This window comes from Anomalospiza imberbis, chromosome 3 (assembly GCF_031753505.1).
Source record: "Anomalospiza imberbis isolate Cuckoo-Finch-1a 21T00152 chromosome 3, ASM3175350v1, whole genome shotgun sequence".
NCBI classification, from domain to species: domain Eukaryota; kingdom Metazoa; phylum Chordata; class Aves; order Passeriformes; family Viduidae; genus Anomalospiza; species Anomalospiza imberbis.
This window is the reverse complement of record NC_089683.1, coordinates 86,652,315-86,724,403: the sequence shown is the minus strand read 5'-3', so window position 1 is coordinate 86,724,403 and position 72,089 is coordinate 86,652,315.

Below are 72,089 nucleotides of genomic sequence, written 5' to 3'. Positions count from 1 at the left end.
TCTTTGTCTTAAGATAGCTAAAGTTTCACACTGCAGACCTATACTAATTCACACCTAGATAGCTCAGTACTTTCTGTTATACCTTAACATAATTTCTGACTGCGCCACAAACGTATTCTTAACTGCGCCACAGGCTTCAAGGCCTCACTGAGGCCCATATCTGAGGCCTAAGCTGAGGTAGCTCAACCTTCACTTTAAATATACAAATCATGACCTCTTTCTCTCGGAAATCCCTCAACAATTCCCCCTTTTTCTTTTTGAGCTACCCAGATTGATTCAAAGGCGCAGCTAGTTATTTTCTGTATACAATGTAATAAACACGGTATAAAGACTATAATAAGTATAATAATAAGAAAAAATACAATACCAAAACTAACTAAATCTCTGATCCAACCAGTAAAACCTAAAGAATTGAGCCAGTCAGTAAATGGAGAGTCTACAACAACGAGTTTCTTCATATTGTTCTTCAGTTGCATTAACTGTTTATAGATTGACTGAGAGTGGTCAGACAAATTCATGCAACACATGCCTTCAAATTCTTCACACCCATGTCCTTGTGCTAAAAGAAGAAAATCAATGGCAGCTCTGTTTTGCGGAACTGCATGACGAATGCTATATACATCTGTGGCAAGCTCACTTTAGATGTAATATTGTTTTCCTGCCCAGCAGGCCAGGGCTTTTAATTGTGTGAGAGCTTGCCCTGCAGCATCTCCTGCGGAAAAAATCAAAGCTAGTATTATAGATGTGCGCCCCCAAAGTGATACTTGGTCATCACAATTGGGGTCTAGTTGGAGAGCACTCCGTTTGGCTCGTCGAGGCTTCTGAGGCAATCCTAAGACTTGATGGATGGTGGGAGAAAACAGTGTTAATTTACCAATGTAACATGGGCCTCCCATAGCTTTTCGAGGCATTGCAGTCCAGGCTCGATCCCCACAAATGAGGAAAATTCCTGGTGGCAGTTGTCTTGCGACACTTTTTGACGGTATCATGGATTGGGTCCAATTATTACAATATTCTGAATAGTTATAATACAGTTGGGATCTGGGAGACAACCAAGTGTTGCCATCAGTTGGCTGGTTTCCTTTTTGTGTTGGTTTCATAGCATGAGGTCCAAATATCAAACAGTAATTTCCTGGGACAGAGAGAATCAAAAGATCAAATTCTTAGGGTGGGATAGTAACAACTTTAAGATTTTGCACAACTGCAGCAGCTTGCGCTCCCAGAACACTTTTTGGGTCTATTTTGGCCTGGGTCCAAGCTTTGAATTCTGCCATGGAACCCAGTGGAACTCCAATTAAACAAGTACGAAAAGGATTAGAGGGTGTGGTTAATGACAGGCAGAATGAATCTTGCCCCGTTTATTTGGCCCAAGTGACCCACATGTTTTGTCTCTTGTCGACATCATGGTTACAAGGACACTACTTAATAGAAACACTTTGAGCCACCACATATTTCTCACATTCTTGATTGCCCCGTTTAACACGAAAGAAACAAACTTATTTCTAAACTTAATTCTAAATACAAACTATAACTAATAATAAACTTAATATTATGCTTATGATTATCTAACTTAATTTCTAATACTCTAAGATATTAATTTTCATCAGAACTGGACTTCTTGCAGGATGTTCCAGGTAAATTGTTGTCGTCAGCGTTGTTATCACTGTTGGCTGGAATCTCTGCCTGTGGACACGCACAGGTAAATCTGTTCTGCACCTAAACTGTACCAGTACCTGTTGAGACACACATATAACCTCTACCATTAAACAACACAGGACCTGGCCCTTGCCATTCACCTGTTCACATGTCTTTGTGATAAACATAAAGTCCTGGAATTGCTTGTGGTCTTCCCTCTTTCACTGCTTGGTGGTGTATCACAACCGCAGGTTCTTCTCTACTTTCTGCTAAACACAATTAATTTAGGGTAAACAATTCTTTTGACAATCAATTAGATACATCAGTCTCATCATTCTGCTTTTGTTTTGCTAGATATTCTTTCAGGGTACGATTTGCTCTCTCTACAGTAGCTTGACCTGTAGATGAGTGAGGAATCCCTGTGGTATGTTTCACCCTCCCACTTCTGCATAAATGTGGCAATTTGTTGACTGACATATGATGGGGCATTGTCAGTCTTAATTTCTACAGGTATACCCATAACTGCAAAGCAGGCAAATAAATGCCTTTTCAGATGGAGAGCCTTTTCCCCTGTCTGTGCTGTTGCCCAAATGAACTTCGAGTAGGTATCTACAGTGACATGGACATATTTCAGCCTACCAAACTCGGGAACATGAGTGACATCCATCTGCCACAATTCTAAAGCTTTCAGTCCCCTTGGATTTGTGCCAAGTCCGAGGCCAGGCCCATAATGACTACATTGAGGACAGGCGCGGACAATTCCTTGAGCATCATTCAGGGGAATCTGAAATTGTCCATGGATGGCTCTTGCATTTTGATGAAATGTTTCATGACTGTTGCGAGCTCTCCCAGACTGCTTCTGTGGGGGAACATGGACTGCATAACTGACCGCAGCATCCGCCAATGCATTGCCTTCTCCTAAACCACTGCTACATTGATGGCTTCGAATGTTCATGATACAAAAGACATGCTGGCGTTGTTTCAGCACACTCCACAACTGCAGGAACAATTCTCCTAAACGTTGATTTTGAGTCTTTCTGAGGAGTGCATCCTCAATTCTTTGCACAACTCCAACCACATATAACGAGTCAGAAATGACATTGAGTGGTTCTTTGTTCCAGGTTTGGGAAGCTCAACACACGGCCTTCAACTTGAGGGTTTGTAGACTATCTTTTGCATCACCTCTGATAAATGTTTCAACCATTTCCCTCGTTGTTGCCAAATGCACACAGCTCTTTTTGTTCTTCAGCTGGCATTGATAAAACTGTTTCTCCCTCAACTGGTTTCACCGAACACAAGGGTCTTTCCAACCACTGATAACATTTGATGAAATACCACATTGGGCCTTTCGGTTGTCTGTTGTGCACCACTCCTGTGAAACTTAACAATGCTTAAAGAGCAATGGAATGCCTGATCAGCCATTCTAGATCTTTATTCTTCACAGGAACACTGATGTCTGCTGGTTCTTTTCCATCTATTTCTAGAATTCTGTCTCTGCCTTTTTGTATCAATGCAGTGAGAGCATCTGTCCTGCTCATCACACGACTTTTTGGTTGAACAGGTAAAAAACACCCATTCAAGCAGAATTGCTGCTGCACCAGGTTGGGACTCCCCCTTTTTCTTTTGCCATTGAAAAACAATGGCAAGTGGACAGGCATCAGCATTGGAGAGGAACAGTGACAATGGCAAATGTTCAATGCGACGAGCACTCCAACGATGTTGTAATTTTTCTGAAACTCGAATCAGAGCTTTTTGTTGATCAGGGGTACAAACTCGCAGACTGTTGGCATCACTGCCATGGAGCCATGGCAGAAATGGTTGTAGATCATCATTGGTGATTCCTACAATGGTACGAACCCACTGTAGGTCTCCATAGAGTCTCTGAGCATCGTGTAAAGTAGAAACGTCAGCATGTAAGGTAATTTTCTGAGGTCGAATTTGTGCATCTGTGATCAGCCAGCCTAAGTATTTCCAAGGCGCTGATCGCTGTACTTTTTCTAGAGAAACTGTCAGTCCATGATGCTGCAGCTGTGAAAAGATCCAGTTTAAATCTGCATCTGCCAATGGCTGTTTGGTGGAAATAAGAATGTCATCCATATAATGATAAATCATTGCATTGGAGAAATGTTGACGAATCAGTCGCAGGGCCCAATCAGCAAACAGCTGACACATGGTCGGAGAGTTTTACATGCCTTGAGGGAGAGAAATCCATTCATACCTTTTTGTTGGTGCTGCTCTGTTGAGAGACAGTACAGTGAAGGCAAATCGCTGAGTATTGTGTGGATGAAGCGGAATGGTAAAGAAACAGTCCTTTAAATCAATGACAACAATGTTCCACCCTTTTGGGATCATGGTTGGGGCTGGTAAGCCAGGTTGCAATGCACCCATTGCTTGCATCTGTTCATTTACCTTTCGTAGATCATGTACCAATCTCCATTTTCCTGACTTTCTGGGGACGATGAAAACTGGAGTGTTCCATGGACTTACAGAGGGTTAAATGTGTCCAGCTTCAAGTTGCTCTTGTACTAATTGTACAGCAATCTACAGCCTTTCTCTTGACATTGGCCACTGCTCAATCCACACAGGTGTCTCAGTCAACCAGGTGATCTTGAGGATGGGCGGCTGCTCTGCAGTGGCCACTAAGAAAAATGCTGGTCCGTGGTCAAAACCATTCCAAGCTGGGAAAGCACATCCCTGCCTATCCGTCCTGGAAGCAGTTTGGCAAAGTCATGACATATAATTGAGTCACAATAACTTGATTGTCTTCAAAGATGATGCTGATGGGGTCTCTGCTTACTGAAGGAATCTTCATTCCACCCACTCCTACAATGTGGGAACTTGGAGCTTGCAAAGGCCAGTTGGATGGCCAGTACATCTGATTGATGATTGAGACATCGGCGCCTGTATCAAGGAGTGGTTCTAATCTGATTCAGTGGGAACCACACTGCAATTGTATTTTCTTGTGTGGGCAATTTTTCATATGAATTGTTAAAAAGATATCGTGGCCAGTTGATCCAAAGTCATTGTCTTTTCTTTCAAATTCGGTTGGCTTTTTTGGACATTGACGATGTGGGAGTATATTTTCCATTACTACAATTTGTGCAATCTTGCTTCCTTTTGGAATCGTCATAGGTGGTTGCAAGACATATGCCATTATTTTCACTTGTCCTGTGTAATCTGCATCAATGACACCTGGGATCACGATCACACCTTCTTTACTTGTGGAGGATCTTCCCAGCAACAAACCTCCCACTAAAGAAATTGCACTGTACATTGGACCATATACATTGGTAGGAATTAAAGTTACCTTGTTATCAGTTAGAGTGACTTTTGTTGCTGTGGCCACATCCACTCCGAGGCTCCCCCAAGTGGCAGGCTGATTTTTCATCAGGAAGCTGTTCTCAGAGTCTGTGGGGTCAAGGCATCGATTTATTTTAAAACACTGGTTATTCTCTTTCACCTCTAGAGCTTGATTCAACTCTCATGAAATGGATCAGTAATATTGCCTTGAATATAACCAGTTAACACTCATCTCCAGCTGAACATGCTAACAGATATGTTCAAAGCAATCTCAAATCTCAGTGGACCGATAATACTTGTACAGAGTACAAGTCTGCAAACACTCAGGTGTTCTAGGCTCATTTAACTTTTTCCAGACTGAAAAGAATTGAAATAAAGGGATGTTGTGTTCACTGTTAGTACAGAAAATGCCAAAGTCTTTGAACAGGAATGACAACAGCTTCCTGGCACTTTCAGAGAGTTCACTCTCTTGGATGTTATTCCATGTAGGAATATGTGACAACAGACATTAGTCACTTCTGCAGATATTAACATAGAAATCCAACACAGAATTGCACACACTGCTTCTTCCTTTCCTTTCAGTGCCAACACCAAGCAAGCCTAAACAAAAACCAGAAACACAGCACATCCCTTGGGATAGAGTGATGCTTTGTTCTCAGGTTCTCTTTTGGAAGAATGACTCTCAAAGTAGAGTTTTGTGCAGAGCATATTGGTTTCTCAAAGGCATTTAGCAGAACATAAGTGTACATGATTCTCTCATCTCTTAAAAACATTGACCACCTCTTAGCTATTATAACACTTTTCTGACTTTTTTAATGGCAGCATGCAGGGCTCAGAGTGACTCTAGAAGTGAGAAGAGACTGGACTGTAGAGCTCCATTGAATAGAAGAATCTCTCCTGAGGTACAGATCTTAGATTGTCAGATAGCTGAACAAAAGGATAATTTGGATAAGCAGATCCAGAAATTCGGCAAATTTTTTTTGAAATTACCCCTTTGTGGATTGCCAGACACCATTAGTGGTTTTATGGGGTTAGAGAAATAAAAGTGGATCACCAGAGGGAACGCTCTTTGTCATCACTCAGGTCTGCCTCATTTTTTCCACTTAAACTAATAAAAATTGAAGGACATCTGCAAAGTTCAGATTATTTATATCTGCTGTTAGTTCAGTGAGCAAATTGAGGAAAGGTTGTGGCAGAAGTAAATATAAATATTGAAGCAACTGCCTAAGTAGGAGTATCAGTGGATTTCCCTACACAGGAAAACAATGTGGTTTAGCATAGACTGGAATACTGAACTGTTATGGCATTACCTGTTTATATACTCACCCTGAACATACACAGTATCTCCATGCACCACCAGATAGAAATGTTTCTTGGGTCTTCATGTGTAGTGGCATGATCTAGCAAGCTGATAATAAATATTCTGGTGTATTAAACTATAACAATGACTTAGTCTTTCTTTTGTTTCTAAAATGTGCACCCAAACTCAATCCACTGAAATCTCAACTTCACTTAAAAGCTGTCCTCATAAACCTGATTTCACCTACATTCCAAGGAGATTCTATACAGGTACAGCTCCTAATAGGCAACATATTAAGACATGAGATTATATTACAAAGCACCTTCATGTGAAAAAACAGCAGTGTTCAGCAAGAAACCAAATAAAATCTGTAACGTATTGATGAATTGGTTTAGCTGAAATTGGAACCAACTGCGGAATTGCATGCAAATGTTTGCTGTTCTTAAAAATCTGAAATTCTGTTTCAGAAAGCCATATTCTTATGTTTGAACTGTGAAGTCAAAAATCTCCTCCCAGGCACACTACAAGAAAGAGAATTCGTGCTGCAACCATCATACTGGACATGCATTCCTTATATCACTGCATTTGTCCTGCCATGATTCATATTTGTTTTTTTTTTCCCCAATAGAGATGCACATGAACAAACAGCCCAGTCACTGGAAGCTAGGTCAGATATTGATAGTGGCCAGAAAGATGTCTTTTTCTTGTCCTATTGCTATGTTTTTTAATATTAGAGTGAGAATTTGAGTGCTTGCAAGAGTCAACAGAGGTCTTTTATACAGAAAACTACAAGCAGAGCTAGAAAGTAATCTGCTGCAATATTCATTGATACCACTCTGTTCAGGTGCAATGGACAAAAACCCCAGAATATTTGTTTCTGTGATGAAGGGAACATGAAGTACTGTTAAACTCGTAGTCCAGAAAGTGAGGAAAGGAAAAATACTGAAGCTTAGCAGAAGACAAGGGAAAGAAAGTGAAGAATCCCTCATAAAAAGTTTTCACTATGCCTGAATCCTAGACTTAGACAGCATAAAAAGACTTGGAGAAGGGGATTCATTAAATATAAGAGAATTATTTCATTGCCCTGAGATATTTTGTGGAGGATCTATGCTGCATTTCCCTGTGGAATGGTATCACCCTCCTGGAAGACCCCTATAGCTGTGACTGTTAGAATGATCCTTACTTCTTCTTTGTACCCCATTGGCCCAGAGCCAGATAACCCAGACCTCCCAGGCCCTAGATAAAAAACTCCACCGCCATTGTCTGTCCTCTTTTTCCTCCTTCTTATCCCTGCAGGTCCCCCAAGGCTGGGCTAGCTTAGCAGTTCAGGGGGGCTGACAGGGAGGAAAGCATCAGATATAAAAATCTTACCTATACTACTGCAAAAGGAGAAGAAGAGGAAGGATCTTATCCTGTTTCCTGAAAAATACCACTTTCACTTAATAAAAATGACTTCCAGAAAGAGATTGGGAATAAGGTTATATTTCTTTCACCTGCTAAATAATCAGGAACCTTGTAATTCACAAGAAAGGATTATAGAAAAACCTTTTCATATCACTCCCAATAGTCTGTGATATTCAATTTTCTGCCTTTGAGAATAATATTAAAGTTGTTTGCTGTGCCTGGAGTCATATTTACTCGTGTAAAGAAGGAAAAAGATGCAAAAGACTGAATTTTCCTCTTGCAGGACTACCAGAACATATTTTATTTGTTGTGCATGCACACAAGAGTGAGCAAGTCTGCTGGTCTATTGTAAGCCTGCCTGGCCTGCTCGCAGAGCAGTCCCCAGTAGGCTGCCGTGTCTGGAGCGATTTAGCAAGATATGCATTGGTAGTTACAGTTAAGCAAACTGGCAGCCTTGTAGGAGTAGCTACAAGAGCTGAAGCATCCAAGAAGGTTATTTTGCATGAATTATGATTTTGGCCACCTTCAACTCCATTCTGCCTTAGATTCTGCCTTCAGGGTGGGTGTTTTGCACTTGGCAGTCCATCTACCCCTCCAGTGATGGCCAAGTACAATTTATCAAGTGCAAACAGAGAAATGGAAGATTTATGAGCATTGTATAACCCCTTAATCAGTGTAATAGTGCTTTCTCAAAAGAGGATTATATGATAGACAAAATATATGGGGAGAGACTTGACCTTGGCATTTCACCATGGCTAATGGCACACAGTGAATTTGACAGGAAACAGATCTTGCCTGAAAAAACACCAAGCATAAGACAGTCATGAGAGATGCCAGGTCCCAGCCACTCTGGATAAGGAGCAGGCAGAAACAAGGCTGGATATAACAGCAGGAGCAAAAGCCAAACAGGACCCAGTCCCTTCGCAAAGCAACGAGTGCTTCAAACCTCCAAGTGTATATTTAAAATGCAGAGCAAGGTAAACAGATTCACAGTGAGAGCAGGAAAAAACCTTTTCAAAACAAAACTTTGACATGTAGTGGTTGCTGTGGACAAGCAGCGCTGGCTAAGTTCAGACTGTTTATTGAGCTTTCCACTTTAAGTATGAAGAGAGAATATAAAGCTCATTAGGAGATGGTGTCTCCAAGAACCCACACAATAACAGTGTATTTCTTAACAGTGCTATATTGAAGACATTATAACCCTTATCTCTTAGTACTATTGCAGTGAAGGGTACTGAAGATGGCGAAGCCTTCCCTCTGAACTGCTTGCCATGTGGAGGAAATGTCTCAGACAAGGGATTTCAAGATAAATCCTACTGAGCATCTTGATATCTCAGATAATTTACTTTCTGGACATCTGGACATATTTCTCAAATTTTACAAGTGAAGTCAGAGCAGACTAATAAAAAATAAAATACTCTTTTTCTGTGGTGCCCAGGGACAGGACAAAAAGCAATGGGCACAAACTGAAACACTGGAGGCTCCATCTGAGCATCAGGAAACACTTTCACTGTGAAGATGTCCAGTTAGTAGTACAGGTTGCCCATAGGTACTCCATCCCTGGAGATGTTCTAAAGCCATCTGGAATGGTCTTAGGCAGCACCCTGTAGGTGGCCCTATTTGAGCAGATGACCTCCAGAACAAACCTCAGCTACTTTGTTCAATCCCAACAAGTGGTAAAATGTTGGATGAGAAGATGTTATTTTCACAATCAAGTTTCAGAGTCATATTTTAGCTCCTCAGCTTTCAGACTTCCCTTAGCCCTTGGCATTGGTTCCTTGGCTAGGGCACTTCATACAGCTGCTCTCAGAGTGGGTAATTCCAGACACAACATTAGAACTGTTTTTCAGAAACAGTAACAGTGTTTCCACTGGGCAAATTGAGAAAATGAACAGATTATTCCCTGGTAGCTGGAACAGGATGTGGGTGAAAGTGCTTACAGTTATACAGTGCAAGGTGTTTGAGCATACAAGAGGGAGAAGACTGAAGAATTCTAATACTGTAAGCCAACATTTTGAAAGACATTTAATTTTCAAATTATATGGGAAGTCATCAGAACTTCAAACTATCCATTGAAGATTTCCTGCAAGCCTTCAGCAGCCTGGTGGGAAAGGCATAAAGAAAGTGCACTTGGGTGTAGGAAAGTGAGGGACAGAGCAGTTGAGTAACTGGTTACTCAGATCACCTTCTAGATGAAAAGCATGTTTTTCTACTCCTCTACTTCTTCCTTAAAGGCACTAACTCTCTCACCTTCACTTATAACTAAGGCCAATCTCTAAAGATATAGCTATTGTAAGAATTATTTGGCCTGTGGCTAGTTTTCTTTTGGAAGAGGACTAGGGAAAATTGCTCATTTGGCTAGCAAAAGAGAGTAGAGTCAACAAACCACTGTCCTCCTCCCTGGATGAATCTTTATTGGGCGAACCTAAAACTCCAAAAATATGCCAAAATAGAAATTTTCCATACTAATTGACCTGAAAAAATGCCTCCCTACCTTGCTTCCTCAGAAAATCCAAAGTTATTCCAGTTCAGATTCCAACAGTTCACTGAACAGGCACATAAGTGATCCCAGGAGCCCAGGGGCAGACAAAGGTTGGGCTCTTTCTGACTGCTGCACTGCATGGGATTCTTGTGTTCCCGGTGCTAACTCTGTTAGGAACATTCTACATATATTGTGAGAATTAGCAGCATGAATGATTTCTCTTCCACCTGGAATTTGGAGCTGAGAAAGCCCCCACAAATTTTTATTTTATTTAAATATTCACTTCAGTGCCTTGAGCCTACTCCCCACCACACTTACTCACCATTCCCTAGTGAGTTTAAGTCACATAGGGGAACTGAGCTCACAGTTAGTACATTAAGTCTTGTTTCCTTAAAAAGGCAAAAACTTGTAACTTACAAGTCAGTGTCACATGTTCAGCTGTAAAGGATAATGCTTTTCACCTCCTGTTAGCAAGCTAATTAATCTAACAATTTTTTAGAAATTCCTGGAAAATGTAATAATGTTCCCCTATTGCTGGCAGCTTGTAGCACTCTCTAGGTAAACACAGTGCCTAGCCATATGCAGACAATATCAGCTACTTCATAAGCCCCTGCCACATGTCCTCAGCCACACCTACAGCACAAGGTAAAAACACAGAAACACCACTGCACTCCTTGTGACCAGATGATTGCCCAGAATAATTGTTAGTAAAAGCACTACTTACTGACAGTCTGCTTTCCTGTGACCAGATGATTGCCCAGAATAATTGTTAGTAAAAGCACTACTTACTGACAGTCTGCTTTCCTGCAGCACTATCTGATTACTGCACTCCCAGACCCAACAGTTAAAGGCACACATGAGCTAAAGGTCCATTATATTGCCTGGCTCCATTGGCTGCTGCTGAGAGCTGATTTCAGTGAAGCATCTCGACTGACTCCTGCGTGGAACTTAGCCTAATGAATTCCTGGAAAAATGTCAATGCCCCAGAACTTTATCCAAGCCTGAACATAAGCCTTATCCAATACTCCCAACAGCTACAATTGATCTTTCCTTGTTTATTATCTGGCTGACCCACTGTATGTTATAATAAGACAGATTGTAAGTGCCTTGGGTTGTTTTACAGCTTCTCTGTAGAATGACTTAATTAGCATGCTTGATATGCTTCAAACGCAAGTAAAGTGATAAAAATATTGGCAGTATTTTGCCTTATGTAATATGATAATTCATGTTCTGGTGTGGCTCCAAGAAGCATTTTATGACTAAGTGTAGAAGAGGAGGAAGCACCTATGGTAAAGAGTTCCCTGATTCTATGAAATGAAACTGATGAAAGGTCAAAAAAATCTTTCAACTCTTGTGAACTCCTGTGGACATCATTGCAATACTGTCTTCTGTTTCCAAAAAAAAGCAACAACATATATATCTCAACAAAACAAATTGCCACTCTTCTGTTTTAAACTGATACTATTTTCACATGGGCTGTCACATGAGCTCCTGCTATGGCTAAACCACCTCTGTTTTCTTTTCAGCAGTAAAAGCTTCACAGCAAATAATAATGGAGCTGCCTCCATCACTTTTATCTCTATAATTATTTCTGTGGTGCATTGACAGTGTTATTAATATTGACAATTTTCTGGTTTTATGAGATGGTGAAAATTCAATGTAGAGTTATTTTGCTTTTCAGAAGAATATACATGTAGTTCCACATACACCACCCTGACTTAATTTAATTAATGGTCTTGCTTAACCTTACTATGGCAGAAATCAATCAGTGTTGTCTAGTACTGTCCATCCTAGATTACTTCAGACAGCAATAATTTCTAATGAACTGTGCATAATATCCTGTCCATTTTTCATTAATAATTGATGACTTAAAATATAACTCACAAAAACTGTTGAGCAGCTTCATAATGAATTTTGCCTCAATAAACTCCAAAATGGCAACCTTTTCTCCTCTATGATCAGAATGCACATGTGGGAAAAAGAAGAGGAAGAAGGATAAATATGACTGGGCATGACTAAGCAAGATACCAGTCCGTGCACTTACCTAATCACAACATTCTATTGTATTGTCTCCTTAAACTCTATTTCCATTTTATTGACTTTGTTCCATTTTTTGGATATGAATAGGGCAATATGTATGTGATTTGCTACTAGACTTCAAGCCAGATCAGCCAGTGATTTGGAGACCAAAAACTAAAAAGCCTAGTACTGGATCTAGGATAAACAGGTGTGATTAATATCTGGCTTGTGTGCCTTTAAATCAATCAAGCTGTGGTGTCGGCATGGCCATTTGGAAAGCACAGTCTTGGTGAGCTGGCAAGGAGGAGCAGGATCAGGCTGTGGCTGGTTCAAGTGCTGAGTGTGCTTGTGTGGGTGCTGATAAAGGCATCTCTGTCAGACTCTCTGTCCACATTGGTGTGTGCTTGGCAGTGACTGTATTGTGGTGACTTTTCTCATTTTTAGAGCTGACACTCAGCCTTGCTATTGGATGAATCTGCCAAGGGTAACAGCAGCAAACAAGACAGGAGGTGACAAGCCCCCCAGACCTTAAGTCACCCATACTTGGTTTCACTTAACAAGGTCCTGCCACTCCTGCTTTTTTCATGCCAAACAAGTAAATATTATGGCTCCCATTACTGCAGTGTAATGTAACTGTACCTGTGTACAGTCACCTGCTCTATCCAGTACTTCCAATTCTGTTTTCATGTTTTCCCTCACAGATTTAAGCAGCTTTCCAGGAGCTGAGCCATTTCTCCATCTTAACTCCCAAAGCTCCTCATTCTGGAAGGGTTTGTGTCAAGCACAGTGACTGATCTAAATGTGCAATGACTGACCCAGCACTGCACCTAAATGCTGTCAGAGAAACTCTGAAGAGGAGAGGGTATAGCCATTCATGAAATATCTATACTGGGAAATAATAAATATCATTAATTATCCAACTCTGACTGATCTTACCTTGTCAACTAGACCATGGCACAGAGTAGCATGTCCAGAGATTTCTTGAATACCTCCAGAGCTGGTGATGGTGCCACCTCTCTGGGCAGTCTGTTCCAATGCTTTACAACCCTTTTCTTAAAGAAATTCCTCCTTCTGTCCAATCCAAATGTCCAATCTAAATCTCCCCTGGTGCAGCTTGAGTTGATAATACAACCCTGTTCTTTTAGGAACCTGAACCCTGAACCTGAATCCTATTGAAATTGACCTAGCTCTGCATATTGTCATCACATGTATCTTTGTGTCTGTGGTATCATTAATCCAAAACCTAAAAATCCTCCCATCAGAGGAAAGTTACCTGGACCCTATTTACCAGTGGCTATAAATGATTCTGTTTAAGCTCAATGAGTGCCAATCCATGCTTTGTCAGGAGAAGGACAGTCCAAGTCTTGACTTTGCCTTTGCCATTAACTTCCAGAGGCTGTTGTTGTACAGCTGCTTGCAACCACAAAATTGCAGGGTTTACACTTTCCTCAGAGAATATATAAGCTCTGCAAAATCATTAGTTAATTACAGACATCCGTTTCAAAATTACAGGTATAAATCCTTGAGTTAACATCCTTGATCATTAAATCTGAAATAGGATTTTAAGAGTCTAATTTAGTTTTTGCCATTTCTCCTGTCGTGTCTTTTCCTCTGGCTGTCTTCTCAAGCAGTGAAAGGAGGCCAAGAGACTTGACTCTACTTTTCCTGCTCCAGCATGGTTTTGCTTTATTGGGATTGTGACATTTAAATCCTAACACGACATCTTCAAAATAGAGCATAGAAACTTTTGCAATTGTAATACCCAAAATATTGCTTAGACTGCAAGCATTTAGGATACAAACACTTTCATTGGGGGTTTTAGGTGATGTTATAATAAGACCAATAAAATACATTTTGTGGCCAAATTTAAAGTTTTCTTCAATCTTTTTGATTGCACTCCATTTTTGACAGAGATGAATGAAGAGGGCTGTAAAAATTGGCAATTTTTTCTATGTTTGTTTTTTTTCATGCTACTTCCCAGCATAAGACTCCTGTGCTGAGTAGTGACTTTTGTTGCTTCATTTAGACCAGTGTGTATTAGTTTCTTGTTTTTCTCTTTCATTTTTCTCTGTACACCTCAATGAAAAATCCTAAGAGAGAGAGAAATGTGCTTGCCACATTAGTTAGATATCTAGCTTTGGTTTTCTTCACTGTGTCACTTTGCAGTAAAGGTGTATGAGTATTTCATTGTTACATTTTAATTGGAAAACTGACTCTTGTCTATAAACACACAGATTTAAAGCATTGAATATATTTAAGAGATTGCTGACAAAAAATATATATCTAAGTCCTTGAAATGATCTTACATTTAGCTCAGCATTTGTGGTGTCATGGTGATATCAGTGTAACTGCCACATGAGCATTAAGCACATGTCAGTCCTACAAATAGTTATTTTCATTACTAATGTTTCAGCAATTATATCACTTTTTAAAAATGGGAAAATATGGCAACAGAGCTACAAAAAAGAAACCAAAACAGCAGGAGACCTGGGTTTCACTCCCAGAAGCACTGTCCAATTTCATAATTTTTTTGTTCCATCTCTTTCCGATTATCTCTTCTGGTGTATTGCCTCAGTGAAGTATGTGAACACTCATTTTTAGGAAGCAAGTTCTGGCGTGATGATAATAAGCCTCCTTTTATATTAAACTTCTAATTTGACAAAAGTGTTATTTAATGACTTCAGCACTGAAACATGAGCAATTACCAGAACAGGACCTCTTATTTGAGGTACAGCAAACTATAAACAAAAATGGTTATACTATTAGGACCCTTAGTTATAATTAACTTAAAAAAAAAAAAGTTACACAGCCAGTTAATCATAGAAATATATTCAATGCATCTATTATTTTAAACCTTTACTTATGTTAAAATACATTTTTAAAAAATTTATTAAGAGCTAGGTCTTCTTTCTCTCCTACAAAATTGAAGAACTGGACTGGTCCACTCTTAGGCTGCTTTTCCTATTTCTTTCAGGCTCAAAATAATTTCCTGCCATATTATGTTCATTTAAATGAGGAATGTAATGAGACAGTGATACTTCCCTTTGATATTTTTAATTATCTGCTTTGAAAGTAATTAAGCAGAGGGGGATGAACTTGGAAATCTTTTTCCTATGAGACGGCAGACCAGGTAGTTTCTGTTCTGCTTGCTGGAGTAAACTGCATGCTGAATTATCACCAATGTGTCCTGGATGTGATGCCCAGAGCTGCAAAACCATTCATTCACACCCAATAAAATCTCAGGTAGAGAAACAAATCTCCACTAGCAGTGAATAAATGTGATTTGTTGTGAGGGCAAAACATTGCTGTTCCTTCATCATTAACTATCACTTTGCATGCCAGCGAAGGCACAAAGATGAAGCTCAAGGTCACAGGGAATTTTTTTTTTTTTTGGGCAGCAAAAGTCCACATCAGTCACAGTGCTCAGGCTGCTGGCCCCTGTCACTGAACCAGGATGTCACCCTTCTCCTGTGGGTCAGGTAGATGAAGGTTCCCAGTGGTGCTGTATTCACTCCACAGGTGGGGAGAGCTGTGCTTGGTTTACAGCCAGTGCTCCTTGCACAGTGTCCACTGGGAGCTCAGCACCCCAGCAAAAAGTGGGTGCTGAGTTGGTGAGGCTTTTCCCCTGCTCTGGAATTTGTCAGAAGAGAGAAGACTATAAGAAATAGAAGCAGTAGAAGGGGATTTGACAGGTTTGGTGGAGACACAATGGCACTGCATGGGAGTGTCAGTTTTCCTCTGTGACAGATGGGATGAAAATGAGACCAGAAAATGGTGAAAACACTCATATTGCTACAGTTCCCCGTACTGGATTCTTGGAAAGAGGATAGTAGTTTATTCTTTAGTGTTAGGAGCTCTTATTTAATATTTAAACTCCAGAGGCACAGGGCCAAACTGCATCCACATTAACTCAAAGGGTTGCAGAGCAAAAGAATCCAAAGGACTCTTTCATGTGGGAAATGTCTTCATGTGGATTGTCTTTCACTCCCAGTTTTGTTGACAATTTCATCTACCATTATATTGCAAATCACTCAGCCTTACTGAGCAACCTTACACAGGTGAATGTCTGAGCAGAATAAACTTGTTGTGGACAAAAGTCATCATCCTCACCCTGGGAACAACACTCTCACACTTCACAGGGAAAATGGTGGGCATGATACTAATAGTTGTATCTCAGGCCTTGACTGTCACAACAGACACTCTATGAAAATCCCAGCTCAGGGTATTGTAGCAGTTAAAAAGCACACAAAATACTAGGAAAACAGAGAGGAACAGAGAAAGTTTTTTTTATCACAATATGTATCCAAGGTTTGGCCATGTGTTGAGATTATTTTTCAATTCAAGCTCTTTTGTCCCAAAGGATCACTGGAGCAATATCATCAAAGGCATTAAACAGCTACCTCATGAGGAATACTTGACTATCCTGGGACTTTTTACTCTGGAAAAGAGACACTGAAAGGGAAATACATAACTGTCTATGAGAAATAACACAGAGAGTGAGAAAGGGAAAGGTTCTTGCTGTCTCCACTGAAGCAAAAGTGAGAGGCATCCAATGGCACTAACAGGAGTCAGACTCAAAATGAGCAAAAGGCTTCATGTAACACACAGTGGAGTCCTGGCACTCCTTGCAGAAGGATGATCGTATGTCTTCAAGTAGAAATTGGAAAGTGTTTGGAAAAGAAACCTACTGAGGCTTAATAAATGTGCAGAATTGTCATTTGTCTTAGGTTAGGAAGTCACTGACCTTCAAGTCTGAGTAGTAGAGTAGAGGGTTATTCCTGTATTTGTTCTTCCCCAAGCTTCTACTTTTGGTTAATGTTTAAGCACAGATACAGTGCTAGGTTGAATTTTGCCCTTAGTTAAGTCTGCTCTTATATTCTTAACCTTTCTTATAGATGCCAAATTACTAAAATCCCATAATACTTTTAGCAGCACATTCTGCAATTTTAGGTGAAGAACTGCTGCCTCCCTGGCTGTGGGATTCTGCACATCAGGCATGGCTACTCTGGAAGCAATAAAAGTAAAGGGAAGGCAAAGGCTGGGATACAAGATGAAAGAAAACTGAGTCCCATGACTAGGATGTCAGCCTGACCTTTATACCTGGATATAGCCTGGCTGGCTTTTGAGGTTTTTAATAGAGGGAAAAGCAGTTCATTTGAGGAATTGAGCTACCCATAGTCTCTCCTGCAACCAGCTCATCTCCTCACAGACATACATACAGTGAGTTTTAAGCAGTGACTCAAATATAAACAAACTGACATCTTAAATGGTGACGTAAAATTGGAAACAAATTTATGTGAATGAGAACTCTAAATAGAATCTGTGCTTATGTAGCCTCTGAGAGAAGCTGCCACAACCAAGGAGGCTCTCATAGATTCATAAAATTATAGAATGGTTTGGGTTGGAAAAGACCCTAAGGATTGTCTAGTTCCAACCCCCTTGCCACAGGCAGGGACACCTTCCACTACACCAGGCTGCTCAAAGCCCTGTCCAGCCTGGCTTGAACATTGCCTGTTATGAAGTATCCACAAGATCTCTGTACAACCTGTTCCTGAGTGTCACCATGCTCACAGTAAAAAATTTCTTGCTTATATCTAATCTAAACCTGCCCTCAACAGTCTAAAGCCTGTAGGTCTCTTGTAGCCCCCTTTAGGTACTGGAAGGTGCTAAAAGGTTACCTCAGGGCCTTCTCTTTTCCAGGCTGAACAATCCCAACTCTCTGCCTGTCTTCATAGCAGAGGGGCTTCAGGCTCTCATCATCTTCTCGGCCCTCCTCTGGACTCACTTCGGCTGGTACACAGAGTCACAGAATGGGTAAGGTTGGAAAGCACCACAGTGAGGCACCTGGTCCAAGCTGCCTGCTCAAGCAGGGTCATCCTAGAGCCCATGGTGCAGGATTGTGTCCAAACAGCTTTTTATTATCTCCAGTGTGGTAGATTCCACAACCTCTCCGGGTAATCTGTTCTTCACATCCTCATGTTGTGAGCCCCAGTGTTGGACACAATAGTCCATTTGGGGTGTCAAAAGAGTGGAGTAGAGGGGCAGAATGACCTCACTCAACTTGCTGGCCACACTTCTTTTGATGTAACCCGGGATCAATTGGATTTCTGGGCTATGAGTGAAGTTTGCCAGATCATGTTGAGCTTCTTATCCACCAACAACCCCAAGTCCTTCTCTTCAGGGCAGGTCTGAACACATTTTCCACCCAGCCCGTCATTGTGCATGAGATTGCCCCAAACCATGTGCAAGAGTGTGCACTTGGTCTTGTTGAATTTCATGAGGTTTTGTCGTGGTTTGACATGGAAGTGATTTTTTCAGGAAGTTGGGTCAAACCAATCAGTGGTCAGGTTTGGATATTGGCACCTGGAGTGACCACTGAAGATAGGGATACGCCTCTGAGAACACAGGGGGTTAAAAGCAGGAACTCCCAAGAGCTCGCTCTCTTTGGTTCCGGTCAGGGTGCTGTGCAGATCTCCCCTGCCCAGCCATGGGGCTGGGTGGGGGAGGGGAAGCCATGAGGCCTGGTTGAGGTGAGCTGAGGGGTAGAAGGACAGGAACCGAGCCAGCTCCTGTGGATGGAAGGGTGGAGAGAAGCAGAGATGTCTTTGTCATCCCCACCCAGAGGGATGAGACAGAGAGTCCGGACGGCACCTGTAACTTTGCCGGCGCGAAGGAGAAGGAGCGGGGGGGGAAGGTGCCCAGCCTTGGCCTTGAGAATCGGCTTCTGGGCAGAGATTTCAGCCGTCCAGGGAGTCTGAACTTTTAACCCTTTCCTGAGAAATGAAGGCTTTGTAAAATATTACTCCTCCTTGATTTGAAGTAGAAGAGAGACAGTCTGGGATTCGAGATGATGGAAGAAGAAATTCTTGAGTTGGAAGGAGATGATGGAGTGGCTTGTGGCTGGACTTCTCTTGTTAGCCATAGACTGAACCAAATTCTCCTGACAGAAGCTGCACTTAGGGGGGTGCGTTGGTGTGCCAAGAGACTTGTTTCAGTGATTACCAGCAGAGGAGTAGAGAGAACAGAGGAGAGTTGGAAATGGTGTGGAAAAGCCCTCTATCTTCAAGGAAGAAGAAGAGGAGAAGAAGACCTCTGTTCTTGGACCCTCAGCCCCAGGGGAAAATGGGGGGGACTGTAGTCCCAAAATGAGAAACTGAACTCTTGTTGTCTCTTTTGGTCCATGGCAAAGCATCCTTAAAGGAGCCCTATGAGCAGTCTGTCCATGCACGGTGGTGAGAGCACTCTGACATGGAAAGGAGAGTGTCACCATGGCAGATTTTCTCCGGGCGGTTGCCATGTGTGACATGGAAACACAAGGGTGGCAATTGTGTTTCCTGGGGGGTCTGTGGCACAGGAGAGACTCCTGTCTCCCTTGAAAGATTGAGTATTTGATTATCTGAAGGGTGGCAACTTGATCAAGATCCTGGGTGGTGTCTCACTGTTGAGTTTGTTTAGAAATTAAGTGGGAGGAGGAGGGTGGTTTTAGAAAGTCTTCATCCAGGATTTAGTGTTTGTAGTTTTTATAGTAGCAGTAGTTTAATAAAGTTCTTTTCTTTGTTATTAAGCTTGGGCCTGCTCTGCTCTGTTCCTGATCACATCTCACAGCAATTATTTAGAAAAGTACATTTTCATGGGGGCGCTGGCATTGCGCCAGTGTCAAACCATGACAGGTTTGCACCCACCTCTCAAGCCTGTCAAGGTCCATTCTCAGATCTTCACATTCAGGGTTATTTCCATGTGGTCCTTGCAGATAAGCACTAGGTTGATTACCTGTGCTGCTCCTTTCATTACGTGCAAGGAAGGAGGCATGAATCCACCTGTCTCAAAAGAGTTTAATCCATTCTCTGGAGCTTTTGACATTCCTCACAGCTAGCTAAAGTGGACTGCAGGAAACAGCTATGCTGCTGAGACTTTTTGCCATCTTAAATGACTAAGAGATTCATCATTAGGCATGTCTTGTCATTTTCACATTGTGAATTTTGAGATAAAGCATTGGTATGTAAGACTAAGGACTCTGAGACTTCATCTTCCCCTGGGCATTAGTTCTCCACACACTTTCTAAAGCTTGTTGTATCAGGCAGTGAGATCTGACCCTAGTCACGGCTAAATGCCTGCTCATGATGAGCAGAGACAGAAGCAAAAAGAAGGGAGCTTTTCCAGAGCATGCTCCTTCTGCACCCAAATCCCAGGGCACTGCTGCTATTATTTCTAAGTGGTCAAATTTTAATCATGCTTTCTGTAGCTCTCAATTGCAAATATATTTGAAACCTACATTATGACTACCTTAATTCAGCCCTGGAATTTGACTTCTGCTATTTCATTTTACTCCTCAAATAATGCTTTTAACTAATTTCTGTTTATTTATGGATCTCTCACAACAGTGCTTCCTGTAGGATTATTGAATTTTATTTATTAATTTATTTAAGGCATAACTATGAAACTGATCTAGTTATGGCTAAATGCAGATTTCTTTCTTTCAGGTCCCCCACATCTCAGCCTGTGACTTCTTGTCAGCAATCTCAGATTTAACTGGATGGATGCTCACTTGAGAGAAATCTGAAAGCACTGGGAGTGGTAGGTTTGGGGACTCAGTGAGTATCAATGCTCCATTGAATTAGCACCAAACCACTGTTTCCAGAAAATGCTGAAAGTGTCATGCTGCTAAAGGTGTTTAAAGAGTCAGATCCTATTTTAATTTTTTTTTCTTAAGTGGAGCTGGTTTATTTGCACTATGTAAATAGGAAAGGATGTGTGCACAGGTGCTGAGCAGAATGAATTTATCAGGATGTTCTCTATTAGTACTAACACAGTAACAGTCATAAATGCTTATAGAATTTGATCATATTCTTAAACAATATTAAGACAGCATAATGAATCACTGCAACACTGTGAAAGGTCAGAATTAATCTTGCACCCTTTATCTTCACCCAGTTTATATGTGAGTTCAACACAATATCATCTTTCCCCACCTTCAGCTGAAATTGCCACAGAAAGCTATAACCAGGTGGTCTGGAAAAATGTTCAGAGATGACCCAGTTATACACATCTGGAAAACTGGTAGGAAAAGAAATGAGGGATGTCAAAGCCCTTTTCTGTCCCCATTATTGTTAGCAACCCAGGGAGCACTCCTTGGGTCCTGAAAAGTCTAATATTTATATGGGCTCACAACACTACAAGCAAGAAATGCCAACTAGGTGTTAGCTAGGGCTGAAGCCAGGACCAGAGCACACTCTGATGGGTGTGGACATGTCTTCACCTGAGGAAGAGGGATTCCAACTCACTGGTCTTGTGCTCTAATTGATTTGACCCTCAGTGTGACAAAAATCCAATGCATGAGCAGCCAGATCTTTTTGAGAAGGACAAAGAGAAACCCTCTAGGCAGAGAGAGTGTAAGCATCTTGCTGGTACCTGATTTTGTCTCTGTGTAGGACCTAAGTTGATCTAGGACTCTCAGCAGGTTGGAGGAGTCACCTCTGTTAATAGCTGGTTATCTCTGTTCTGTTGCTTCTCTGAGCTTGTTCATAACGATTTCACCTAAAGGGACGGTTCTTTTGCACAGTAGGTAGGCCTTCTGCTCCAAGATGATGAAGTGCCCAAGTAATTTAATGCTTTTGTACTTGTCTACTTCCCTGTGTTCTCTACTGCTTATATTTGTCTTGATATAGTCTTAATGACAACAGGCTGCTTTGAGAAAACTGTCCAGTTTTGTGGTAAGAACAGAAACCTGGAATAGAATGGCACAACTACTAATCTAGCTGTGGCAAGACCTTGTTCTTGTGTGAATCATTAAATGTCATTGTGCTATTTTTTTCCTTCCAAGTGTTAAGAGACAATGACAAATTCCTGACATAACTATTACAGGCATTGTGAGGCTTATTACAGCAAATTTTTTTAAAGTGCTCTGAGATTGGGAACTGGAAAAGGCATCTTAAAGAGTCAATTAGTGGCACCAATTTTGCTGTTTATTATTAGCATCAGTTAATAATTAACACCCATAAAAATTCATTGAGATATGTCAACATCATTTACCAGCATTAAAGAACATTAAACATGTAATGCAGGAAGGTATCACTCACAGTAAAAAATGTCCTTTGCAACTAATATCATTCATGAAGGCAAACTACTGTTTACCCCAAGAAGCCTGAGTTATTACTCTGTGTGTATGAGACCCTCACAAGGAATTATCCGATTCTGTACAAAAGTTAACAGCAGGCTCAACTAAGAATCTTTAATGTAAGGGGATTAAATTATTCACACCAATTTATTATCCCAGCACATAGCATGATTTGGGTGGATCACTATTAACTACTATTAGTCTGTATTTTTTGGCTTGTTTTTTTTTTTCCATAAAATTTATATGGCAACAATACTAGCCATACTTCAATATAAATGCTTTTAGGTAAAGAGCTGAGGTTAATGATATCAATATTTGATTCAATATGTTATAACTAATTCTTTAGTTATGGAATGGAGAGAGGAACAAAATCATCCAGAGGGAAAATATTATAAATCTGATATTTTCTGAGGATTTAAATTTAGCCTTCCCCCTTAAAAGTATCTTTCAAGTTTATATTTTTCTTATTTTTACTTAAATGTGTTTATAGATGCTTGAGGTTTGAACAAATATTTCATTTGGTGCCAATAAACTTTTCAAAATTATATAGTAGAATTGATAGTAGGTCAGGCTGCAGGTTGCACAGCTTTATAATAAAAAATATTATATTTTAGGTTTTGGAGATTGCAAAGCTTTTCCTATTACAGCTACAAAATGGCACATTTGTAATCTTCTGAAGAATTGTAGTGATGAAAAGCTTTGTTTCCAACAAGATCCACCCTGCCATCTCAGAAGCCTCCACAGGAGTCTCCATTAAACACAGAAGAGACAGTTTAAAACCATACTCTATCCTTTTTTTTTTTTTTCCACACAGGGTTGACATTAGGTCAATTAGGTAAAAATGTACTATTGAGAACCACTTAGTAAGGAGAAGTATTTTCCTATTTATTGCTAAGCTAGATGGTTAAAAAGCCTGCTACTGTTAGGGCCAGAACTGAACATCCATAGGCAGAAAACTAGTCCTTCAAAGGGAACTCTCTGGGCACAACTCAAGTATAAGATTTACAAATCATTCAAATACTTGGTTATACCTCATCTCTGATACTATAAATAATCTAAATACTTTGAACTGATGGACTAAAGAGGGACGAATTTCACCCAGAGTGAATGAAGAAATCAGGATCAGTAGAAGTCATGTATATCTAAGTAACAAAACCAAATTGATCTTATCCTTTCTCAGTGCATTCCTGGGTCCACCTATCATCCCTTCCATCTTTATATGGTATTAGCTCTTTCAAAATAAAGAGATAGAACAAACTCTTGGTATCATACTGGCTATGTAAGTGTCCTTGGGGGTTTAGATCATCATGATTAATATATTACCATTTTTAATCTTTCATGAAAAACAATTACAAATCCCTTTGCTTTCCTTGTTAAATGAGACATGCACATGCATGCCTTTGAAGTAGAATTTCCTTTAATTGATTTTTTTTGTTAAATGCTGGATAGTCTGGGGAATAACCCCATAAAATAAATATATTTTAAACATTGTATTTCCCTTAATTTGTACAATGACAGGAAGTGAGAATCTTCCTCCCAGTCCTGCACAACAGAGACAGGTTGAATTTAGTAACCTTAGCTTGTCATAGCTTTGAAGACAAAGGATACTTTCCATGGGGCAGCCTTCAGTATCTGTGCAAGCATCAACGAAGAGTTCACCACAATTATTGTTGCTACAATGATTATCAAGAAAGGATAATTAATATGACAGCTTTTCAAAGTGCTGCCCAATTTCCATAGGTTATATGAGCACAGATAGTAGGAGCATCTATGGATACATGGTCTCTGTTCAACACTAAGCATTAATTGAGTAGGTGGATTTTTACTCCTTGCTGAAGTTACAAAGCAGTGTGGCAATTTTGTTTGATACCACAATGCAGCAAATAAATTTGTCATTTGTGTTTGGATACAAAAAAAAAAAAAAAAAAAAGAAGGGTAGAGCCCTGTCTGGTGCAATCAGGGCTCTTCTTGTTTCCAGAGAAGCCACTCGAGGGATCTAATGCATGGTCTTCTGTCCAGCATAGAAAAACTGCATTTCATTAGCTAATGAAAGGACAGTTTTAACTCCTGAGTTTAGTTGGTTGGTTTGGTTGTTTTTGGTTTTGGTTTGTTGTTTTTTTTTGTTTGTTTGTTTTTTTTTTTTTCTACAGATCTCCATTAGTGATATTCTGCTGTTTTAAGGCTAAATTCAATTTCTGGAAATTCTGCATTCCAGGCACAATGGGATGTGCTCCAAGGTCTCAGTCTAACCTGTGGCTATTTCAGACTGTAGACCAAAGTCATGTCTCAGCGGAGATTTTTGATGATTATGGATTCCAATAGCAAACAATTGGCTTGAACTTTTTGACTTTATTTAAATACATTTTGGTAAAATATCTAAGCGTAAGGTGTCTCAGTGGACAGGGTGAGTACAAGAATAATGTTTTTTAAAAAAAAAAAAAAAAGGAGTTGCTTTTCTTCTTGCAATTTATTTTTCAAAAACAGCAACAAATTAAAAGGAGTCGTTATTTCTTCTTTCATATTTGTTTTTCGAAGGTGCTTTTTCTTCCTTCAAGTTATAATTTGTAACCCTCTGACTTGCTGTCATAGAGATGTGTGCCATTCCTTTGGTAGAGAAGCTCAGATCAATGAATTTGGCCTTGTCAGCAGCCTCTGGTACACTGGTGATCCACCAAAGAGCAGATTTAAGTGAAAGAGATAGTTGGGTACCAGAGACAGGTATCTGACCAGACTCAGCCATGAACTAAATGAATGGATTGGGAGAAGATGGGGTGACCTACCCAGCTTTGTAGGAGTGCAAAAATACAGGAAAAAAATGCAGCCTACAACCCATATTGTGAAACAGAACACGAAGTCATCAGAGGGCTGGTTTCAGTACTGCCCTTAAACCTTTTCCCACTATCACCATCTCTGCCAAAGTTGTTTTTTTTACCTCAGGGAAGACTTTTTTTTCCGACTCTAATAATGACAATGGAAAGAGAAAAATGACAAGAATAACAAATGAATAAAAAAAAAGTTGAAGGCCATCCCAGTTATGGAAAAACAGTGCTATTTTAATCACACAACTGTATAGGCTTTCACGAAATATCAGCCTTCTTCAATCAGTAGAAACTCCAGAAGGAAATGTTTGGAATACGACTCTCTCATATGTTTATGTGTGGATGTGATGGAAAAAGAAAGAAGGAAAAATAATCCAATAAAACATTTAGTTTTCAGGAATGCTTATTTTCCTCTTCTTTGAAAAAGAGTTTCAATCTCTGTCAGCTCTGATAGAAAACAGGTGTCAGCAGAGTTGTGTTCCTCATCCAGCAGCCATCACTGGCACCCCCACAAGCACCTGCAGCACCCTTCACCCCCCAGCAGCACCATCTCTCTCATCTTCCTTCAAAGGGCTCAGAGGCAGGCACACACTAGATTCTAGGCTCCATCATGCAATAAAGAAGCACAGTGTTATGGACAGAAATCAAGTCTTTTTCTGAAATAAATTAGTTAATTCCTACTGTTGGTTCTTAAGAGGTTCAAAACAATTTCAGGGTGACATAAGTCACTTCTTCAACTCCATTTGTTCTCTTGGCCTGACTGCCTAACTTTCCTGTTACCTACATCTCAATTTTATCACCAAATTTGCCCCCACCTCAATTTATCGCCAAAAAGTTTCTGATGTGCTGTCAGCTAGTTCTCAGCTTCACCTAAGGAACCTAGTTTTTTTTTATTATTATTTTTGTTTTATGAGACAGGACACAACTACACAGCTATAAAAAAACCTCATTTTTCTTTTCTTTTTTTTTTTTTCCTTCTGTAGCTTTTTTTTTCTCTAAATTAATTCACTGGCACAGCAATGAGCCACAATGCCACCTCAGCAAGGAAAGTGTTCTTTGCAGCTGGATCACCAACAGCAAGGCTTTCCCCCTGGATTCTCCCCCTGTTCTGCACAGGTGAAATCTAGAGAGTTGGGAGCTTCCAAAGCATCATGAACTGAATGACAGGTATCACTGACAGACCCCCTTACACCTCAAGATCTTTGCCACTGCAAAACATAGCTGCTGTGACTGCACAGGGGCCTGGGAGCAAACTAACTAAGAAAAAAATTCTTGCAATAACAAAACTTCTGTCTTTTTTGTCAATTCACTTCCCTTGGTTTTCTGTTCTTCTCTGGTTTGTTTGCCATAAATATCAAAGTCATTTTGATATAACATTTTGTGTGTATCTAGCTTCTTGTGGATTTCATAGAGATGCTTGTGGTTCTATTACCTAAACAGCTTTGAGAACCTCATCCTATGGACCAGTAGGATGTCAAAAATTTGATATCACTGTGAGAAATATGTTTAAATAATCAAATAATTTTAGATTTCCCCCCAAAATGGCAGTGAGTAGGTGTGAGGAGTGCCTGAAAACAACAGGCTGTTTTTTAAATTAATGACATTTTATCATTACAAATGACAGATCTTCCACCCACAGTATTTGGTGGCCTATGGCTTTTTTTCCTAAATAAAGTCCCATATAAAGTCCATTTTCTCCTAAATTTAGAAAAAAAAAAAAAACAAACAAAAAAAAAAAAAAAAAAAAAAAAAAAAAAACAAACCAAACCCAAGCACAGATACTGACTGGGTGGAGAATGGACAGTGAGCAGCCCTGAGCAGAAGGACCTGTGGATGTTGGTTGTTGAGAAGCTCAACATGACCCGGCCATGCACACTTGCAGCGCAGACAGCCCAACAGTATCCTGGACTCAATCAAAAGTGTGACAAGCAGTTGAAGGAGGTGATTCTCCCCCTCTATTCTGCTCCTGTGAGATCCCACTTGTGTCCTGTACTCCACTCTGGGGCCCGCACCTGTGGTCCTTCCACCTGAAGGACATGGACCTGTTAGAGTGAATGCAGAGGAAGACCATGAAGACACACAGAAGACGGGAGCACCTCTTCTATGAAAACAAGCTGAGAAAGTTGTGGTTGTTCAATATGGAGGAGATATTTTCAGAGACACGTTATAGCACCTTCCAGTACCTGAAGGCAGCTACAAGTGGGCTGGAGAGGGACTTTTTACATAGCACGTGGAGATAGAACAAGGAAGAATGGCTTTAAACTGAAATAGAGTAGATTTGGATTACATAGAAAGAAGAAATTCTTCAATGTGGCAGTGGTGAGGTCCTAGAAGAGGTTTCCCGGAGGAGTTGTAGATGCCCCATGCCTGGAAGTACTCAAGACCAGGCTGGATGGGGCTTTAAGCAATCTGGTCTAGTGGAAGTTGTTCCTGCCTGTGTCATAGGGTTGGAACTAGATAATCTTTAATGTCCCCTTCCACCCAAACCATTCAATGATTCTAAGAGATGGATGTTCCTCAAGTGAAAAAAAGAACACTAAAGATAGTTTCATTGTATAGAGGCTGGCACAGGACACAGAAGTCAGGTTCCTGCACTAGATATCACTTCAGCTAGGACTGGTGCAATAGCTTTAGCTGCAGGTAAGCAAGGGAATTATGCACAGATTCCAGACTCCAGATTCAGACTCCAGATCTTACTACCCTGTGTGCCGAGGGTCATCATCTGCATGATGGTCTTCATCACATAGACTGGAATAACTAAGAGCTGTTAGTTAAGACTGGAATAAATGGGGGTCTTGTTAGAAGAAATACCTATCTATCTTGCCCTTACTGAGGCTAAAAATAAGTTACAACCATTAATTTTTAATATCTTAATCACTGATGCAGTGCCACGATGCCCATGCTTTGCAATTACCTCATCCATCTTCTCCTTTGGAATGTCTCTTGCTCAAAAAAACTTCATGCCATTCAAGGACCAGCACAACTAGTGACAGGATGCATTGATAGAGATGTAAAGGGGGAATGACTTTGTGCTTGGCTGTCTGGGTATAGTGTTTTGGGTCAAAGGTTTCCCAGATATTGGAGACATGATGAAAATGACAAAACACCCAGGAAACCTTGGTGTTACAGCTGACATTCCACATCCGGCTGGCTGCTACACAAATGCCCACTGTTGTTAGAGAGATGAACTCAGGAGCAAAAGCAGGGGTAAGGCATTTAGAATCTCCTGGCTTTTGTCAGTTTGCATCAAATCTTTTGTTTCACTGGCAATATTTAAATGAAATGTAGATTTATTTATTTTTGCACTGAATTTCTTTCTGGTTCTTAAAGCAAAATCAAATAATTCTTGGAAGGCTATGAAACATGCCAGGTATTCCCAGGTGATAGCCTATTCTCTCTAGGAATATCTTGTTTTGGCTCCTGCAAATGCATATTTTAGATCCACTAGTACATGTATTTATGCATTTTTTAAAAGCTTCCTTTTTAGTCTATTAAATACATTTTCTGGGTCAGGCTGTATCTTTGTAGTCCCATTCTGCAGCAATCAGGCTGGATCTCAAATAGCATTTCATTTCTATATCTGTGTTTCCTAGTAATCTGTGGTATCAAACATCAGCTTTGAGATGTCACAGCAGGATTGAGTCAACATTTGTTTAAAGCCACTGGAAGTATTTCTGACAATTAGTAGAAACAGCAAAAGAAATTCCATCAGGCACACACTTACAGTAAGCAGGAAGCATACAGGAAATTTGTCATGCAAGCCTGGTGAACTTTAAATAATTTCCCACTGTGAAAGGTCTGTCTTCTTTAGTTAAATTAGAGAGAATCAGCTTGACAGTTTGATTAATACGAAGGGGCTTTAAAATAATTAGCAACTCTGCACCTCACTCCACCTCTTGCATTTGAGGTCTTTGGAGAACTTCAGAAACAGTCATTCATATCTGGTAGTGATGCTGCTACCAGTTCCTTCTCATTTCGGAGATAGGATTGTTGAGGCACCGTTGGAACCCAGGGCAGGGGGAATATCTCCTTGTCTGCCCTGGGGTTCTCTGACCCCCCAGGAAGACACTGACTTTGACCCTCATTCATGGAGAAGGCCTCCAAAGCTTCAAAGTAAACTAGAAACCATGAAAGTGTGAAATAGATTGCAGAGATTGTAGAGAGTAGTGTAGTATGTCACATGGGTGAGAAATTTAGGTTTTAGAATTTTTAGTATGCTATAGATGGATAAAAGATGGAGGGTACAGGGTGTTGTCTCGAGTTCTTTTCTTCTTTCTCCTTCTTCCTCTTTCTTCTTGGGTTTAGGTGGTATCTCGTAATTGGGTAGAAAAAATCTGCATTGCGGGTCTTTAGGGGTCAGTTGCTGGGTTAGAAAAGGAAAATAATTTAGGTGTCACTTCTTAATTGGGTAGCTTAGTTTTTGATTAGACTTAAAAGGCCTTGTAACAAAAGATTGTTAGCCATTTTTGTGCTGTTTTTCATGCACGCAGAGTCTGGTGCAGACAGTATACTTAAGTTTTGATAAGATAACAAACAGAAGCTGAAGACAGAAAAAGTCCTGAGCGTCTCTTGTTCCTGACACAGAACTGCTCCAGGAGGGTCTCCCCTGCCAGGGGAGCCCCCAGGGAGTTGCCCAGCATGGGGCCTGCAAACTCACAAGGCACAAAGGATGTGGTGTGACCAAGGTTGCAGGAGCCTAGGAGAGATTCTCAGGGACCCAGGGATATATTACTAATTGGTTATTGCTCTTCAGACTCATTGCAAATTAATCCTTTTTTTTTCCCCCGATATAGTCTTTAAATAAGACTATTCACTTTAGGGACCAGAACATTTTTCCTTCTATTATTATTTGTATATATAATGTCAGAGAACTGCACCTTTCTCCCATTTCCCTTAGTCTGTTGAATGACAATAAGTCATTTGGCTTTCTTTGAAAATTGCCTGTTGTTATCTCTGAAAAATTAGAGTTCATCAGACCATCAAGATTCCACTTCTGCTTTTCTCCTTCATAAAGACATGCTAGAATTTATTTAAAATTACTGTTACAGCATTTCTTTGTAATGGCAAGGGGATCTATATAATGTTGCCCTCACAAACAGAGCTGGGGAGGGGAATGATGATATTTTGGCAATGCCAAAATTCTCCTTCTCTGCAGCATTTTACAAAGCTGTGGTGCCTTCTGTATTTTCTTCCATGTTACTTTCATAGCATGGGATGCAGAGGTTGTACTTACATAATATCTGAGCAAGAGCTTTAATTGTCCTTCAGAAAGGAAGAGGCAGAGGAAAAGACAGAGGAGGGGCAGAGCTGAAGGATCACAGGTCTTTCTGTGAGGAAAGCAAACCCGATTTTGTCCCTCCATGCTGCACTGAGGGCGTAGCTCTCACTCTCCTCATGTAGCTTCTAGCCCAGAACACAGCAGACACTCCTTTCCTTTGTTTGCTAGTGGTACCACTTCCAGGCAGGTGTGGGAAAGACAGAGGGGTCCACAGCAGAGGCAGTAGCACCTCTGCATGGCCAGCTGCTGACCCTGATGAATAAGAGGATTAGTGCAATGCCTGTTGGAAAGCCAGACCTCCAAGAGATTTGGGGAGGCTGTGAAGGCACAGTTGATGGCCTTAACTGCTCTGATGTCTGGCTCATATTTGGGTTTTTTTGTTTTGTATTGTACCCTGGGATCACTGAATTACCTGCTAGCAGCCATTTCCTCTGTGCCTGACAGAGAAGACATGCTGCTCTATTGTGGTTTGGCTTTCATTTGTTCTTGGGTTTTTTGCTCTCCAAATCAAAACTAAAAGCCTGTCTTATTCTTTAATAATCACCTTATACTTTCCTTATTGAATATCTTACTACAGACAGAAGAAAATTTTCAGGAATTGCTTAAAAGCATCCTGGCAGTGAAATACAGCTTTGTTTTGCTTTACATTCTTCAAAGTGTTTGCAGTTTTGTGTGTTATAGTTACAGATGTAAATACATATACAGACCATCCTGTAAAATTAAGACAGGATTTGAAGCCTCATACTACTCACAGATATCAGAATCCCTCATGATAATATCTGAGAAAGAAAAAACATGCAGACAGAAAGGGGAAAAATACATGGTTACAATATAGGTTAGCATCCTATGTCTGCAAGTAATCCTACTGAATTCCAGTAGCATACTATTCAATAAGAGTGAAGGTAGGGAAATATGCTTTGAAAGAGTGGCAGGAGGGTGCAGACACAAAAGACACAGGGTGGTCTGGATCTGATCAGTGGATAGAAGCTGTGAAATGGATCCCCAGAAAGAAAAAACTTTGTTGGATGGTCTGTCACAAGAAGGGATTTGTCTAAAGACTCTCTTGTTGCCCTTGTAAATAATGGGCTGGTATCGATGATCAGAGCTTTCATTTTTACATGTATCTCCTGTCTGTTGTACCAAGAAAAAGACAACCTGGTCACAGAGTGACTAACTTGTTATAATTTTCCCAAGATGTTAACTTTTACTTATGGAAGTGTTTTGATAGCCTTGGCATCGTGTCTGCTCTGCCTCAGGAAGAGACACAGTGATAACACAAGACTGTAGTATATAGCTCACCAATATCCGTGTGAATTCCAGATCAGAAGGGAATAGGAGTCGCAGTACAATACCCATCAAACCTGAAGGTTGTATCCCCTGAGACAGACCCTCTGCCTTCTGCCTCTTTATGGTATCAGAAGGATGATGCATCCTGACATACAGGTGCGAGGACAATGCTGTTTGTACTCCTTGCTCCAGCTTGCCACTGCATCAGACTGAATCAGCCCACAGTAACCCTGCCCGAAGTACCACCTTCTCCCATCTCTTCCTGCCTTGGTGGTGGACTCAGAAAAAAATATTTTATGAGGCTTCATCCTTCCCATTTTCTGTAGGATAATGTGAATAACGTGGCATGCTCATGGAGCTCAGCAGGGCTGCGCATATGGATGCTCACAGGCAGGTGGTGTGGGAGACACCAATGCAGTGTTGTCCTTCAGTATCCAATCTGCACCCGTTTTATTATTTCTCTTTAAGATGAAGAAATGTACTCTCCCTGATTTTCCATCCATTTAACCCATCAGCATGTGCACAAGAAATAAATCCAGAAATGCCCTGCTCTTATGCAGGCTTGAGTCATGTTGCTCATGCTTGTCCAGCCATCCCTCAGGAGGAGGGTTTGTCATGTGGGAATGACAGCTGCCAAGTTTGCCAGTGTCATTGGGTTTACATGTTCAGTGATGACCTACCTTGACCAACAAAGTGGTTGACACCTTAGCCCGAGAGGTCCCAGAACCAGGGACAGACTCCAAAGCTCTGTGGCTTTTCTCAGGACAGTGCTGCTGGGGCTGCAGTGTTCACTTCAGCATCTGTGTAGCTCTCAGTACCCAGGATCACTATAAGCAAGTGGTCAGAGTGGCCAAGACTTCTGGCTTCATTTACTTTTTCCAATAAAGAACTTCAAATGTTACTGTACTCCCTGTAGTCATTTAATTCCTTCTAAGGCAAATAACCTTAGTGCTCATCTCCCCTCATTGCTGAATAGTACCCAATACTGTTACAAGTGCCTGAAAAGCATTTCTACATCTAAATAATTCAACACAGATCTTGTTCATGTGGGTGTCTAGATGGCTCACAGAAAGGGAGTACTATGTTTGCCATCTATAGGACTTTTCATACTTTTTTAAAACCTGTGTCTATAAATTTCTTCTGAAATCACTGCTATGGGCCAAAATGAGATGGTGCTATGGTACGCTCAGGGAACCAGAGTACAAATGCTGATCTGTTGTTTAGTTCACTTGCTGTCTGGATTTCAAACCTACATGAAAATAAGTGGGGTTTTGCAGGGCTGTTTGTAGTGGGGCTGAGAGCCATGTTGACACAAGCTGTGGTCAGAGCTGACCCTCTCAGGTGGCAGCTTTGAGCACTGTCTGTGAACTGTGGACACTATATGTTTTTTTCTCACTCAGAGGTTTTTTCCTAGAGTCATGCTCAAGTTCACTAGGGAAAGTCATTGCAGGATTAGCTGATCTGCATCCACCTTTTCAGGCCTGCAATGTAGGTGTCCATCTGCAAAGCCTTTCAAATATCAGTTCACATATCAAGCTCAAGTGCCAGTCCATGCATAAAGCTTGCTGACTTATTTTCAGAGCAGTACCTTGTCCAGATTCACTGCGTGGAAATCCCTGACAGATTTTTCATTTCTTTATGTCTTTCAGTCCTGTTCTTTTTTAGTCAATTTTTAAATTTTCTTCAGACTGGATCCTGTGATTCTGCAATTAATTGAGGCTACTTTTCCCATTATATTTGTTACTTTAACAGCTTTTATCGGAGGAATCTGTGATTTGTTTTTTTAAATATCCTTTCTGAGCTTTCTTATTTCACCAAAACATAGGCAGATTTCTAGTGGAAGGTCAAATATGGTGGCAATGGTCAATGGCACAAAAAGTATAAAATTACTTGAAAAAAGAAAACAAAATGGAACCTTTCCATAAGAAATGCATGTCTCTTAAAACACACTATACCACTACTGTACACTAACTAGACAGGAAACAACCTTAGACCTTCTTAGACCTTCTGTCAAATGAAAATAACTCCTTTTTGGTGACAAAATTACATTTTTTCCTAATTGTATGGTTTTGTTTTAAGCAGAAATAGAAGCAACAGTAACATCTATCAAAAACAGCTTAATTAAAATGTTAAATACCCTTCCATAGAGAAATCTTCTTTCCCAGCAATAAAACCTCACTACAGAGTTAATTATTAAAAGTAATGTATTTGCTTCTCTATGTCTGTATATAAGAGATTAACATATTAATGGGAATGTAATTATGTTATAAAACTCCTTTTTTATTTGCACTGGATTTCAAGATGCAATGTTTCAATGCCATCTGATATTTGTTTTCTTTTATAACCTCAAGTGTGCAGGGCACATCTTTTAATGATGATGATTATCGTGGTAAAATATAAGCTTTTAATGTCACAAAGAGAAAATTTTCCTCTTCCTGCATTTTCTCTAAAGGTATTGCATTCATCTTTTTGAATACTTTGTATGTGTTTTCTTGTGATTCTTGCTCCATAAATAATTGTTTGCTGGCAAACCATCTGAATGAGATAATCTGAAGCTTTTCCTTTCTCATTGTACGTGTAAAGCTTATTCCTCCCTTTACCAGAGGTTGTGCTATGAGTTTTGTGGTCTCAGTTCACACTACCCAAAACATCTGTCCACAGCACTGAAACCAACCCACGCAGTACATGCCTTAGCACTCCTGTCATACCCACAAAAAATCCTGGTTCCTGTTGACAGAATTACTTGGCCCTGCAACACAGTTGAGGCTTAGTGTGAAGTTTTCCCTGCTGCTGCTTCCCTCCCATGGTCAGTCAGGAGAGTCCTTGGGCTGCCCCCCTCTGGTCAGCACAGCCATGCAGGTGAGATGTCCGTGTCATGAAGACATTCAGACTATGCTGATGATATGGTTCTGGTCAGTGGTCCTGTCCAAAAACCAGAGATCACTGACCGGCAAAACAGTGGTTTTATCTCACCTCTGTGGAGGATCTGTTGCTGGGTGCTGCTTACCTGATGTAATGAACTGCTGGCTTGCCTCGAGACAAGAAATCAACACATAGAGGTGTTTTTAATATGTGCAGAAGTACTTGGCCTCAGCTGCTGCTGAGTTCTGGGCTCAGCTGTATCAGGAAGCTGGACTGTCTCTGTTTTCATGAGAGGCAGTGTTCACATTTCTACATGTTGTGTAGGATCTCAGGGAATTCAGTGTAACCCCTTGACCAGTCACTATGCCAGGCCTTTGGAAATGACAGCAAGAGAGTTGCTCATTTCATAGCCCACAGCTCCAGCTATCCCAAACTGCAATTCTGCTGTACTGACCACATCCACAAGTTGTCCATGTCTCTGGATGGTCTTTGGTGGGAAGAGTCTTAATAGTCATACTTCCCAAACCATCTTTCTCATGTTTTATTGGATCCCTGGTGTCTAGGGTAAGAGAACTGAACACTATTACAGAAAAATTTTTGATGGTTAAAATTACAGTAAATTTCTCCATTAAAAAATATCTCATTTTCAGCTATCAATTGTTGAGCTGTGTAACAGCATCTCCACTCAGAAAAAAAAGCAGACATGAAATTTCAAAAAGAACTATTAGGCTTTGGTGGGAATGTAATAGCACAGGTAACTCTCTAACATATGTCTGAATATTTTGGAGGAGACGTTCCACTTCAATCTTAATGAAATTCTAGGTCCAGTCTCTTTTAACAAACCCCTGGTGTCTTTCTCTTTCCTTTTATGTCCTAAACCTTCCTTTCTCTCTAAGCCTTCCACTTTTTTCTCTAGATCTGCAGCAGTATGTTTTCCCATAAAGGTTTTCTCTCAGTTGTAAATTCTGCTTTTCTTGCCTGGCAAACCCATTAGGGTGTGCTATTCCTGCTAAGACAGAAAGTTTGAACAAGAACAGTATATTCTTCTTCACTGCAAGTATGCAATGGACTTTTTTCTCTGTTCTGTGAAGGTGGATTTTCTTTTTTCTTACCATAAGAAAATTTTTACAACCTAAATGCTTCAGGTAGGGAGGGTCAAATCCATTGGAAAAAAATGTAGGAAGCCATCACATCTATGTGCAACATTTCTCTCATCCACCCATCTCACTTGTCCTTCCAGTCTGGGATTGATCTACTCATCCCTGAAATTCTGAAATTATTTCTCTGTAATCATTCAACACTTTCCACAAATATTAGTAGTTATTTTCTTCCATGATCTTGCATTACTTCTCCATGCCTTCCCATTCCCATTAGCAGAAGCAACTCTCTCTCATTTGTTTAAAATCCTTTCCTATGAAAACTCTTTTTTTTTTCTTCTCTCCTGGGAATCCCAGGGCAGTCTATTAATCTCCCTCCAGATTAATTTATGTCCAAGTGAAGAAAGAACACATTGGATAGACTCAGCTACAGGAGGAGCCCAGGAGCTACTTGCATACCATGTGAGTGGGTCTGCATGCCTGGCAGAGGGGAATACTGGATCAGAGCTGGGCAGTGCAGGTAAGGCTACAGCCCCTGGCACAGTAAACCTGAGCTTTCTGGGCAAACACACATTTTAAACACAGATCTTTATAAGTTGTGGGAAATCCTGTCAAGGTGTCTAAAATTGGTTTTACACAGATTGAGAGCAGCAGATTAAATACCTAGAAGACGGGGATCAGAGGAATGAGCAAGCGCATAACACATTGGTAGACAACAGGGAACAAACCATGGATTTGGGCAAAAGGCAAGCAGGGGGAAATCACAAGAAACATATGCACTCTCTGTCAAAATTTCATCTTAGCCAATAGGAAAAACAGTTCCTCTTATTCAAGACAGCTTTGGAGCCAGTCCAAGCCCTCTGAAATGTGAGTTTAGCAGGGCAAAGGAAAGATAGAAATTTGAAAATAGTCTAGTGTGAAGGAACTGAAATGAAACAGGATGTGCAGTGCAAATGATTCCTTCTGGTCTTCTCCCTATCCCACAGCAGAGAGAAGCCTTGGAGGAAATTACTCTTTCAACTTTCCCATAATACAGATCTTTTCTTGTAATTTTATCTTCAAGGAAAGTGGTTGCTCTAATCACCCTGCTGAGTACCTTCATATGCCGTTTCCCCCCCTCAGAAGTAGGAGCACAGAAGCATTGCACCAGAACACTGATGGATGAAGGCTGCAGCAGCACTCAGCCTTCCCCAGACAACCATTACTTCTCTTATTTGACCACTCTTTTTTTTTGAACATGAAAATGAGTGTACACCTCTCACATCCTGTAGGAATCCTGGATCTGGCTTTCTCTTTAGGTTATTTTAGTCCTTGCTTGCCCTGTGTGAGAAATTATTGTTATTGAAATTATTGAAGGCATTATTACCTTGCTTCAGTGGAGGAGAAGTTCATGGTGGGAGAGAGATGCTTCATTTTCAGCACTTCATTGCCCAGGCTCTTTAACATTAGAGGTGCTCAAAATAACCTTAGTTACTGGAGCCCAGTCTTTTCTTTTGGCTGACTTTACCTGAGATAGGAATTCATTAAGTGTGGAGAGAGTACAGCTAGAAGGTCCTAGGGAGGATGGAGAGAGTCATGCAACTCCAAACTAAATTCAAATATCAGGTGGCTTTAGCACCATGCAAAAGAAGTACATTACACCTGTCAATCAGAAACACACATTAATTTTTAGGGATAGAGGGAGCCCTTGGCAGTTTTGAAGAATCCTTGCATTCCAAAATGAACTCTCTTCAGGAGAAATGATTGCTCTAAGATTCCCCTTGGGAGAAATAGATTCTCATTTCTGTCTCCTAAAAACAGTCATATTAATAGAACTTCTCATGGAATAGAGCATTCAAACTTCCCCACTGAATTATCCCTTCATTAATCTGCTTTATTAGTTTAACGGGTTTTTTATCAAAAACATTTTTTAACTGTGTGTACACACAGCCTTCACATAATTGCATAAGTTTTTATGGTGTATTTTTTAAAAGCTTCTTACTTTTGGGGAAGGTGTTTTATTTATTTGTACTTTTGACTGTAATAATTGTGTGGCACAAACGTGTTTTTTTCTCTCATGGTGCCTCCTTTGACCTGCTTGACACTCTTTACAGCTTCTTTCCAGGCACCAAAGACCTGCTGGTCCTTGAAGCCATGCCAAAGGATAGTTGTCTCTTAGATATTAAGGGTATGTTCTCTGCAGAAAGATAATCAGGCTCCTGTGAGATCCAGGGCTCACTGAGCATGTCTTCTGCCTCTGCCTTTGATGAGGAGTTTGAAGAATGTGTGTCAGATGGTGTCTTTGGGGGCCAGTCACAACTCCTGTCAAGGTCCACTTTCCTTCTCTCTCCATCTTCAAAGGACAAATCACCCACCTTTCAAATGCCTTTCCACAAACTGTCCTGGGTAGAAGAGAGGATGGCACATGGGAAGTTCCCCTTCTCCAAAGGACTGGTTTCTCTTCCTTCTGGTGCTACAGTCAAAAAAATCATTCTGCATAGGCAAATGTTCCTCTGGTGGCAAACGAAGCAACAACAAGAAATACTTGCGAGGCCCTACAGTGAACAATTAGTATTCCAAACATGAAATTAATTTATCCTGCAAATATAGGAACATTGTAATTTAGTTCACTTTTATTTTGTCAGATACAATTCATTTTCTACATGATTTTATGGTTGGATAGGATTCATTAGAAATTTTCCCCAAACTGCCTCTATTAAGTGAAAGAGTGGGGGCAACATTGTTTCAGTTCTTTTCACTGCAAATGTTGTGCTGTCTTTTCTCCTGCAAATGAGCCTTAACTCTAATCTATCCACCCACAAAGCTTGGCTCTGTAGCCTTAGATTTTTTCCTAAAGTTTCATTTTAATTTTCACTGCTGAAGAAGATATTTCTCTAAAGATATTCTAATAAAGATTAAAAAAAAAAAAAAAAAAACAAAAAAAAACAAACAAAACAAACAAAAAAAAAAAAAACAGAAAGACTAGCCAAGGCTTCTCAACTATAGGTTGAATAGACAGTTTCTTTTATGTCTTTTATGTCACATTTTCAAAACTTGCCTTGAAGTTAGTTTTCTTCAATTCTGTCAATCGTTCCTGTCTAAACATGGGGCAATCATTGAACAGTAAATGAGTGTAGACTTCATCTATTGCAGAGGAGCTACATAAGCAAGAAAGCTCCAACAGTCAGATACCCTTCAAATGCTCAGCCATGATTTTGCTTGGCCAAATTTGCACCATATTGAGACACACAGTAAGAGTGCATCACTCTTTTCTATGGGAAGGATAAAAAGTGCTGTGGAAGACATATTCCAGCCTCCTGCTTGGATGTGTTGTCTCAGCAATGTGTCTTTGTCATCAATCCCTCTTCACCTACCATCTCTGCCAGGGCAAAGATCATCCCTTCAATTTGTACATTTGCTAATTCACTTTCATGAACTATTGTAATTTTTTTTCTTTGTTTTCTTGCCAGCTTTAACTGTCAAAAAAGTCTTCTATTAATAATATATTAGTAATTTACTCTCCAATTTTTTACCAGACAAGGGAGAAAAGAAAACATTCAACACACACGAAATACTGTGCTCAAAAAATAAATAAATAAATTAAAAATGTGTCAACCATTTCTGAAAGTCAATGTGCCTTAAAGGCATTTGAAATTCTTTATTGCTCCTCTGCCTGAGCCAGGCAGCCTGAAGTGCAGACCTGGCTGGGGTTTGTGCTCAGACTACATTCACAAAGTGAGGGTTTGAGGGGCAGGAGCAGGCAGGTACCAGTCCAGCAGTGGGGACAGGGACTCTCACAGCAGGGATGGTGCTGGCTGTGGAGGGGCTGCTAGAGGTGTACACCCTTATGGGTCTGCACTGGGCAGAGGGGGCTGAGCATCCCTGTTTAACAAGGAAACATGACCCTGTTGTTAAAGCAAAATGAGCTTTGTGCTCTGTGATGCAAGTCCTCCGTGACTTTGAGAAAGTCATGCCAGCCTGAACCATAAATATTTATAGATGTCCCAGATGTATTCAGGAGACTTAATGAATTGCAGCCAGGGGTGGGAATGGTGGTGAAGGATGCTGCAATCTGCATACCTCTGGGTTGTGTAGTGGGATTTCCTAATGACAAAATACTGCAGAAATGTGATATGACCATCTTGACTCCCACTGCAACTTCCCAGCTCACTTCAAAGTCAGTGTCAGGTAGATGTCAAAATACCTTGAGGGATCTGACCTTAGTCTGACTCCTTTTTGAGTCTCATGTGGTGGTGATTTGATCTATGTAAGCATCACAGCAGACCTGACCTCTCTGGTACAGTCAGCCTACGACAAGGCTAATGACACAGAAACGGCTAGCACCAGCATCATCGAAGACTGGTCAGGAAGGTCTATGGACAGTTTACCATCCCTGGACCTAATATTTATGTTGGAGTGTATTTTTACCATATAAAGAGGAAAAAAATTGGAGATGTCAATAGTTTTAGGTATAGATGTCTGACCACAAAATGCTTAGTTCACATTTTGTGTATGTGTGTCCCTGGCAGGAAACTTGAGTAATGCAGAATGCATGCTTCCTTCCTTCACTGACTTATCCAACTTCAGTGTCTTTCTCCAAAGTAAATGTTTGCTTATTCACAATCAAACATATAGAAATAAGCTGTAGTTGGCAATGGGATTTTATTCTGCCTAAGTTAGAGTGTTCATATTCCAGAGAAAGTGAAGGACTTCAGTTAGAGGGCACATGATAAGGAGGAAAACAAAAAAGGATGATTTCTCATTTTTCAGGAGAAGGTGAAAAGGACAACATTAATGCTGAGGATCCAAATGAGTCTTCATCTTTTCCACAGCCAAAGACTGGCACACTCCATTTCTTTGCCTACTCTTGAAATTTTTTACAGATCTGACACAGTCTATAATTAGTAACTATCAACTCCATGGCCAAGGAATTGAATTCTTGGCCAACATCACAGAGGCTGAAATAGAAATACCAATAATTAAATGGCATAAACTTCTTCTGGAAGTGGTGAATTTTTCTGATGGGTGTTCAGGGTCACTAAACTCAAAACAGGGAAATTCACAAAATAAAACAAAAACCAAACAAATAAAATAGATATGGATAGAGTTTCTTCTGTTCTGTTATTTTGGATGTTTTTTCCAAACCTGGACAATTTTCACAGCATTTTCTGACAGACATAGGACTATTTCATCTTCATATATATATTTCACTGGACTGCTACATTCAGATATTATGTCACAAATTCAATTCAATTATATTTGAAGAGGATGAGGAGGTTAAAAACTCACATGTGTTCTCCTAGGTTTTTGGTTTTTTTCAAGTGTGTCAATTCAGTCAGCCTTGCTTTTGGAACACTCAGGCAGTGATTGCTGATCAGTGGACTAAATCTATGCTACATAGAAACATAGAGTGACTATGAAATTACTCTAGGGCATGACTAGAAATGACAGAGTAAAAAGCAAAAAGGAAAATGACAGAGTAAAAGCAGAGTATTGAGATATACTCTGGTTCTTCCCCAGATGTAAGGGGAGGCCTCAGCTAGAGCTGTGCTGGTGAAAGCTTTTCATAACAATCCTTTTCACTCTGTAATGACACATCTATAGCTACAGCAGCTACTGAAAGCTCATCTGCTTGCTGCTATCAATAGCTAACCAGCTCTGTGGTGTTAATTCTATCACTGGCAGCAGTTGCAAAAAAACCCTCACACTTGTGCTGCCAGCAGAAATGTGCAGTCTTATTGAGCCAGAAGACCAGATAATGTATAAAATTTTATTTATGGGTAGGTACAATTACAGGTCCCAAGTATATTGGATAGGGACATAAGTGTCACTTGAGCACTGGTAATTCATCCTTAGTAAACCCTAACTAAGTGAGCAGGTATTTAAGCCTGCTATAATCATGCCAGTCTTGCCTTCTTTTTTACCTAAGGCAATCTGATCCTATGTACTGTATAAATGAAAATGGTACTGGTATTCAACCTATCTGCAATATTTTGCTCACCTGTCTCTCTCTTTTAGAAAAATATTTTGACAACAATCTATAGGAAAAGAGCATGATATTAAGATACTGAAGTTGCTGCAGAGTGATAATACAATGGTCTGGAAAATTACAGGGAGGAGAAATGGAGGAAGCTGCTGAAGCTGGACACTAATAAGAAATACTTGCCCTGGTGCTGGTCATTAAAGGTTTTTTCAGAGCTTTGTGTGGGCGATGGGCATTGAGACAGACTTTTCCTGAAGAGCTGGAAAACATATTTAAATGAAAATACATAAAATGCACCAAGGTATGAGCTCAATAATGCACCAAGGTGTTATTTAAGGGATTTGGGGCATTTTTTTGAAGTGTGTTGGTGATTTTCAGCAACATGACTGAGTTTTCTGTGCTTAGGTTCAGGCATACATATAGGACAACTTTATGTTGCTTTATGTTTGGTTTTAGTATACCTGCATGTATATAGGACAACTTTATGTTTCTTTATGGTTGGTTTTAGTATACCTGCATGTATTTTGACATTTGTGTGCTTTGATTTTATTACTATACAGGAGAAAAATGGACTAGACATGGACATTTCCATGAGCCATTTAATAAATCACTGCAGAAAAGGTGGCATTTATATGACTAAATCAAGAAGCTGAGCCATTAACTTAAACACATTAGATGTGTCTCATTATACATAAAACAAATACATCAAGTTAAACAACCTGACTGGTAAATATATAAATATATACATTCATATGTAATTTACCAAGAGTGTGAAAACACAAAGCTCTTTGCAAAGTTCTGGAAAAGGAGGGAGTGGAGCACTAAGGCATGTTTTGTGTTGGGAAGGACATCAATTTGCTGAGGACTGTGTACTTGGAACCAGGCAGGGCTGTGAGTGCTCAGTGCTCAAGGAGTTCACCAAGGAGGTGCATAAAATGGTAAGGAGTTGTGGAGGGTCAGCAGAAGCTGCAGAGCAGCAGGTGTGAGGGGACAAATCTGAGTTCACAATGCACTTTCCAATCCAGGAATCATCAGCTGCTTTTCCTTGGGTTTTAATATTCCATTACAGTGGTCAGGTGACTGTGTTTGTGCCTCCTACCTTCCCAAAGAGCATGGAGCATTTGGAGTGTGTGACAGAAATGTGTAATTATCCCCAGCTGCACTACCTAAAGATGGACATAAAATTAGATTTTCCATTAGAGACAAAACCCTGTATTTTCCCTGGTATACTTCTTCCATATTGCAATGAACATATTGCATTGCCTCCAATCAGAATTTACTTCCAAAGCTCAAAAAACACTCTGCTCAATGAGGAAATTTTTAACAGTTATAACAGGGTCCAGCATGTTTTATAGTTTTCTTCGGCATTTCAGTAAAATAAATACCACAGGTGTAACTTAACAAGCAAGTTTCTGTATTTTCTCCTGCTGCGTGTTTGTTGTGCTTTTGTTTTGCTGGATGCTGTGATTCCTTTTTCTTTTACTCCTTATTCACATGGCAGATCGTGTAACTTGAATTTTATCCTAACATATATAGAACCTGAATCTTTGTGTCTCCACCTATGTTTTTCATTGTAGATCAGTACATGAAGTAGAAGTGTTTAGGATCTAAATGTTCAACTCTATGTAAAATATAATTTTTTTTTCTCTTTCAAAAAATATCTTTTATAAAGATTGTGCAGGGTTCTTAGGAATGCTCATTTCTGACCTTCCTGAAATGAGAAAAGAGAGACAGATTTCAGTTTATGAATTTTATTTTAAATACTAATTTTAAAGGAAAAAATCAAATTCTATTATCATCATTACCAAAAGTGCCATCACCCACCTCTCTATCTCTGAAATGCTTCATATCACATTTTTCAAAATGTTTCAGCAAAGGCATGTACCTTTTTAGCCAAAGGTACCAACCAAAACATTAAAAAGAAAAAGGTGTGACTGACTTCAGTAAGATTTAAAAATAATTCTGCAAATTTAGAATCTAATTGCTGGGGGCCAAAGGGCATCCACTTATCTGGTGGGTTTGGAGTCTTCTTTCTTTTTTTCATGACAACTATAAAAAAATTTTGCCAGATCATCCTCTCAACCAGGAATAAATCAACATGAGTCTGTAGAAAAGGGGTTGATGTCAAAATCTGGAAAGTTAATTATTATTCTGAGTGACAGACTATTATGCTGCATGTACATCTAGTGTGAAGGGGTTCGGGGTGCTCCAGGTTTATCAATCAGCCTCTTCCTAGCATTTGTGCCTCAGGACCTAGGTGAAATCACATTTTGGGTTAGCAAGGATAGTACGGTACTTACTTACAGTACTTAACCTGTACTTAAAAGCACTGGTTTTTGTTATAGGAGGGATTAAATTTTCATGGTTTCAAATACTAATAACTCAGCTGAAGTATTGTCAACAGGTTAATCTTTAAACCATTCTTTTTTTACAAGAGATTTAAATAAAAAACAACCTTCTTGCATTTGTTTGGCTGAGCATTTTATTGTGTATATAATGCAAACCATGTCATTCTCATTTGAGAGTTGTATGTAAATGCAAGTAGTAAGAACTGTGTCACCCTGTTCTTTTATAAGTTTCAAAGTTCTTCTAAAAGTTCCTATGCCTTCTGAGGTTTACATATTTCTACTAGAGTTTTCTCACACTCTTCATGTAAATAATGATTGGTTTGCATTCTTCTTTGTGGGAAGAGAAAATTGATAGACTGTTAGTTTCACCAGTGTGGTTGAAGAGGTGGCAATTTCATCCTCCAATCCACTGTCACTTTTGGAATTCTATATATTGCTAAATCAGAAAATAAACTCTCGCTTTTTGCTCTTTCTTCCCTCTTTTGCATCTATCATGAACGTGTGAGTTATTTCGTGTCGTAGTGCAACAGAACTGTGCTTTTAATAACTAGAATAGGGCTCTGAAATACCTGACAAGGCAAAATTAGGGTGTCTCATGAGGACTGGATAAGAAGGGTTCTTGAACGCTTCAGAGTGATGAAGTGCTTTGGTAGAACAGAGAGCAAGGTGGGTCACTGCAACTTGTATCTGTTTCCCAAAACAAGGCAGCTGAGAGACAGACAAAGGTGCAGAGTGACACTTTTTCACATGCTCAGACCAGCAAAGAAACAAGCCATCTGTCATCCTCTCCTTCAGCCCTCGGAAGCTCTCACCTCTCTTTCGGCACCTGACCCAACAGAGATGTCTGCTCACCCCCAGCAGCCCAGCCAGCACCCTCAGCCCTGCCTCTTCCCTCCTCAGCTCCCAGGCAGTGCCTACAGGACATGCACACACACACCATTGCTCCTCTGATCCCTTATTGGTTTTCCATGGGTCAGCAGTAATGTCCCTGTGAAATATGAAAGCAGAGCAATGATTTCATAATGTCTGTTGATAAAAACTAATGAACCATCACAGGTACTCAGTCATCATTGGCACTGGATATCAATGAGCTACTTAATGAAATTGAATTGCTAGACACTTAAAACTCATCCTTTGACATTCTGGCCAACACCCAGCCTGCCTAAACTAATTTTACTACCTACAGTTATTATGCAGCCAGACATCATGTGGATATTTTTATATATTAACCCTGTATTTATTTTTGATCAGCTTACATGGCAAAGAAAACAAAGACAGGATGTTTTGATTCTCTTTACCCAGTTTTCATCTACTGCCAGTGGTACACTGAACTGATTGAAATTTGAAGAAAGAGATTACGCAAAGAAAGCAGGATGACACATGTTTGTGCTATCATTTTCCCTTTCATAGCACATCTGAGATAATTTCTCACCTCCCTCTCACAAATAACATCATGAAGAGTGAGGATAAGTCCTGGACTTAGGACACAGAATCTGGACTTTAGGGAGGAAAGTGGTTTTGTGGAAGACCAGGGCAAATCATGGACATGAAGGACAAAACAAACTCCTTCATTTCAATGCTCTTGCATTTCAAAGGATCAGCATGAGCACTGCAGACATTTATTACCCATTGTCAGTCCAAGTGTGTTGAGTTTTGCACCCATCATTATGGTATTGGAGTGGCTTTTGTGGAAAATGAACAGCAACGGAAATGCCACAGACAAACTGGAGACTCTTGAGCCCCCTTTTCAGGACCCAGGTAGATTTTAGGATTGGGTTTGCAAACCTGTTATTCAATGGAAAGAGCCAATTAGATTGAGACTGGAAATACTTTTTTTACTGGGGCAAAAATAAATTTCTTGCAGAACTTCCTGTTTATTTATTTTTTTATTTCCTTTAGCCAACTGGCATTTCTGAAGTAAATATATATTTAATGTTTAAATATTTCTGATAAATATAAATATGAAAGAATTTTGAAAATATCACTTGTTTTTTATCCTTCCTGGTCTCTTCAAAATGAAGACAGTAAAATAAATATTGGAAGTTATATTCTCTCCTTGTTTAATTTAACTGAAACCTTTCATTAGGCTTCTTTTTCCTGTGGACAAAATTAAAAATGACATAATCTGAGGAGAAATTTTGCAAATTAGATTTATTTCCAGAGGCCAGTGTGATCTTCAGAGCATAGTTTGGACAAAGTCACTGCACCCTGATCTGTGTCTTCTTCTGGACTTGTGAATTGGAGCTAACACTGTTTATCCTCAAGGAGGTGGGTGGGAGATGAAGAAGGGTTTGTGTCATGCCTCCAGATGCAGTGCAAAGCAGTCATTTTTAATGCACATCATTGAAATGACCTCTTTTTTCCCCTGCTAACTCCATTTGGTAGCAATCAGTCTGGGAGAATGGTGTAATGGTGTGTGTGGGTAAGACAGAGAGGGATTGCTGTGCTCCACTGCCAGGAATTGATTTTTTTTTGGGGATGTGTATCTGTGGCTCATAAGCTCCATCTGCTAGAAAGGGTTTTCCTCCCACTGAGAGTTCCGGGCCAGGGCACAGGCAGCTGAGGAGACCTGGACCTTCTTCCCTGTCAGTCTCGTGATAATTCCCAAAGCATTGCCTGGACAAGAGATCTGGTACGAGCTGCAGAGCTCTGGGACACATCCTGTTCTGCACTCCTATTCCATGTTTGTCCCTACTTTTCAAACTGCTCCTATTCCTTTTTAAGCCTCTGTCATCGTGGGATTAGGTCTTTCGATGCCCATTCCATCATGAGCAATTTATCTCCATCAGCTCCATGCTTGCCCGTTCTTGCAATTCCCTCAAAATTTGTTCAGCTCGCCTTGAAATCAAGAAAAATCAGTCCCTGAATAGTAGAGAGCTTTCAAGGGGATATTTTTCTATAGATTTGGAAAAAATATTGAGGTTTGTATGATCTTAGTGGCCTTTGAACAGCCATCAATCTCCCATCCACCACACAACATAATCATTTCCCTGTGTGAAATCTTTAGTCTACGATTTGTGAGGTTTTGATCAATTGAAGGTGAAGCATTCACACTGAATTTTTAACAAAATTAATGAAGACTGAAGGGAGGCATGCAACTGAGCAGCAGCTGATGGTAAGAGGGGCCACTGCCTTCCCCAGAGGCTGCAAAGTCAAACACCTTTGCATTTATGCTTCTTGGAAACTTAAGAGATAGCTACAAAATCCTTAGTAGCAGTCAATTTCTCTTTAGAGATCTAGGTCCTGAAGGACTTTCCAGTATTTTATTGAGTGAAAAAAACCCATGTATAAAACAGCAAGTATCTTCTCTGGCACCCACTTTGCATAGAAAAGAACGGAATTTTGAAGGAAGAATTAGAATGAAGAAAGAAGAATTTTTTTTATTTTTCCACAAAGAATAAAATAGTAAATTAAGCATGAATCCAATTAAGACTAAAAAAAAAAAAAAAAAAAAAGTAAATTCATTAAAAAGTTCAGTTTGGATGCCAGCAATTTTAAACAATTCCAAAATATTTATTTTTAGAATATGTGAAAATTCTCAACTTTTCATTCCAAAGGGCTATTTAAAAAAATAACAGAATGGCCTAAGAATGAAAGATTAAATAAAAAGGCGAAATAGCTCCAAAAGGGGAAAAAAAGGCATAATTTTTTTATAACATCATATTGAGTTTAAGAAAAACACCTATATTATGTTTTTATTTTACCAGGACTATGTCTTCCCCTTTTATTTTTTTTCCACTTCAATCATCAAAGGAATAAAAATCACACAAACAGAATACTTGCTATCTTGTTCCAGTAGGGCCTCTCTTCCTGTTTATTATTCATCCTTGGAACTGTTCTTCCCACCATCATCAGGATTTTCTGCATCTTGTTTACCCAAACCTCTCAAAACACTTTCTTTATCTAATCTATTTTAACCATGTTGAAAAGCTCTTCATAGTAATATCTCATCACTGGAATCTAATCTAAATCATCAGCCAAGAGTCTGGCTGCTTTATAAACACTAATGGCCAGGTGCTGTTGCCCTTTCCTCAGACTGAAATCGATTGCACTACTCGGTTCTGGATAAAGGTGTCAGAATCTGTCCCTCAACTGGCAACACCTGATTCTTGTAGTCATTTCACAGCTGGGAAAACTGAGGTACTGTGAACTAAATCTGCCAAGGGTCACATAGCAGTTCATCTGAAAATGAGAAACCAAAAGTCCAAGCTCACAGCCCCCAGGTCTCACCAGCAGCAGTCAAATCTCTGCTTGAGGAATTGACTTGTGTTTTAATGCATGCAATAAATCCTTTTTGGTTTTAATGCATACAATGCATTCAGACTTGTGCCTTTGGTAATACTTGTGCCTTTGTGCCAGACTTGTGCCTTGGGCCTTTGGACTGTGAAATAAAACTCCACAACCATCATGTTTACTTGTGCTTTACTGTAGGTTGCAGGCTGAATAGAAATTTCTTTCTTGAGATGGCCAATAATAATAATAATAATAAAAAATTACAGTTGATCAGGTTTGTCCTTGCCCTGAGTTACAAGGAGAGTAAGTTTATAAACCAGATTTCAGGCTGTACTAGGCTGTATCTCCTGCTCTAGATGGCCACAGGACAAGGCACCTTTCTAGGAAAATAATCTCAGTTTGTTTAAAAAGAAAAAGAAATAGTAATAGTAATGATGAAAGTAATTGATGCTCAAAGGAATCCTTGAACAAATTTGATTTGTAGGAATATTGCTGGCATATTTCTGGGGTTTTTGCTTAAATTTAAATATAACAGCCATATATGAAAATTAATATTTCTAGGTACATTTGCATTTGATCCAAATTCTTCTTCCTAAGTTGCTTGTTTCTCCCCTTATTCTCAACCTGCTGTTACAAAATTACATCTGTGTGTCATAGAGGAAGGCAAAAGGAGTACACAGTGGTTCCAAACTTCATATATTGCAGTTACATGATATCACACATTTAAGGAAGTAAAAAAAAAGAAAAAACATGGCAACAGCAGATCAATTTTATTTTCTCAGCCTTTAGAGATAAATGGGATTCAGATAGCAGGAAGAGCTTGTATTTGTCCACTAGTTACAAAATACTTCTTTGATTCTGTTCAGTTATGTGCCTTTCCTCCTCACAAGAAAGATGAGCTCTCAGCTGATGGTTGGAGATGCTTGTTAAAGAGATGGCACAGACTGGAGAATGGGATGGGATAGGATGGGTGGATGGGATGCTTGAACCATAAATCCCATGAGATATTTGTGATAACATTCCAGAAAATAAATGCCAGAGTGTCAAAAACAAAACAACACATTGTAAGAAAATAAATACTTGTGGAATCTAAGACCAAATAAAATAAAGGAAGCATCCGTAAACACAGGAGAAAAAAAACTGATGAGACTGTCAAAATCACATTAATGAGCGTAATGTCTTCAGTGCTACCAAGAGCACGGCTAGATAGCTGATTAAGACTAGAGAAAATGTCCTTTTCCCAGGTTTGAATAACCTGTATATCAGCAAGTTTCAGCCAAATGCTGTAAAGCTATATTGGGATACTACCTGAATTTCAACAGTGCTGTCCTGAATAGGTGATTTTAGTTGATTTTTAAAGTTCAAGGATAAGTGTCTTGGCAGCATGAACGTTGTTTCTTTTCATGGTAGTTGGCTTTTGCCTGACGTGTTCAGAGCTCATTCACCCTTCTTTTGCACGTCATTGTAAAGAGTACTAAAAGCCAGGAAGTGACAAGGACTCTCAGTCTCATACTTTGGGGTAGAAGTCTGGAGAACATTGGAAAACTGGCTCATTGTGATGAAATGGCAGGGCTATTTTCTTTTGTTCTGCATCAATGGAATATTTGAAAGTAGTAGAACTTGCTGGTGTTGAAATCTGAAGTCTGTGTTGAAATCTGCTTTTTTTTTTTTTTTTTTTTCCCTTAATATGAGTATGCTCACCTGAAAAAAAAAAGATAGTTGTGTCAGGCCTGGGCACAGGATTCTTACATGGTATTGAGAAATGGAAGAAAAAAAAAGTGGGGGAAGTAGATCATTTCAGGATACCTAGTACAGAGCTTACTGTAGCATATGGATCCCTTTTTAATACCTTTTTTTTAGTTACAAATTGTCACATTTAAAGAAAAGAAGAAACCATTTAACATTCTTGTGTCATTTCTCATAGCCAGATAATTTTAACTAGTAAGACTTGCATCAAATCTCTTTAAGAGAGAGAGGTTTTCTGACCAGCTTTTTGGAGGAAGTTTTTACTCATTTTGTTCTTTACCTGTATTCTCTGCCACTACCCAAATGAGTCCAGGGAAAATAATCTGTTGTGAGCAGTTATCGCCATCAGTAGTCTCAGTGTATTACAGAAGACAGAGCTATACAAAGGTTTATACTTAAATTGCATTTAATAGAAGAAATGTCATCTTGTAGTATGAAGTGTTTCATTGTTCACACATTCATAGACTCAATAATTGCTTCCTTGCAAATAAGCTTCTTGAATTCAGTTCATAGCACAGCTGAACTCATGCTGGAGACAATTTTTCTGCAAGTATAGACACCACCACTCCATTAGGAGTCACAGCAGAAATCTGTTTGGTCTTATACAGACAAACTAGAAGGGAAGAAGAGAGAGAGACAGAGAGAGAGAGAGAAGATATGGATCTGTAATTACAAGTGGCAGAAGGACATGGTTAAATTCATTGGGCAGCAACACCAGCAATACCAGCAGATATCTTCAGAATGTCTTGTCTGTAAACATTGTCTGAATTAGTCACAGTGAGAGAGACTGTAATAATTGCATTTTATTAAAGCTGAACAAAAGACTGTGATACTGTTCTGAATAAATGAGCTAACTGTAATGTGACTCACTTCCCTGAGATCTTAGCCAAAGCCAATATGTCTCAAAATTTCTGCTGGAGAGATGCAGATGATAGGGGAAGACCTGCAGAACCACCACATGAGCTATTTAGGGAAATGGGTCTTGAATTGGAACAATCCTTAAACCAGCAGACCTGGTCCACCTCTTTCATTTTTGTTTTCTTTTGAGTAGACATTGAACAAATAATGTTCATCTGCATACAGAGGCAGCATCTTTTCAGATTGCCTCCAAGAAATAAAACCTCCTGTCATGTCAATATTTTGTTATGCAAAGAACTAAAATATTGCAAGAATTTTGATCTTTTAATAAAGGATCAGAAAAGAACAAGTGCTCCTATCTTTTCATTAATGAGTTTAAGGCATGGAAAATTCTGTGTGTGAATAAATGTAGACTAACAGATTTCCATATTTCTTCTTTTTTTTAAGAGATATTGCAAGAAAGCAGGGTATTAACTGGGAGGTTCTTTATACAGAGGATATATGACAGAAGTAGCTGTAAATATATGCAGGTATTGGCAGAGACATCAATATTCTGAGTGTGTACACCTCTCTATGGTGCCTGTAGTATACAGGAATGTACTGAGTTTTTGTCTGAAACCAGTTCAAAATCTGGTGTGTCTTGCTGCAGTGTTTCTCTATCTTGTTTCTCCTGTATCACCCAGGCTATTCAAGATCTGTGTCTCCACAAATCTCCACCAAAACCAGTCTCAGAAACAGCAGCCTCTGACTCCAGGCCTCAGATTTCAGGCCTATTTCTTGTCAAGTTCCGTAGCCCTTTCCTTGTGCAACACCTGCATTTTGAATCCTCTTAAGGGCTGTAGAACATTAGATTTAACATCTTATTTCTTCAGAAACAATTTACCTTGTGAAACCCATAACAGGGCAAAATTGACAAGGTACAGCACTCTGCCTCTTATTAAAGAATATGCCAAGAAAAGACTGAAGCCCATTAGGGAGAAAACACACTTTCTGTCATGTATACAGGTATCTTGGGTGGTAATCTGTGCTGCAAAGTTTTGAGCCAAGACCTCTTCCTTCCTTTTTTTTTTTTTTTTTTTTTTTTTTTTTTTTTTTTTTATTAGATGTTAAAAAGAAGCAGTAACCTTCTCTCATGCTGCACAGGACACTGATCTAGTTCAATCACAGGTATTTAGGGGCCTCTTTGGCATGCTATTTAAATGCTGGTTTGGCTACATTTTACATTTGTGAATAGATATTTAATTGCTCTGATTTCATCCAACTGACTGGCTTTCTCCTCTTTTAAAAAATTACACACAAAGTGTCTTTTATCAAGAGACTACACAGACCACATACCTTAATTAACATTGGGTGTCAATCTACCACACAATCTACCAGTGTTTTACAGAGACACATAAGGTTTACAGGTGTCACGAGATCCTTGTCAGGAAGCAGGCTGTATGGATGCCAGGTCTATCTAATAATGTCCTCCTGACTCAGCCTTCCCCATGTTAGAGTTCCAGCAGTAACAAAGACTCTGGCTTTCTGTGAAAGTGAGACTGGTAAGTGTAGTGGTCAGCATAAATAAATATATGAAACAGTATTAAGGGTCTGATTTACTTTTAGTGACATTGAGCTAAATGAGAAATAAATAGGCTGATATTTATAGAATTGCCCAAGGGAATAAAGGCTTATGCAGTGGTAATAGGTTGCATGTATTCAGTGACTCTTTTTTAAAGTATTGTCTGAAATATTGTGCCATTAGATTTCATTTGCATGTGTTGCTGTCTAGGCTAGTAAAGAGAGCGATAGAAAATACTGCAAGGTGATCATGATGACTTTAAGAATTCAGACTGTAAATGGATTAGGATATAAACAGTATGAAGAAAACCAAATCTGGGTTAATGTGGTCATAGCAATTCCAGCTACTGACTTGCGTAAGTAGCCAAAGCTTTATGCCACACCACTTCCTTTCTTCAAACATCTCTTTGTCAAGGATTCAGTGATCTTTTGCAGGGTGGTGCCCCTCATTGCTTTGTATGGAACAAAAACTGACTGATGATGATTTCTGTCACCCCTAGCCATCACTGTAGCAAATTAAAAATCCAAGCCATAGCATTGAAATAAATTTGATCGGCCTCTTGCTGCAGAGATTGCACAAGAACATGTTGGGAAGAGAAAGATATGCTGTATATGATAGAGCTCAGAAAATTTCCAGGAGTGCTTGCCAGTATCACTCTATATGCTAAATTTGTACAAACACAGCAGTTAAGAAGTTGTACTCCAGTTAAAGTGTTGTTTGACAAGATGAACGCATTCTGCTGTCTCTTCTTATCTTGTGAATGCTTTATCTCTGGAGGGGAAGAGCAGATATTCTCTGTCTTTCAGATCCAGCCCAGCTCTTGTGTTAGACTTAGCATTCTGAGTACATCAGAACTGAGGAGAAAATGTGAGTTTCCTTCCTCTGAGGACAGAAGAGTGAGAAGGACCCTTCAGACTTGAGGGTGTAATATTGAATTTAATGTGAAACAAATACTTTTTCAGTCATATATATATTTCTATTATAACCTAAGAGCAATGGAAATATGGTCTAATCCTCACCAACATTTTTACATCCACACATGGCTTTTCTAACTGTTTTTCTTTTATTCAGTGGCCCAACATGCAGATGAACAACACAGCAGCTCTGGGAATTCCCAGGGACTTTTCCCAAAAACAGCAGTGGGAATTTTTAAACTTCAGGAGCTGAATAAGGGAAACACCAAGTGTTTAACATATTTTGAATCCTAGAAAATCAATGTCACTACAATTGTGGGTTCTCAACAGGAACATCTAATGGTTACATCATTGCAGATAGTCTTCTGAAAAAAATAGGGCTATTTTACTTTTCTAATATTTTCATTACATCCACCCTTCTATTTCTCACTCTCCTTTCATATCCCTAAAATTACCCACTGTGGATGTATGTGTTTTGACTTTATTGGGACTGATATGGAATCAAATGAGACAATAAAGAAATCAAGAGAGATCCCTGTCACTCTGTCAGTGACAGAAATGTCATAATAAATAATTTTCTTTAACAGCCCCAAAAATAACTATAGTTATAATACACTTCCTGCAGCAACTTTGTTCAAGAATTAGTGTGTCTGAAAGCATTGATCCTTGTTGTGAAGTTCTTACTTTCTAAAGTCTGAAATTTTTAAAAAGTAGTTAATCCAAATTGATTTTAATGGAAGTTAGTACTAAATCCTTTTGGGAGTCTGGACCTAAATGCCTAGGAAGAGTCTGTGGTTGTTCACTGATCCTGAACAAATATTCCACTTGTCCCTTTGTTTTCCTTTCTCCTTGACTGAGTATATTGGAAACTAATTCAAGGCTTTGCTAGTCCTATTACTAAGAAGCTCCTGGATAACAGTTGTTAACATTTGAAGTGCAAGAAGGAAGCTTGGCACCTGACAGGAGGTAGTGCAAGGAGCAGCAGTGGCTTAATTCAGCATGCTCACACAGGAAGGAAACTTCACTTTCGCTAACAGGCTGCTAGACGTGCAGGTTCAGTACCAGAAAAAGCACTTATTATAAGGCAACCTTTGCAGTTCCCAAGGCTTTTAACATACATATTGCAAAGAGAGTGCATGTCAAGGCTGGATATGAGACAGGGAGTCCAAGAAAATCCAAACCTTCAAATTACTACAAAAAACTATTGCAATAGTTCCTTCCAGATGCTAGCACTCTTTGGCACCCGTCAGACATCCACACACACTGCTACTGTTTCAGAGAGTTTAGAGTATGGGTAAGTTAGTGCTGGTGGAAAACGTGTTGGACTGGCAGATTCCACCTGTGAATATTTGTCTGTGTTACCTCATTGTTCCTACCCTTGTGTGGCTGTATAAATTCCTCTACAAAGGTCTTAGCCAAGACTATGATATTTCTATGTCTCTTGACATGGACTCACAGCTTTTGGAAGATAATTGCAAGTGTTTAGAAGAGAGATCTCAGCCCAGAGACAAAGGGCAAAACACATTTGGTTGAGCAGTCCCTCCAGACTGATCAAGGCTGCTTTCTGGATTCTGCAGATAGAGCGGTCTTTTTTAAATTATCCTTCCTCACACAGCTGCATCCCTCAAGGAGCACAATGGTCCCAAAAGATGACTGTTAAGCATGTAATTTTTGTAAAATGGATTCAGGAAACAGTGTCTACACAGCTTTGTGTTAGTTACTCTGGGACATCTGACTGAAAGTCTTTTTGTTGCCATATTCTGATTTGTCAGCCTTATATTTTTCTACTTGGGTTTCTTCAAGTGGATAATTTGTTCTGTCACTGACAATTTTATGTAGAGACTAATAATCTGAGTTATCTTTCTTTGTGCATGTGCTAGACAAGGATGAAGACAGGCCATGAAAGACTTGTGATTTCTTCCCAAGAGATCAGATATCCTCTCATGTGAATGAAAGGGTGTTTCCAAGGATGTTTAACACAAAGTCACTGAAAAAAAATTTGGTACTGAGTTTCTAAATGCTCTCTTCTTTGCTTCCATGTCACAGGAGGTTTAGTTTGGGCTTGTGACATACTCATCTCATACACATGGTCATGTTATTTTGAGTCAGGGACATATCAGAGAGTAGACTCAACCTCTTTCTGTGGCAGAAGACTGAGGGATAGATTTTTCTAGAAAGAATCATGAAGCACAGTGAAGAAGTAGCTCCTTGATTTTGAAAATCTAGCTGTGAGAGAAGACACATATCAATTGACCGCACACATTCTTCCCACAAATAGATAAGTGCAAAAATGTTTGAGGCACAGATTACTGTCTTATTTCAAATCTGTGTAGTCAGAAAAAGTTTATATGAATGTGTGGTCTTTGCACTTGACTTCTCTGCTCATTTGTTCCCTGTAATGTGCACCCACTATCTGGGATTATCAAGGACAGGGATGAGGAGGAGTGCTACAGGTCATTGCTTAATTACATGGTGTAGATACAGATAAAGCTCAGTGAAGTTACACTTACATGGAACCCACAGACCAAGAAAAATAGGCCTGCTGTGTACATTCAGGCCTACATTTTTATGACAACATTTTAATTCAGAAATGACCTATTGATCTCAAGAAAATTAATGACAAAGTAGGGTATTGATTTTGGTTTAAATCAATGGAAAAATTCCTTCTCCATTTGAAGAAAAGGAAGGCAAATTCCATTTAAAAAGGCTTCTAGAAAACACCAGACATAGTTGTCAAGTGTAATGGTAGAGGTACACTCTCATGCCAGGAGAGAGGATTAAATCACTTCTTACTTTGAAAATTAATTCATCTTTCAGCTTCAAAGCAAAAAGGACAGTCAATGTAAAACAACTCCACTGATTTCAGCAGCCCTTGCACTGTCCCTGAATTATAACTTTTTATATAGAACTTTTTTCATAAGGAAGACTACAATTAAAGCAGTAGCATGTAATAAGTCATTCCTGAGTACCCATTGGTCTCCATTGGGTATTCCAAAGTGTGTTTTATTTTCTCACGTACAATCTCCGTACATGTTATCATACAGCATAAATTAGTTTTTTGACTTATGCACAGGATGAGAAGAGAAAGGATTACATTGCAGGAGGGATGGTTAAGTCTAAATATTAGGAAACATTCTGAAATATAAAATTTAAGAATTATCCTAAGAAAACTGTATAAGGAGGAAGAAGCGTCCATACCCTCAAACACTTAAAGAACAGTCTAGACAAACATCTGTCATGAACAATTTAAGTAAATATTAATTCATCTTCAGGAAAGCAAGATAAACTAAGGGACCTTTTATTATCTTTTCCAGCTTTACTTTTTAGATCTATAAATTTCCTTTCAGGATGATGGGATTAACAGTTTTAGTTGGCAGCTCTTTGACTTAATCCCAAATTTTGGGGAAACTTGCATTCACTAATAGAGTTAATGGATTGTGTTCATTTAAGTAGTTTACCATTTTCATCTTCTATGGAAACAGCAGAAAAAGAGAGCACTTATGTGGCATGATGAGTTAAGTCAGTGTCATAGCCTAACTAGGGGTTACTCCACTCTGGCTGGACAGTTCTTGTTTTTGCAAGCATTCTGTCATGAGCTCTTACTCTACTTCTCTCTCACTGGGACTAAACAAACTTCTCTAATTCAGATGGCAGCAGATAACTGAAGTGGATAAAATAAATTGTAAGAGATTTGGAATAAAAAAAAAAATCTGAATTAAAACCTCAAGCTACTTCTCCCCAGTCCACATCTTGCAATAAAAATGGAGCCAAAAATTTCTCACTTGCTGCTAGCCACTTAAAGAAAAGGCAGATATGTGACAAAGAATCACTGGAACACTGGCAAAAAAAAAAAGCAGCCATTTCTTATTCTTACTTATCAAAATGTATTATCTTTTATTTAGCAATAGTGTAGTGGCTTTTTTCCATCAACTAACACCATAATTCAATGGCACATTACAAACATGAAAAGAAACTATTACAGTAGTGCATACAGTAGTAAGTTAATTCCAACACCAGAAGCACCTCTGGCAGATAGCACATGCAAAATATACTCTCAAAAAACAATCTGTAGTGCTTTTAGAGGCATGGATTTAGCTTATTTTATACCAGCCAGTTCAAATAATAACTGAGGAGGAGAAAGAATAGGTTTTGAGGGTGAATGCATGAATTCTCCTTATAAATATCACAAACTTATTGAGCCATCTGAGGAATGGTCAGACTCATATACCTGAGGAGTCTGTACAAGTCAAAGGCAGTTCTGAATTTACCAGTCAGCAATCTTTCCGACAGAGTTGCAAGTCAATTGAACAATATTCTGGATTATCACTGAGCCATGAGACCATTCACATGTTTTCTATCTGAGCCCAAGCTGCAGTATCCCTGCAGCCCAAACATCTTCTCTCTGGGTACATTCATTTGACCACCCAGTTCTCATCTTTATTCATCCAAGGAGAGAAACTATCTTTTGCTATCACAGATCCTATTCCAATGCACACACACATGCACACACATATTTTAGAGCAAGAGAAACTCCAGTGTCTGTTTAATTAATATAAATATCCTTCAGTCATACTTGTAGTGAAGGGAACTGTCCTCACTGTCAAAATTAATGATATTGATCTTATTTATTTGCATTGCAGTGGTGTTTAGAGACTTTAGGAAAAAAGTCAAGGTTTTATTGTGCCAGGCAATGTAGAGTTATTTAATAAAAGACAGCCCTTACAGCAAATAGTTCAGAATCAATAAAGACAAGAGAGGTAAAAAGATGGGAGAAAATATTCTTTTATCAAATTCCAGCTTTCAAATGCAATATGCGTTTGGAGTCATCACCTGAATGAAATCTAAGATCTGAAAGGCTATTTTTATTACTTGTATCCATAAATATTTATGGCAATTTAACCTCAAAATTCCCATGTGCTCAGGGCTTTATATACGCATTCAGCACAAAGGGAATTCACCATGCATATCTGCGGGCATAATGGTTTGAGTAAACAATTCTGTATTTCCTTCAAAGGGCTAGAGCACCATTTAATTGAATCCTCTGCTTTGTATCAAAATGCTGCTAATGTATACAGAGACATATAGCAAGCACTTCTTGCTAAAGGCTTGCCATGTCTGTTTTATTGTATCCTCTGCTTTCTTCCAGGCTCTAAAATACCACCTGACACTCCAGCTGTGAGAGACCTGATGAAATTTTAAAAAATATTACTTCATATTATTTTGAAATTTATGAAATGCTATATATTAGATGTAAACAAATTATACTTGAGTTTTTCATTTTGCCTTCTGCTCCTTGATATATTAAAGTTTATAGACTCCAACTCCTCTAGTCCTTAAACCGAAGGAATAGAAATTTTCTCTTTAAACATGATGGCTGTGAAGTCTGTGTAATCCTGTGACTCCAGGAACTGAGATTCTCAAGGGCAAATGTAGATTAATAAGAAAGTTAAAAGAAAATTGTCCTAACTTCATCATTCAGCAAGTTGCATCTGAATGGGTTCTTTACATCTAACTGTACAGTTATCATTTCAAAGTTTTGTTTTAATTTTTCAAGACAGTTATAAATAACAGATCGCTCTTCTGCATTTGTTGTATAATTCAGATATTTTCAAAGAAAAAACAGCTTGGACTAGTGAACCCTTTTAAACCTTTAATGGAAATGTAAACTCCCACTCACCAATCTATGTCATTATCTGTGCCAAGGCTGCTATATGTAATTGGCTGGGGCAGGATAGCTCACAAAACTGTTATTTCTTGTTAATGCCTTGTTAACAGAACACTCTTTAAGTGAAGCTCTGGTTAATACACTCACTATGAGGGTTCTGTATCTTGCAGAAACACAGCATGATGCTGTAGATATTGTATTCCCATTTCAGATAAAAAGGGAAAACAACACTTTTCAACTCTTTTCTTTATGGCTAAAGCAACTCTTTACTGGCTAATGCCAGTAGAATGGATAAAAGAAATATCTCTAATCCTCATGGATCACTCTTTTGTTCTAGATACTCTTTTGTGTTCTTAGACACAGGGGTGAACAAAAATACAGTGAAATTTTTGTGACTGATGGAATCTAGAAGGATTATTTCTATCACTAACTCAGATTCAGAGATAGAGAAAGTAGCCAAAGAAAAACTTTTCAATACATTCATATTCTCAGTATGTGAAATCTTAAATGCTGATTGTATTACATGGTTTAGAAATAGAGTTAAAATCATTTATACAATAAACATAGAAATTATAACTGTTATAAAAACAGAATTCATAAACCAGAAATTTCCTATACTTTTAATATTTTATTTTCTACAGAAGACACTGAAATACTAGCATTTCACACAGATTAGGATATTCCATAAAACCTCTATTTGAAATGCTTTTATATAAAATTTTCAGCTGAAACAGGATTACTCAAAATTTTCAGATGGCAAAATCAATTTCTCTAATCCAAATGTACTGCTTAAAAATCCACAATTTTCCTTTAAAAGGAGAGAAATAATTAATAAAAACTCCTGATATATTGAAACAAACTGACTTTAGATCACTAGAATATGTGATCTTAAATTCCATTTAACTGCTCTATAAACAATTCATTATTCAGCAACACTGACATTCAGGAGCACTTGGGGATACTGTAATTGGCTGCTGTGCTTGTAGTGAGCTGGGGGAATATGTTTTAAAGAACCTAAATAAACTAGTCTAATCTGCTTAGAATATGAGCCTTGCTATTGAAAACCACTTCACTCTCCTTGACAAAGCCACCGGTGGCTTTTCTGTGAGTTATCAAATCTCCCAGATTCTTCATTTTCAGGATCTGGGACTTCATTTGGGCTTGCCAGAGATAATGTCTGAAAGTCTGTGATAGAGATTGAATATCTCATGAGTGCCAGAAGAAAGCGCATACCCAGAACCACCAACTCATCATTCAATAAATCAAGTGTTGTTCTTTACTAGTTTAGTTTTGCTGAGTTCTACAGATTTTCCAAAGAAATGCATCAGCAGCAGTGATGGGAAAACATACCTGTTTCTTCCACTGGGAAAAATAGAAAGAGACAGTAACAGTAGGAAGGATGAATAGGTGGCAATTTGAAACACACAGTACAAGAGAAAAGAACAGATTCTTGTACCTGCATTTTTGATGTAAATTATTCACCACCATATTTGGCTATTGATCAGAGATTTTATTTCACATGGGGAGGTAGAGCCACAGACTTGTTTAAAGTAGGGCCTGGGCTGTTTTGAAAATGTTACTAAGAGCTGTCTTACTGGGTATGTAATTTTACTTCTGGTATCAGCTATTTTTCCTTTATCTACTTTGTGTTTGCTTTGACTTTGCAGACTGAGCTGTTTGCAGCAGGGACAGCCTATTTTTGTTTGTATTTGCAGTTTACAACACAGAGAATCCCCAGGACTGACTGGGACAGCTCAGTCTCTGCAGAGACATAAACAAAAGAATTTAAAAAACAATTTTTCTCTTTTCTAAGTGTGTGAAAGAATGTTAGTTTACACACACATACACACAAATGTTCCCACATCTGTTTGCTGCATTTTACTGCAGCTCAAAATGCTCTCAACTCTTCAAACCAGAGAGAACTTATAAGCCGTTTGCTTACACAACATTAAAGGTATTAAAAGCCCAAACTTTGGTTTTTATGACTGCATGCAGCTGGGCAGATAAAAAACAAAAACACAGAGTACAGCAAAGCACTGCCCATTTGTTCCACTGGAAGTGAAAGAGGAGAAAGATGATGTCATACCCCCAGATCCCTTCCCCTCTCAGCTCCATGGAAGTTCATCTTCTCCAGAAAATCTGCAACAAGAGTAATAAGAGGGACAGGAGTGTAAGTAGAGAGACAATAGAGTTTTCTCACAAAAAAGTGTAACAGTCCTGCTGGGCCATACTCAGGACTTTCAGGAAGGAGAGTGATTGGTAATAAATTATGTCCATAAACCAAATGAATTTGCAGCTTCAGATGTTCCCACTGATTTATATTTGGAACCTCACTGGTAGCTAGCAAGCCTGGCAGGTTAACAAAAGTTATGCTTTTTGTGAGGAGCAGCCATGCTCACAGCCATGCTCACAGGGTCTACGGGAAGCAGAGCTGTAATGCCAGTAAAATTATTCATGTACAGGGCAACAGAAGGGCACTCCCTAGCCTGCTTGTAATCTTTTGATTTCATCTTGTAAAGGTTAAAGGGAGTCGCAGCATGAGACACTAAAGCTTCGTAGACATCCAGTTCCCTTTCTTTCTCTGATTCTTATTCTTTGTTCTACTGATAAGATCTTGGCAATGGGCAGTGAGAAATAGGCAGTGAGGTTTACTGTAACCTCAGCAGGTCTGGTCATTTAGGGAGGCTACTATTCATTATGAATGGACATAACAGGGCATGACAGAAATTCAAAGGTAGCCTTCACAGTACAAGGAGAGGTAGTATCAAATGAATATATAGATTAGTACACTGTGCCTAACTTTATGCCGACCCAAGGCCTGTGAGTATCATGATAAACAATTTACTATATTCATTAATGGAAAGTCTTTTTCCTCAGGAAAAATAATAAAAGCTCTTCACAAAGCAGATTAACTTAGATCTTAAAGATAGGTGGGGTAAAGAGAGTACCGTGCATATTTTACTAGGCTTTCTCCTTTAAAAATTGATTTACTTTCTAAGAAAATACATTTCATTGCAGATATAAACATTTCCAGAAGAGTTCCAATATGAGAATTAATATATTTCATAAAGTTCAGACAAGAATATTATTGAAAACCCTTTGGTAGGGAGAAACTCAGGTCCACAGCTCAGGTCAGCTTAGGTGCCTTTCAGCAGTTTATTTTAATTATTTGAACTCATCTGGATATTTACATCTTAGCTTCTAAATCCAAGGTACTATTTTGGCCAAATGAAAGAAACAGGCAATTATAGGACACAGTTATCTTGCTCTTAATTTTCATTAAGGAACAGCATTGCCAGCAGGTTGAAGGAGGTGATTCTGCCCCTCTACTCAGCCCTGGTGAGGCACATCTGGAGTTCTGTGTCCTGTTCTGGGCTACTCAGTACAAGAGAGACATGGAGCTGCTAGAGCAGGTTCAGGGGAGGGCAACAAACATGATTAAGGGACTGGAACATCTTTCTTACCAGGAAAGGCTGAGGGACTTCAGCCTGTTCAGCCTTGAGAAGAGACAATGGAGAGGGAACTTCATCAATGTCTGGCAGTATCTGAAGGGAGGGTGTCAAGAGGATGTTTCCAGGCTCTGCTCAGTGGTGCCAAGCAATAGGACAAGAGACAACAGACAGAAATGGATGGACAGGAAGTTACAGCTGAATATGAGAAGAACTTCTTTACTGTGCAGGTTGTACCGAGCACTGGTACAGGTTGTCCAGAGAGATTGTGGAGTCTTCCTCACTGGAGATATTCAAGATCTACCTGGACACAATCCTGTGCCACAAGTTCTAGGATTACCCTGCTTGAGCAGGGAGCTTGGAACAGATGAGCCGCTATGGTCCCTTCAAAGCTTACCCATTCTGGAATTCTGTAATTCTGTTATCTATAGTGGGAACTGTGCTCAAAACAAGAACAGCTTGGTGAATGTGCAATGTACCTGGAAAACAGGACACTCAGGTTCCAGTCTGTTTCAGATTTGATGTGACTTTGAGCTCAAATTTCCCAAAGACAAAAAGCATAGAACTTTGATGAATTTGAAATGAGCAGGTTATTTCCCTTTACCTCCTCCACATTTACAAAAATAAGCTAAAAGTCCCAGTGTTTGCCCTGTAGCATTAATCAGAAAGCCAACATTTGCAGTGAAATTGAATTATTTTGGACACTAAAAGTGCTTCTTGATGGAATGCACAGAAGTTTCATAGAGATGGGTAGGTTTTATCCACCAGTGAAATTAAACACCTAAAGAGAGCAACATGGAAACTGCCTAATAATTTGCAGTTACACTCTAGAATAATGTAGGACAAATTCCAATGACGTGAATGTTTCACTGGCCTAAAATTAACTTGCTGATTTTGTGTCTCCAGGTCCATCAGTTTCTACCTTAGATTTTATGAAAAAAAATAGTGAGTGATCAGCTGCCTTACAGTCCTACCATGTCCCTTAATAATCTTCAGATGCCTTTTCCTTTTTCAGTAGTAACTCAGAGAGAAGAAACTGTGGTGTTTTGACCCTGGCTGGATGCCAGATGTTCACCAAAGCCACTGTAACACTCCTTCCTCAACTGGACAGGAGAGAGAAAATAAAACAAGAGTTGAGATAGGGACAGCGAGAGATCACTCATCAATTACCAGCATGGGCAAAGCAGATTCAGCTTAGGAAGATTAATTGAATTTATTAAAAATCAAAATTAGAGTAGCATAATAAGCAAAACAAATCTTAAAAACACCTTCCCCAGCCCCTCCCTCTTTCATGGGCTCTACATCCTTCCTGCAGTGGCACAGGGCAATGGGGAATGAGGGTTATCACATTGCATTTTTTCTGCTGCTACTCAGGAATAGGGGTGGAGCCAGTCCTTCATGAACTTCTCAAATAGCAGCTCTTCCCACAGGCTACAGTTCTTAACAAAGTGCTCCAAAGTGCATGGGACCCTTCCATGGGGTGCAGCACTCCTGGATCAGGCTGCTCCAGTGTAGGGCCCCCATGGGTTCACAAGTCCTGCCAGAGAACCAGCTCTAGTGTGGGCTTCTCACACTACAGGTCCACAGATACTGCCAGGAGTGTGCTCCAGCACAAGCTTCCTATGCAATCTCAGATCTCTTTTGGGCATCCACTGGTCCCAGTGTGTGGCTCCTTCACAGGTTGCAGGGAGTCTCTTCTCCCTCATGGTCCTCCAAGAGCTGTAAGGGAATCTATGCTTCTGCACTTGAAGCACCTTCTCCCTCTCCTTCTCTACTGACCTTCTGACCTTGATGTTTACAGGGCTGTTTCTCTCACATATTCTCACTCCTCTCTTGTTTGACCATGCTCAATTTTTTTTTTTTTTTTACCTTTCTAAATATATTACCACAGAGGCTGATTGGCTCAGTCATCTTAAAGCTGGCTATTGGTTCTGTCTGACATCAAGGAAGATTCCAGAAGCTTCTCACAGAAGCCACCCCTGTAGCTCCTCCCCTGCTACCAGAACCATGCCATGAAAACACAGTGTAGAGCCATATATAAAATGTGGAAACAAGAATCAAGTAAGACCATTTTGTCTCAGCAAACCTGGGAATAAATTTGGGAGTACAGGTAGCCTGTAGATTCTCCTTCTGATCCTTCTTGTCAATGGGTGTCATACTGGGTTAGCCATGTAAATGACAGAAAATAGCTTGGTGAGCCCTTCCAGCATCTTCCTCAGTCTCAAGTTCTGATAGCTCCTAGCTAATTAAGTAGCAGCCTCAGGCAGCATTTCAAACTGCTATGTTCACATAATTAATGTAAATATATCACATTCATAAATAATTATCAGGGATTAGGATCATATGATTTATTAACAAGGATTTATCTAACAAAAGCTAGACAGAAACAATATTTATATTTACCTTTGTTCTTTCTCATCTCCAGCCTTCTTTTTCTCTTCCGAGCTGTGAATTAGTCTTCCAAGGAAAGACCTACAACCCACATGTATAAACACAGTAGAAGATTAATTTGGTATTAATCAGGTTTTACTTGCATGAAACAGTGATAAAATTCAAACTCCCATGTCATATGCTGCTTCAATAAAGCATATTTTAATGGCAAAATAAAAGAGTAAAGAGTAAAGAGTAACTATCCTTCATTCTCTCTTTGGCATGGAAGGCCTCTGCCAATTTTTATTCCCTCATTTGAGGAAACCTACAGGCTGCAGAGAATTCACAGGGGTGCAGTAAGTATCATCAGAATCTTAGAGATCATGGTCTGTGGGAAACTGAGTCAGCTCAGCTCTATTGTCAAGTCAGAGACAAACAGATTGAGGAGACACCTGCTAAAAGTTTGGCACAGAGAGGAAATCAATAATCCTTTTTCAATCATAGATAGAAGACAAGTAAAGATCTCAGGCTGTAACAAGGGATAGCCAAATTAAACATTTTAAAAGTAATAATAATCACCTGCTGAAACAGATTATCTGGGAAAGTTGTGGAACATCCATCTTCCTCCTTGAAGAATAGGCTGGACAAACATCTGCTAGGAATCATTTACATAGACTTTCTGCCCATGGAGACATATCATACTGCTGAATGGCAACTTTATATTTTCAGTCATAAAAGAACAATTTTTAGTTTCTTAAGGCTGTTTCAAAAATTGTCCTACTCCAGATAACTGAGAAGGCTGAGGCTTGCTGTGCCAATCACCAGTTCAGATAAAAAAAGTGAGACAACTCAAGAAAAGAGTCCTTCTTGAGACTTCTTCAGCCAGCCCAGTTTTAATAACCCTTGTCCTCATCCTATCATAGTCATGGCAGTGAGAAACCCCCAGGAGCCAAACTGTGGAGCTCCTGAAACATCAGGTGCTGTCACACACAAGCACACAGTCAATCTACTAGAACAGATTTAATTGAAAACGAGCTTTATTGTCATCTTCCTCTGATTAAATTGGAAATGGGAAAACAAACATGTGGATGTTGGGACAAGATTTCATTTGCACTGACAGTTTTGGTACTGCTTTCTTCCTGAAAGGAAGCCTTAAGAAGCTGGTAAAGAGAATTTGCTGTCTTTTAATATTGACAAAGTTAGGAAAATGGGCCATAATGCAAATATGAATTGAGTACATTTAGTACTTTAGCTAGATTTGTACTTTCACAATAGTGCTTTTCTGCTGTTCTGGTGCTATAAGGAACTTAAGGTGAGTATTAATGAAGTATAACTGCACTTTGTAACACTGCGAACACAAAAGGATCTTAAAGGGATCCCAGTGTAAATGAGAATCTTGGCAACTATAGCTAAACTGTGTTGGTTTAATTGTAATGTGGTTACTCAGAAACATTTTAATCTTTTGAAAAATACAGAGGAATTTTAGTGAAAAGAGGATTTTAAACTGCTCTTGGTAGTAGGGTAGAAACTGTATTGAATGAAGACTTCCTACACTGGAAGCTTCTGTTTCCTGGGATTTGCAGCCCACTGGTGATGACCTGTTTCTGAATCCTTTCCTGTCACCAAGGTCAGGCCTGTAGATTCTCCTTCTGATCCTTCTTGTCAATGGGTGTCATACTGGGAAACCTCTAATCTGGGACATCCCTGGTTAGCCATGTAAATGACAGAAAATGGCTTGGTGAGCCCTTCCAGCAGCTTCTTTGGGCAGATCCCATCAAGCCCCATAGACTCATGAGTGTCTAACTGGCATAGCAAGTCACTAACCATTTCCCCTTGGATTATGGGGGCTTCACTCCTCTTCCCAACCTGTTCTCCAGCTCAGGAGTCAAAGAAGACATTAAGTACCTTTGCCTTTTCCTCACCCTGGCTCACTGTGTTTCCTCCAACATTGACATGGAAATTCTCCTTAGCCCTCCTTTCTTTGCTAATGTTTCTATCCTGATGGGAAAAGAAGGTTATTTACACACTAGCCTCCATGCAAACAAACAGTTCTTTACTTGAAATCTTAAAATTCTAATTTAGTTTGATTTTTTATTATGCAGGTACATGCCCACCAACTCAGATGATTTCTGAATTCAGAGAATAAAGCTAAGAAAAGCAGAGGAGAATATTTATTAGCTAGCCCTAGAGAAAGTTCGTCCTGGGAAGTCAAAAGAAACTCTAATAATGCATCTGATTCTCAGTGATTCTTGAAAGTGTTTTACAATCTAAAAAACATGGAGGACACGTTCAAAGGTATAAACATGAATCAGGAACCAAGCTTCCATTAAGAGTCATCAAGAATCTGACACCCAGATACCACTTGTTCCTTTGAAAATCTCTTCCTGCATCAATTACACTTACTTCCACTTCAGAGCTGCAGCACACATCCAGAGTGGAATAAAATATCCTAAGGAAGAAGAGCATCAGCCTGAGTGGGGAAAAGTGTAGCAAGTGGTGATCTACAGAGCTCACACAGCCAGAAAGCACTAAGCACCAAGCTTGCAGCCTGGGAAGCAGCAGGAGAAAGAAAGGGGCAGAAATGGAAGAGAGATAATGAAGAGAAAGCTGAACCGGAAAGACTTTTTAGGTGAAGATGAGTAGTGAGTAGCTAATGAGTGACAATGAGAAAGAGAATAATGATGCTGGCAATGGGAAGAATGGATGGATCATTACAAATGGCTGTATTTTCTCTCTCCTGTCCAGCTGAGGAGGGGAGTGATAGAGAGGCTTTGGTTGGTGCTTAGCATCCAGCCAGGGTCAATCCACTGCTCCAGGAAAGCATTCATCCCAAATTCAGCACACCAACACTCTACTTTGTATCTTGACACCAAAATCCTCCATTTCTTTCTCCTTTCTTTTCATTTATTCCAGTGTATTTTTTGTTGTTGTTGTTGTGCAGGGACTGCAGCACTGAAGACAGTAATTGGGTATCTTCTGTTCACAAAGAGTCTGACATAACTTCCCATGGTGCCATAGCTACTCTGTTAAGTGTGAAGGCCCCAGAAGGCTGATGCTTTAAAAAAATAAAATTGTATGTAGAAAAACAAAGAAAAAGTTGAGGTTTCAGAAGAAAAGGAGGATGAAAAAGAGGAAGACTGGGAAGATAAAAACAAAGAGAGGTGGAGGCTTATCACTGAATTTCCAGTCTGATGTTTTCCCTGTAGAGCATTTAAATCACCTGCTCTTATTTGGCAATTCCAAAACCATTTTAGGCTTACTGAATTCTGAGAGAAAAAAAGATATTTTGCATAGATGCCAGTTTCAGGAATTCTCTAGAAAGTCAAAAAGGGCATTTCCTCAAAATGCTGAGGCTTCAGGGAACAAATCAAACAAAGGTTTATTGCACAGGAGGAGCACATAAGGTGGATCTTTAATAAGTAGAGGATTTATTTTATTTTAAAAGTGTTTTTCAAAAGGAAAAGGCCAACATATCAGAGAAATTTTTACCTAGGAATCCATATGCAGAGTACAGACCCCAAAGCAATGTATTTTCTTTAACACTAATGTAAAACTACAACAATTCAGATAATTAATCAAATTAAAACAACAAATCTCCCTGAACAAAAGACTGGGAAAATAATTGTGTAATTTCTCTTTTTTGATGATACTTTCTCTTTCAATATAATGATGCCTTAATTGTATTTTGCCACAATAACACATGCCAATGGTAGCATTCCAGTCTGATCAGAATCCAGTACTAAGAATGAAGCAGCCTACCTATTTAGGCTAAATTGAATATATGAAAGAAAAGGAAAGATAATCTCCCATTCTGTGTGCATAATATCTTTTCCTATATGTATTGTGGCTACACTCAGAGAACTTTTATGATTTCATTTTCTTTGTATTTCTCCCACAAGAACTGCATCCTCAACCATCCTACGGGATAATAATACCTATCAAAGGAAAGGCATCTAAATCAAGGCAGAATGGCAATACATTTCAGCTGAGATTTCGGGAAACAAAAGAAATCTGAGGGTTGATATTGAATATGTTTTTTACAGGATTCAGAAATGTGTTGTTGAAATAACACATAAGGAATGGCAACTGAGTAACAGGAAGGCTGTGTCAAAAATCAGGCAGCCTTCCAGCCATTGATTCTCAGACTGTGAGAAGAGAGGAATGAGATGAGGAGTGACCATTTCCAAACTTGTTATAGATATACTGAGGCTCCAGTGGGTAACATCGCAGAATGAAGCCACCACTCCAAAGTACATACAAAATTGTTCTGCAATCAAGGCAAAAAAATTGTAGAAAATAATGTCTAAAGAGGGGAGCAATTCCTATACTGCATCAGAAAAAAGGCTTCAGTGAACCTATTTAATGCGGCCTTTTAGAGAAAAAGTTGAATTCCACTCAGTGGAATTCTTTCACAGGTGAAGGGATTTATGAGAGACCAGAGAGTTCAATAGTGTAGGCTGGATAAAGAAAGGGTGAGGGCTATATCCTATCCAGTAATAAATCTGGAATGAATTGCTGAAGTACCAGTCATAAGAGGAAATCTAAAAGGACTTTCCAAGTTGTGTGAGGGTTTTGAGGTGCTGATACAGCTTGTTACAAGAGGAGGACCCTACTTGTCTTTCTTAACCATTAGAAGCAATAGAGTGTAGGATTAACAGAAATGTTCAACTCTACAATTCTTCATGTTCTTTGTAACAAGGTCTGACTATCTAATTGAAAGGTAGCAGTAGGCTTCTGCAATATTTTCAGAAAAATATTCATTCACTCTTAAGCCACTTATTCACTCAGACAGACTAAAATGACTTTGTTTTATCTTCTAGTGATGAGTAAAAATTAGGTCATGTCTCAATAAATACAAGAAAACTACAGGACACTACAGATTTTCTGGGGGTCTTACATCTGAAGTACTTGAAACTTCACAGATTTTTATACAAAGCCATATATTATCTTCTTTCTTATTTAAATTCTTGGCTCAGTTCAAATCAAAGCTTGCAAAAACAGATGGCAAAACTAAGTGGACTACTCAAACCATAGGCAATGTGCTAGATAGAATAAAATCCCTTATGTCTTCATACTGTTGAAATCTTTAACTAAATAATTAGTACAAATTCTCCTCTCTCTTCTCCACTCTATGTTTCAGATTTCAGGGTAGTGCATGCATTTTTTTCGTTGTTTCTAAACACACTCTTGCACATAATCATTACAGATTTGGAGTAGCTGTTTATGCAAGGCAGAGGTCCAGCAATATTTTAGACATAGTAGTTGCAAATTAAGCCTACTGAAATACAGCAGCCCAACCTTCTGAGGTTATATGGTTCCAGGCATAAAAGCATTTTGGAAACAAGTATTACACTATAAATCATTTATGAGGGTACTTCCAACAATTTAAAGAGTGGAACGCAAGAAAGAGGGGCATATTTCAGAAAGACTCTAATCTGGTTTTACATTAGAGGTACAAGAATACAAAGTGAATAACCATCTATCTCAAAACCAGATATAGTAGCACATTGTTTACCATGCTAGGAAAAATAAGTGTGACACAAACTTTGTTGTTCAAGCTTTGCTTTATTTATTTATTTGTTTATGTATTTATTTTTTTAGTTATTGTAATAAAGTTAATACATGCTTAATACTGTCATTAATTTTAAGTAAAGCTACTGCTGAAAAGATCTGGGAATCTGAGCTATTTCATGCAATAGAGGTTTTTCAAATACTTTGCTAAGAACTCTTTCTCAGCACTCTGTGTCCCAACATTTTTTTAGTACCAATTAAACTTTGTAAGTTGCTGGAAATTAGCTGCATCCCTCAGGTTCATCAGAAGTTGCTCATAGGCAGACTTTAACTGTCCCAGAAATAAAAGTGACACAATGACCAGTGGGGTTTTCAAATGTGTACAAACAGCTATTTCCCCAGACCAGCTCTTCTGGCTGATAGAGCTCCTTCATCACACATAGAGAGGCCAGGGCTGGAAGGGATCCCACTTCCTTAATTGAAGCTGGCAGCCATCACTGAAATCAGCCTTGACATAAGCCCCTCAGATCTCATGGAAAGAGAGTGGAACCAGCTGAGGGTACACACAGAAATGTTCCTCCATGCATGTGAATCCTAGGCCCACAATCCACCTGCACTTGTCTGATACCTTCTTTAAAAGGACTCCTACTCCTTTTGCCCACTGTTAAGCTTCTCCTTTCCCCTCCAGACAGACTTCAATAGACTGACATGCTACCCTGAGCTTAATCTTCCAACAAACTTGATGTTTTAAAACAGCAAACTCCGGTGGTTTGCATCCTCTGTGTAAACCCCATCTTAGCCCCTTGCCCAGACCGTTTATTCCAATTATGCAGGAGCATGAAAAAATGAGTTGTCTCCACCATTAAATCTGTCTGATCAGCAAAAGCTTTTCTTAGCTGTGACTGCAGTTCTTTCTGCTTTGAGGACTCATCATATAAGAGATATTTCATAAGTCAATGCATCAGCAACCCCATAGCTGATGACATCTGTCAGCACCCCACCACTCAATGGAAGGTGAAATTTCTTGCACTTTTGCAGGTGAGAAACAAATTTGAGGGGCTGACTGGACATTGCCATCCTAGGGAGAAAACAGCTGACTCAGAATAGCTCTCCCATTTAAAACTTTAAATAAGTAAATCCCAAATATCCATTCTCTTGACTAAGACATAGACCTTCTCTGTGTTTCACTTCTTATATAGGGATGAGAAATTAGCCAGATTTAAGCCTGAGAAACATCTACAGCATCTTAAAATCCAATGTCCTTTACCATTACTCACATGAAACATTTCAGATCCCACCTACAGCTCCTGGGATCCACTTAAGAGAGGGAGACCATTAATCAACTTATTACACTGAACAATAATGGGGGTGAGAGACTGAAGGCGCCCAGTGGCTTTGTGCGTATTGCTGTGTGCCAAGTCCCTGACATTTTCATTGCTGTTCTTGACTTCACCTTTGCCTGGTTGTGTAAGTGTGCTATTTGGGATGTGACCCAGCTAACATCTGGGACACTTCATTAATATGTCTAGTTTTATCAAGGTTATTTCAGACATTGCAAAGTATTTGATTTGGGCTTACGGTTAAGACCCATTTCCCACATCTGTTGATGGACTAATCTGAATACTTTATCCCACTCCCTCTTGCACTCACCAAAGACAGAGAACAGTACTTGAAGCAAGCAAAACAGGAGGGTGTTCAATGGTGCAGGACCTCAGCAAGGAGAGGAAGTGCTGTCTGAAATAACAGCACTGTCCAGTGCTGTACCTTTATACACTCTGGTGTGTGACACCGACCCGGTTTCAATCATGCTGTCACTCTTTTCTCACAGGACAACTTCACACTTTCTCAACTCCACTGTGTGCCTCCTGCAGTCAA